Here is a 69,246-nt window from a genome sequence, read left to right as displayed (position 1 = left end):
TCTTTGTATCAAGGCTTGTCCGTCCCCGACGAAGAAGCCTGCTCTTTCCTTCGAAAAGGCTCTCGCCTTTACATTACTTAACGTGCATGAGAACTCCCGTCTCAGTGACATCGTCAAGTTCCAGTATCTCCGCTCTCTTCTGGACGGCCCGGCAGCCAAGGCTATCGCAGGGATCCTTACTATCGAGAACAGTTACACCGATCCCATTGAGATTCTCAAGGAACGTTTCGGGAACGCGAAGATCATCGAGGCAAAATATCTTGAGAACCTGCGTATCCTCACTCCGGTGATCTTCGACCCATGTCACGGGATTGCGGAACCTGTACGATTTAGTACAGGTGAATATAAGAGGACTGAGAGGTATCGGAGTTCCTGCGTCGTCGTATGCAGCAATGCTCGGCGAAGTGTTAACGAAAGCCATCCCTCAAGACGTCATGGTAAATTACCATAGACACAGAAGACTTAAGGCAAATGACGATCGGAACTTAAGGCCAACAGCGGAGGAAGACCTTAAAGATCTCCTGCAGTATTTTCGCGTCGAGGTTGACTGCAGGGAGTGAACAGCTCACGGTCCATTAGAGGGATCCAGCTGACAGTACCTGCTTCCCGGATCCGGTCGCCGACAGACACCAGCGTCATCGGCAGCAGTGCGTAAGAACAGTTCCACTCGAACGTGCGTCTTTTGCGAGAAGCATCATGCAACATCAGAGTGTGACCCCTCCTTGAAACACAACGAGAAAAGGCGTCTGCTCACGGCAAGCGGCAGCTGTTTCCGGTGCACTACCAAGGGGCATAGGGCCCAGGATTGCCGCCGCAAGGTTAGTTGCACCCAGAAATGCCTCATCCATGTGCTATAAGAACAGATCGAGGTAGTTACACCTGAAACAAAGCAGTCTCTCAGCAGCGCGTCGATGCATGCTACACAAGTAGGCAGCAAGAACCGTTCCAGATTTGACACTGCGCTATTCTACTTCAGACGTTTAGAGCATGGATGCGGGGCCGCAATCTTTGCTGCTATGTACGAGGTATTCTTGACAGCGGCAGCCAACGTACTTTTGTTAGCCAAGAACTATCGCGCAAACTGAAGCTCGAAGTCATAGATGAAGTTGACTTATGCATACGCGTCTTTGGCCATCAAAGTCCCAGCCGCACTGCACGACGAAAGATAGTTAAACTTGCACTGCAGAGTCAGTTTGACGGGGCCCTTGTGGAAATTGAGGCTATTGAAATCCCGTACATTTGCGAGGACATTGTGGAGATTCCGCATGACAACGACTCTGTCAAGAAAATAAAGAGTCGTAGTCTCCTGGCTGACGTGGTTGCTTACCCTGGAACGCTACAGGAACCAGGAATTAGTTTGCTAATCGGGGCAGATCAGATTTGGAAAATATTAAGAGACGAAGTGACATGGGATGAGGCCCACAAAGAACTGGTTGCTAGAAGCTCGGCACTTGGATGGGTATTGCAAGGCCCAATTAGCAACGACAGATGTCTCAATCGACGGACACAGACGGATGTGTGTGTTCTTCGTACTTCGTGTTGCATGTTCGACGATCTGTCAACATCACTGCAGACATTCTGGCAGCTTGAGAGTTTGGGTATAACTGATCAGCCAGATTCGTCTGAGCATGATAATACTGTTTGGAAAGAATTTAACAACAATGTTAAGCTGTGCGACCATCGCTACAAAGTAAGCCTTCCTTGGAAGACGCTTGATGTCGAACTTACACATAACCGGCTGGTAGCGATGAAAAGGTTACAGTGCCTCCTCCGCCGACTGTCCAAGAGCGAAGACCTTCTACTTTAGTACGATACGGCGGTCACGCAGTATCTCAAGGACGGTCATGCAGAACCCGTACCTTCACACGACACAGTCCAGAACAAGACGTATTACATGCCACATCACGAAGTCATCAAGGAGTCTTCCACGACGACTAAGCTACGGGTCGTTTTTGATGCGTCATCGGATGCAGCCGGAACGACATCCTTGAACGATTATCTGGAGAAAGGCCCAAACATCAACAATGACCTGTTGAAAATGTTATCTTTTCGCATGCATAAGATTGGGATCACCGCAGACGTTCAGAAGGCGTTTCTGCAGATTTCAATCAAGTGCGCCGACAGGGATTCTCTGAGATTCTTGTGGTTTAAGAACACGCCGAAGGGTGTAGAAGACCTAAGTCGAGTCAAAGAGTATCGAATGACTCGTGTTCCTTTCGGTACTACATCGAGTCTGTTTCTACTCAGCGCGACTCTACAGTACCATTTCCAACACGGCTGTGAACCTTACAAGACTACTGCGCTAAAGTTGTCTAAATGCCTTTATGTAGACATGCTGGCTGGAGTGGAGAACAAGGCATCTCGCCAGCTGTATGAGGATGCCACACATATATATTTGCTGGCGCAGGGATGACACTGCAAAAGTGGGCAACCAACAGCGCTGAAATGCGTGCCTACACTGAGAAGAACATTCCGGTACTCCTGACAAGACAAAAATATTGGACCTTATGTAGGACATTAAAGAGGACAGGCTAAACGTGAATGTACAACCAGTATTGGAATGGTTGAAGAACGAGGAGCCCGCAAAACGATTCATTTTGCAGACATCGGCTCGAATTTATGACCCACTCAGGCTTTGTAGCACCGTTTCTGATCCGAGTCAAAATACTTTTTCAACGCATTTGGCGAATAGGGACGTCGAGGGATCATGGAATTCCAGACGAACTAGTTCAAAACTGGAAGAACTGGCTACGTGAAGTGCCTGATATTGCATCGTTGGCTGTCCCAAGACTGTGCCATCCTGTGCCAACACAGAGTTGCACGTTTTCACCGACGCGAGTAATGCAGCTTACGGAACAGTCGCCTATTTGTGCTTCCCAAGACATGCTATGGGCTCCAACAGGCACTTCCGAATGGCAAAGGCCCGAGTGGCTCCACTTAAAGAACTTTCACTACCAAGACTCGAGCTCACAGCAGCTTTAGTCGGGGCAAGGCTTCCAAAGTTCATCAGGAGCACATTAAATATTCCCTCCCTGCAATATTTTTGTTGGACGGACTCTATGGTGGCTCTAAGTTGGATCAAAGGATCCGTCACGAAGTGGAAGCCGTTCGTCCGTAATTGAGTCGCTGAAATGCAAGACCTAACAGTTCCTCTACTGTGGAACCACTGCTCTGGAAGGGTCAACCCTGCAGACTTGGGGCAGAATCTTGTACGCGTTCCAAAATGGAACGGAGGCGGTCCGTTCCATCGAGCCGTACACGACTGGTCAATTTGAACCGTGAGCCGCACACGATTGGTCAATTTGAACCGTGACGATCAAATCGACCAATCGTGTGCGGCTCGATGGAACGGACTGCCTCCGTTCCATTTTGGAACGCGTACAAAATCGCACCCTTGATTTCCAGGGGAACGTCAGCGCGTTCACTCTGTACCTAGCTACGACCTCTGGTGGAGAGGGCCAACTTGGCTAGCGAGGCGGACCGCATTTCATCCGACTACGACTGTAGAGACTTGCCAACAACTTGTGATAGAACAAGGTGCGCCCGATACCGTCGTGCTACATGCGTCAACAGAGCCCCACCCTGCACTCTTCGACTTCAGCAGATATAGCCCCTGGACTCGCGCGAGTCCTTAGAGTGACCGCCTGGATCCTAAGGTTTGCCGATGGTTCCAGACGACTAACACGTCAGAAGGAAAATGTGCTGCTGACTGAAGAAATTGCCAGAGCGGAAGTTTACTGGTATTCCTACACCCAAACCCAAGCTTTCTCAACGGAAATAGCATCACTGAAAGCTGGGCGCGCCATCGAAACATCGCGGATAAAAGATCTCCACCCATTTCTTGGGGAGGACGACGAACTTGTACGCATAAGAACACCACTTCAGAACGCAGTTACTGAGCTTAGCGTCAAGAACCCTCTACTGCTTCCTGGCGATCACCGAGTGACGCAACTGATTGCCCACAGTGCTCACAAGCGTCTCTTCCACGCTGGAATAGCAGTTACAGTGGCAGATCTACGGGAGAGATTGTGGCTGCCAGGCAGTGCGTGAAGAAAGTGATCGCGAAGTGCTCATGCTGTGCTTGTTACCGCGCGAAACCTACCTGTGTCCCAATGGCACCAATGCCTGCAGAGCACGTGCAAATGGCTCAGCCTTTTGACAAAATAGGAGTGGATTTTGCGGGACCGATATATGTGACAGGCAAACCTGTTGTGAAAGCCCATGTTCTTTACGTGTGCCATAGTACGAGCCATTCATCTAGAGCTTGTAACACGTGCTAACACTGAATGCTTTCTGGAAGCTTTTCACCGATTCACCTCTCGCCGCGGCTAGCTACCCCCGTGTTGTTTATTCTGACAATGCGTTATGCCTTAAGCGTGCTTCGCGAGAGCTTCGTACGTTATATGAACTCTTACGAGGCAGTGCAGTTGGAGACTATTTTTGCTTACATGGCATCTCATGGAAGTTTTTGCCAGAAAGCGCTCCTTGGTGGGGTGGGTTCTGGGAGCGCATGGTTCGACCTGTTAAGGACAGTCTCCGAAAGGCTCTTGGCACATCGTTATCAATTACGAGCAATTAGCCACTGTCTTAACGGAAGTCGAAGCCACCACAAACAGTCGCCCGTTAACTTATCTGTATGCTACACCGGATGAACCAGAAGTGTTAATTCCCGCTCATTTTTTGCACGGTCGGAGGCTCACTGTCCTTCCCAATTTAAAAGCACTCGAGGCTGAACCCACGACACATACTGATCGAGCTGCTTGAAACGTGGATTCAACGGCAAGAAATTCAAGAACGCTTCTGCAAGCGGTGGTATAAAGAGTATCTGATTTTACTCAGAAACGCCCATAATACACCCGCGATGGCTCAAACACAAATCGGGACAAATGACGTGGCTATTATAAAAGATGAAAATGTGCCAAGAGTTCGCTGGAAGCTGGGAAAAGTAGTGGATACTTTTCCTGGTGCTGATGGGGTAGTTCGTGCCCGTCGCTTGAAATTGTCGAACGACCAGGTAGTCTCGCGACCAGTGCAGCGTTTGTACCCTTTAGAAATGCGCCCCTAGCACATCTCGCGCCGGGAGTGTTGAAACGCGTTTCAAGTATAGTGGTAGCGTCGTCTGCTACACTGTGCGGCGCATAGAAGCCGACGAGAACGAGGTTTGGAGGAGGGCGCGTGGCACGCGGAATTGGGTGCATGGACACGAAAACGGAAAAGAAACCCTAAAGATGAGCTGACGCATTGTCTCTTTGTATCAAGGCTTGTCCGTCCCCGACGACGAAGCCTGCTCTTTCCTTCAAAAAGGCGCCTTTACACATGTGTGCGGAGACGGACGGAAATCGGGCCGCATCACGGGCATTCGGAGAATCCGAAACTTGCGTTCGGGACTGGCGCAAACATAAGGAGAGGATCTTCGGCAGCAAAGCAATGCGGAACGGTTTCAGTGGACCAAAGCAGGACGTAATCAGGGACGATCCACTTCGGCAATACGATCGCCTTGGCCCCGTCTTGAAAGCAATCTGCGACGGCGAAAGTCCGCCGCGCGCCGTGTTTTCGCCGCTTATAGGTCGCGTTGAAGCGAGAGGCTTGATACCACGAAGGTCAATTCGTTCGCCGCGCATCGTCACTCGAGCGTTTTGACAATTCGTCTCCGCAGCCAACGAGGGAGATGTGTTCATGTTTGCTTGTGCGCGCGTGGCACCGTGCTTGTTAACTTATTTAGTAAGCGAATACGGAACCTAGAGCACGCTGGCAGCGACGGCAGAAATGCGCCCGGAGTGTCCATTATCGCAATAAAATACTTTTGGTTATCCAGGGAAAAGACGGGGAATGCAGGAGATGGAAATTCAAGACTATGAGTAACACAAGAACAAGGTGAGAGCAGGAACCAACGTTTCGACAAGTGGACGTGTCTTCTTCAAGGCGACATATGCTCTCCTCAGCACAGTATATACAGGGTGTTTCAGCGAACACTTTCACAATTTATTTAAGGTTGCCTGTGGCAAGATAGCCCACCCAATTCTAGGTAATGAGCTGGTCTACTCGAAGAGGCGGACATTACTTGCACAAAAAATTGAAATGCATAATCGAATAATTAACAAAAATTCCCTAATTTAGTTTTTAACTAATTACCTGATGGACCATATTGCAAATTACAAATTGTAGCCGCGGAGTTCGCAAGGCGGATCCACTTGGAATTAATTCTCAGGCTAACACCAGTTTCGAGATATTAATTCCCGAACTTTGCGCAGAAATGCATTGGCGTTCCAGTTAATTTTGTGCTTCAATGCATAAAGCGACGTTTCGGTAAGAAACTAACTGGAACGCCAATGCATTTCTCCGCCAAGTTCGGTTATTATCTCGAAGCTGGTGTCATCCCGAGAATTCGTTCCAAGTGGATTCGGATCGCCTTGCGAACTCAACGGCTACAATTTGTAAATTGCAATATAGCCCATCAGGTAATTAGTTAAAAACTTAATTGGTGAAATTTTGTTAATTATTCGATGATGCATTTCAAATTCTTGTGCAAGTAATGTCCGCCTCTTCGAGTAGAACAGCTCATGAACTAGAATTCTGCTATCTGCCACAGGCAACCTTTAAAAATTTTGGAAGTGTTCGCTGAAACACCCTATATAGGCAGGGTTCTACTAAAGTGGAGAGAAGGTAAGGCGGGTGGGTGAGGTAACGAGCGAGTGTGTTAGCGAAGGGTGTAGAATTTAAAAGAAAGATAATGCGCTATTGATAGTCCGTGAAGGAATTTTAGTCAGCGCCGTGTGTTAGCCGGTTGACGTGTCATTGAAGGCTCGTCTTTATGTAGAAGGGGCCTGGACGACGGGGAGGGGGTTATCTGCTCTACTGGAGGTCAGTGAACTATCGTGTCTGACAGAGAATAAAAGTAGCAGCAGAAAAATGGTGCTTGTGGGAAAAAAAATAAAGTAAAAAAAGGTGGGGGGGGGGGGGCAAAAATATGAAAGAACAAAAGGAATGCGTGAAAGCAAAGGTAGGTTGGATTATTATTGACAATCGAATAACAAAAATAAAAAAATAAGCAACTCAATGAGAGATAACCAAGTGCTGTTACCTCTGCTTTGAAGTTTAGCATAGCGAATAGATTCTAAGGCTCCCTTTGAAACGTTCATGCCTATTGGTTGCAATGTATTGAACTTATGGATGAGGTACGATTCTCTATATTTTCTGTCTCGCGCAGAACGGAAATTTGACTAGTATGTAAAGTTTAAGCTCATCAAAGTTATGACCTGGTTGGTTGAAATGCTCCGCGACGGCCTTTTAGCTGTGTCCGCGCAAATGCGGTACGGCTTATAGCGCGGATATTTGCGACTTACGTTATAAGCGGTCTACACTATAACAGTTCGCTTTTCAACTTTCTGTAACCTACTGGATAATGCGTAAACCGATCATATTGGCGAACCTTAACCACACTTAGTGCTGTCATTTCTGTAATCAACTCAATAAACTGATTACACCGTTTTGTGTACAGCGAATTTTAACGGAACTGCAAACGTGTGGCACCTTTCTGTTGTGCATTTCCCCTTTTGTTTTCTTGGCCACTGTTTAGGCTGCTCATCGCTGTTCTCCTGCTGGAATTGTATGAATGCCCACCTGCTGTGATCTCGTTCGAGACTGGCAGTATTGAAAATAAAATACTGATCACTCGATCATAACACGAACACTGTCAGCAAGTGCGGCAAGAATGCCAAAACCTTGATCTTCTAACTTGTTTACAATTTTAGCTGCAAGATTTTCAACAAGAGAATCAAGCTTACCACTTAGCTCGAGGTGTTCAATTTTCTTAAACAGTTCAGCGTTAGACAACATCACAGGGTATGAAGTACGACTCAACAAAAAGCTAGTGAGCAGCAGCTGCAGCAAGAAACGCTGCAAAGTATGAAAAACCAACCTGCCGTTCGTATTCCCCAGCTGTTCCTTTTAAATCCTCTTCTGTCTGAAGGCGTATGGCTTGGTACTAGAGAGACGGCCATCACAACTGCAAGCTTCTTTGAGCGATTTTTCAGTACTTGTGGCATAGAACGGGCGGTTTTAATGCAAAAGCATTAATACCCCGTTGTACGAAAATCCGGCGGCGGCGTGATGACACAGAGAGTAAAAACACATCAAAAATGCTCAGATTGACGTCAAATTTCTCAGGGAGGTTCCTGCAAACAATGTAAATTAATGGCTTTGAAGATATGGTACATTTTGGTCTGGGTAGGAATCGAACCCGGGCCTCTGGGGTGTGAGATGAGCACGTGCTTCTCCGACCCCACGGTGGCTTCACAGTTCTGGCTGAGTAAAGGTGTGCCTAGTGCATGCATCACTGCACACGTCACAGCCACCTGGCTGACTAAAGGTGTAGCCTAGTGCGTGCGTCACTGGGCACGCGACGGCGCAGCCAATGGGGAGGACCCGCCGTGCCATGTGTATAAAATGAGCGCGCCCGCGCGTCACTTGCTTTTCGGATTTCATCGGTGCTGTGTCTACGGCGATGGACCCCGAAGCGAAGCTGCGACCAAGAGACACACAGAATCGGCAGAAAGAACTTTAATGCATGTCGAAAACATCAATCGGAAACATTCCACCAAAGGGATCATAATGCTTTCGCATTCCCACACCTAAGCAGTCTTAAAGGGAAACTCTGGCGATATTTCGATGTCCACTGTCCTCAATAAAATTTTGAATATACGTTCTCTTTTGCACTCTTGATTATCTGTGCCTAACCATATGGCTGCGACTCATTTAGTTTTCCTGAAAACAAATTTTGAAGACTGGTTGCGTGTTCCCGACCCATGCCCACGAATGTATGGCTTTTTTACTGGCCACCCTGTGTGACTTGAGAGACTAGACCGCCACTTCGCCCAGAAACGACAAAGCTGGCTCCTTTTTCCACGAGACGATGGCAGACTATCATCGTTTCGACAGACGTCGGTCATTCTCTTTCGCAGCACAATGCGCGTTGAGCTTGGGCATACCTCGCGCGGCGGCGGCTGGTCAAAAGCAAACGACGATCCTTCAGCACTCACACTGTCGCTGAAACCGACGCTGTGTAGTTTGAAAGGGCTGTAAAAGCTCCCCGTGTCACATCATACGCTTCGCCTTCTGGGCGTTAGCGCCACGCGTACTGCACATGTACATTACAGTAGTGTAGGCTCTGACGTCATCGACTCATCGTGAGGTCACACGAAGCAGCTACCCGTTTCGACACCTCGTTTATTAGTTATTACTGATTACTTTCTAACCCAAATTGAACCACCCCGCCATTGGACAGTTAAAAAGAACGCCGGAGTTGCTGATGTCACCCCCCCCCCCACCCTGCAGCAACATCAGCCTTTATTGCGAGCAGCGTCAACGTTCTCCCTGGTGCGCTGCCAGAGCCGGTACACGAGCTCGGTGTCCAGGTCAGGGTGACCCAGCAGTGGTGGGCCGCCGTCACGCAGCCAGGAACGGGCGTCGCGGGCATCGCGCGCCAAGCGCGGCCCAAGGTCGACGTGCTCGATGCCAAGACGCTGCGCCAGGATGCCCGTGACGAGCACGTCGTCGACCCAGAAGTAGGGCACGTCGGCCGAAGCTCGGTACAGGTCGCGCACCACGTCGGGCGACATGAGGATGGCCCAGCCGGAGCAGTAGGGCGGGTAGCGGTGTGGCCGATACTCGCGGAAGCTGACGCGCCACTTGCTGCGCTGGCTGCGCTTGACGTACGGCCGCCGGATGAGGCCGCACATGAGCAGCCGCGCCGGGGCGTGGGGCTCCAGCTCCGCGCTCACCTGGAACAGGTCCATGAACACGTCGTCGTCCGTCTTGAGCACGTAGCGCGCCTGGCCACAGCGGCTCACGACCCACTTGAGCCCCATCACGTGCTTGTACGTCAGGTTGTGGTAGCTGTCCACGAAGTTGCCCATGACCAGGTCGCCGTGCGCGGCGCTCTCGGCGCGCAGGGCGCCCTCCAGGCCGGCCGCCTGCCCCACGAGGAAGACGAGCGCCATGGCGCGCGCCGTGGCCGCGGCCAGGGCGCTCGCGTTGCCCCACGTCTCGCGAATGGCGCGCCGCCGGCCGAAGTGCGCCGGCGCAGAGTGCACGAACACGGCCAGAAACAGGTCGCGGTGGCTGCGGCAGCGGCTGCTGTCCAGCACAAACGCAAAGTCGCGCCGGTCCACCAGCCGGCCGGGCTCGTCCGACACGTTGCCTGCTGCCACACCGCGCGGGCCGGGCTCCTGCGGCGGCGACGACCAGCGCGACCACACGGCCACCGACGCCAGCAGCAGCAGCACGAGGCCCGAGCGCCGCTCCCGCACCACGCGAAGCATCCTGGAACAAAGTTGGCATTTGGTACGCCATAGAGTGAACCGCCGATCCATGCATCCACAACGCATCGGGACTTCCGGCGAACACATATTTTGTAAATATCAAATAGCCAACGTCTTCTACTTTGGAATGAGATTGCTCACGAGTTTATGGACACACTGACGTCGTACGACACAGTGCGCGCTAGTGCTACGTCAAACAAACAGTCCCAGCGTGGCTGGAGCCAACCACACTTCCGTCTCGCGTTTTGCATGTCTCGAGGACCGCTTCTTGTTTGTCCTACATGACAATGTGGTACTCAAATTTTGGACAAGGCTCAGGTTAGACAGTGAAGGCTCGTCGAAACTTTCAGGTTCAGAAACGCCCGTTGCTACAATGCTGATCACATGACTTGTAATGTATGTTGTGACAACATGACAAATACACTTTTTTCAGACCTCACACATCAACAGTTGCTTTCCCACAGGTCTTTTTCCCGGTTTCCCTATGACAGAATCGTTTTATAATGTGTTCATATCATAGAAACTATCGTCTGCTTCTCATACATGTATTATGTATATCTACTCAGCCTATAACTGAACAAGTAACTTGGCGTAATAAAAAACACAGACAGAAGCAGGCAGACAAAGACAAGCACTTGTCTTTGTTTGCCTTTCTTGTGTCTGTTTTTTATTGCGCCAAGTTACTTGTTCAGTTATGGAAAACCAACTAGCCCAAGAATGAACTATTCTAGAATTTATTACTCAGCCTATTTTCTGTTAGAATTAATTTTGAATTCAATTAATTCAATATACAGGGTGTCCCAACTTTCATGCACCCAGATTTAAAAATATGCAAATGCCACGTAGCTGAACAGAACCAAAGTAATGTTGTTTGCCGTTGCTTGGAGATACTCATTGTCTTTTGCATTCCGTCTAATTACGTGATTAGTCTTAATCAACTTCTCAAATATTATAATTAGATTAAAAGTGTCAATGAGAAAATTGTAGAGCAACATGAAACACTCCTGATACAGCTGTCTGCTGCTCAATACGTACTACATAAAAGTCTTTTTCCGAGCGTGAAAGAAGTCCACGAATACACGCAAAGTGCCTCGAGCAGCCAGTCGAGCGGCAATCTTGCGCGTATTCGCTGGCTTCTTTCACGCTCGGAAAAACACTTTTATGTAGCATGTATTGAGCAACAGAAAGCTGTGTCTGGAGTTTTTCATGTTGCTCTACAATTTTCTCATTGACATTTTTCAATCTAAAAATAATATTTGAGAATTTGATTAATTAATAAAGATTAATTATGTAATTACGCAAAATGCAAAAAAAATAATTTGAGTATCTCCAAGCGACAGCATGCAACATTACCTTGTTTCTTCCCAGTTACGTGGCATTTGCATATTGTCACGAAGATAATTCACTCGAGCTCGCCGAAAGAGAACAGTATTCTTTAATAGACAGTTTTAGTTTAGCGTTAGCGTAATAGCGGGGTTACGAGAAATAGCGTTACCGTTCCGCAAACGAACTTTGCAGAAAGAGTGTTTTAGTATAGCGTGATAGCGTAGTTTACGCGCGGGACGCTATTCCATTACGCTTTGAATTTCGCATACATAGGGCACCTAAGATATGTGTGTGTGTGCGTCCGGAAAGTGCGATAAGCAGCGTAATGGAAGCCAGGAGCGCGTTGTATTTTTACTTCCCCTGTCCGTAGATCTGCAACGAAACAGACAAGCAGTACAAGCTGTCTACCATAGCCTCCGAAATCCTCCCATCTCAGAGGCCATATGCCGTCGTCGCGCCTATCTCCCAACTTTATCGACAGGTGGCGCTCACATCTCGGAGAAACTTTCTTTCGTTAGGCTTAGGCGCGCTCGAAATGAGAAGCGATCTCGAAAACTCTGCTAAATTATCCATAAAAACATATTGTCGATCCTGCCTGAAGGTAAGCGAAAGCCATTTACGCAGTCATTTCCTACCAACGAAGTGAATTATTCAACAGCAACTCCAAATTCAGTTCGAAGCGGGCGGCCGGGACCGCCACCATGTTTTACGTACACTACGTAAACACGCTAACAGGGTAACGTTAACTCTGAGAAATAGCGTGCGCACGGTAAACGGTATGGTTCGTTTAGCGTTCTGCACATGCGCATTTCGATCCCGCTATTCCGGTACGCCCGCTATTCCGGTAACCACGCTAAACTAAAACTGTCTAATGATGGCCAACACTTATAAGAACGCCCGCACACCTGCGCCCTTCGTCGTCTTCTCTCTGGCGATCTTGTGCCTGTAGTCGGCAGCCGACTTCTGACGATCGATGCCTGTAGTGGGCAGCTTACTTCGCATCATTCCTCCCCAACATGAAAAGCGACCGCCCCGGTCGCCAGTCGGAGAGGGTAAAGGGTGACAGAGGGCGTGGGTGACCAGAGGGGCACTTCTTCGCGGGCGCAGTACGGCTTCATCCGTACCACGTGCACAATCTCGGCTCGTGCCCGCCGTCGGCTTGAGCTCATATTAGTACTCTGGGGGACGACCTCGTAGTTCACGTAGCTGAGTCGCCCGACGATCTTGTACGGGTCAAAGTATCTGCGCAGTAATTTTTCCGCCAGCCCCTGATGACAGACAGGTGTCCACACCCAAACGTAGTCACCGGGTTCGTATGGTGGGCGTCGGCACTCTGCTGGTTGCGGATGCGGTTGCAAGCAAGTTGTTGAGTTTTTTCAGCTTTCTGGACAATGTCGTCAGCATTGTCGCTTCTTGTTCCGTTGTCGACCGGGAGCATGGCGTCTAAAGGTGTTGTTACACAGCACTCATAAACCAGTTCAAATGGTGTGAATCGGGTGGTTTCCTGCACAGCCGTATTATATGCAAATGTCACGTATGGTAGAATTTGGTCCCAGGACTTGTGCTCTGCGTCAACGTATATCGAGATCATATCGGTCATAGTTCTGTTGAGGCGCTCGGTTAGTCCATTAGTTTATGGGCGTGGTTTTCCGATGATTGGTGTGGGTCAGCGTGACGATCTCCTGCATTAAGACAGCAGTAAACGCAGTTTCTCGATCGGTGATTAAGATGGAAGGGGCCCCGTGACGTAGATTTCATGGACAAAAAAACATTGCGACTTCTGTGGCGGTTCCGCGGGGCACAGCTTTGGTTTCCGCGTACCGCGTTAGGTAGTCCGTTGCGACGACTATCCGTTTCTTTCCTGCAGACGACGGAGAGAATGGAATGAGGAGATTCATTCCCACCTACTGAAATGGTGCTGGAGGAGGGTCCAGGGGTTGCAGAAGACCAGCAGGTTTCAAAGGTGGAACCTTGCACCGCTGACAATCACGGCAGCTTCTCACGTAGCGGTGAACGGACGAGAACAGTTGAGGCCAGTAATACTTCTGGTGCGCTAACATCCTGGCGAAGCCCAAGTGTCCAGCACACGGGTCGTAATGACACGCCTGCAGCACTTCGCGCAGTGAAACTGGGACGACAAGGAACGTTTCTTGGCTGCTTTCGAAGTTCTTTTTGTAGAGCACGTCGTCCCGGAGGCAGTAAGAAGTCGGACCTCGTGACATCGGTCGTGGGAAAACAACGTCGGCTCCACGAAGGTATCTGATGAAGGAAAGCAATGTACTGTCTGCACGTTGGAAGTCAGCCATCTCGACAGTGTCTACTACACCAAGAAATGGGAAATCTTGCTCTAAGTCACTTGGCTTCCAAGGTATAGGTGGACGTGAGAGGCAGTCAGCGTCGCCGTGCATCTGCCCGGATTGATATACCACTGTGGCGTCGTACTCCTGAAGGTGGAGGCTCCGAGCGAGGCAGCCTGAAGAGTCCCCAAGACTCGCAAGCCAACACAGTGAATGGTGGTCACTTACTATGCGAAAAGGTCGGCCGTAAAGGTAGGGTCGGAACTTGCCGATGGCCCAAACGACCGCTAGACACTCCTTTTCAGTCGTGGAATAGTTGACCTCCGCCTTTGTCAGACTGCGGCTCGCGTAGGCTACTACTCGTCCAGAGCCGTCTTGCCACTGAACGAGTATAGCACCAAGCCCCACGTTGCTGGCGTCTAGGTGGATTTCAAGCCTTCGAAATGCGTGAGTACGGGGGCTGTTTGCAGTTGCTTCCGCAATTCTGTAAAGGCTTCCTGTTGCTCTTCCGTCCACTCGAAGGGTACATCTTGGCGTGTTAAGTCTCGTTAATGGTTCGGCGATCCTTGAAAATCCTTCGACAAAACGACGGTAGTAAGCGCAGAGACCTAAGAATCACTGAACTGCCTTCTTGTCTGTTGGGCGCGGGAATTCAACGACGGCAGCTAGCTTCTCGGGGTCCGTCCGAACACCGCGGGGGCTGACTACGTGTCCAAGAAACTTTAGCTCCTGAAAGCCAAAATGACATTTCTCAGGCTTGATAGTCAGATTTGCTTTGCTGACTGCGAGGAAAACATTCTTGAGTCGTTCAAGATGCCCATCAAACGTTCTTGAAAACACCACAACGTCGTCTAAGTGGACTAAGCACGTCTGCAATTTCACTCCTGAGGGAACAGTGTCCATCATCCGCTGAAATGTGGCAGGTGTGGAACACAGGCCAAATGGGAGGACTTTAAATTCATATAATCCATCAGGAGTAACAAATGCCGTTTTTTCGCAGTCACGCTCATCTACTTCAATCTGCCAGCACCCTGACTTAAGATCCAATGAGGTGAAAAATTAGGCGTGGCGTAGACGGTCCAAAGCGTCAACGATCCGTGGCAGGGGATAAACGTCGCGTTTGGTGACACTATTACAAATTACGAATACAACAAGCTGCTTTGAAAAAAAAGAACAAAGAAACATCTCTTTTTTTGCGATTTTCTGCTGCACCTTGCCTCCAAGCGGCCACCGGCAGAAGCTGAAATTTGACGTCATAACACCCACCCACAGCCAAGGTCGGCCACAGCTGTTGCAGTGTTTCCAGGGGTGTCGGTCTCTTGCAGCGTTTGTTTAACCCCTTTCGGCGATCTTCGCACGTGGACCGTCTGAAACACTATCCCTGTCAGCGCTCCACGCAGGTGGTGCGTCTTACATGAGGCTTCCCGCGGTCGTCACTCGGTATTGACGCGTTCGTCGTGGCGGAAGGAAATGCCCAGACATTGCTGTTATAACAGCATCGTCGGTAGTGACACGCTGTCGCACACGTTTACCAGAGACGAGAAGGTGCGTAAACTTTGGATACCTGCCTATTTAGCTTGTCCGGTAATCGGGTAAACGGGTTGGGGCGTTCGGGAGGAACTGTAAGCGTGAGCGGCCTGTATGGTGCTGCCACCTGGTGGCAGCAGAGCTCAAACAGACAAAAACAGCTAATATTGCAGTAACCAAGTGTATTCTACTTCGCTGCTGGTGTAAATCTTCGGCAGCAACACGATTATGCCACTGCCGAAAATTTTCGCCAGGAAATGACCAATAATTCTTGCATAAGTGTCTGGTGCAGAGCGAAATCTTCGCGCTACGGTTCGCGAAAACCTGGCCGGCACTTCCACGGCCGCCTGCTCTTCTTCGTCGCTTGACACGGAAGGCTTGTAACCGTAAGCGGTAATAATTCTTGCCAAGTTGGAATGGTCCTCGTCTTCAGACATGTACTCATCGCTGGTAGACGCACCAGAACTCGAATCCATGCTCGCGATGGTGACGTCGGCGCGCTTCGAATGACCGCGGCCGGCCGGCTGGCTATCCGACGAGGGTGTCGTGACGTCACGTCTTCCAACTCCCGCGGGTCGGGCGGCGAGGCGAGCGCTCACAAAAACGCGAAAAATAACGCCATCGGCTCAAAAATGAGCTAAGGGACTACTTTTTTTCGGTGTAATCACACACTAAGGATTCATTTTCAGCATTTTCGTAAAATTTTCAGATTTTGTGTCCGTATCCCTTAAAGCCGTCTATAGTCTACACAAAAGCGTAGTGTATTGTCCTTTTTAACTCAAACGACGGGTGACGCCCATGGACTTATGAACAACTGAATCACGTCATCATTTAACATTTCTTGAACCTGGCGTTTTATCACCTCCCTTTCCGTGGGCGCAATGCGGTATGGATGCCGACGAACGGGGCATGCTGACTCGTCCGTAGGAATGCGATGCTTTGTAACGGAGGTGCGCCGTACTTTAGACTTGGTAGAGAAGCAGCCAGAGAAATCCTTGACAAGGTCGAGTAGCTGCTGTTTCTGTCGTTGCGATAAGCCGGAGTTAATTAATCTGAATGCGATCGCTCAGGTTGACCTCTTTCGATGAATTAGGGGAAGCAGCTTCTAGTGAGGTGACATCAGTCAAGGCAGCAATTTCATGGAGGAAGGCGACAGCTGTGCCTTGTGTTAAGTGCTGATATTCGTTGCTGAAGTTCGTCAGCAGGACTAATGAGCGTCTGGGCTGAAGCTGAACGAGGCCGCTCAAGCATTAACGGAATGTTTGCCTCGACGATGCCCTCATAGCCGTCGAATGCGTCGCAGGTTGTCAGTAGGCTGCTTCTTGGTGGTACCGTTATGCTGTCGTCGACGATGCACAAGGCGTTTTCGGTGCGATTCTCGTCGCTTGCTATGGCTTTTACCGTAGAAAATGTCACGCTCGATTTTTCCAGGATAATTATGGTTCCATTCACCTGTAGAAAGTCCATGCCGAGTATCAAGTCCCTCGAGCAGCTGGGCATTCGAAGACCCCGAAGTACGTAAGTCCACGAATATTTACCCAAGCAGTGCATCTGCCCACGGGAATTAGTAGATGACCTCCAGCAGTACGGACCTACGACCCAGTCCATTGTGTAAAAACGTTCTGTAACTTTGACGCAAGCTCTGCGCATAACCGAGCTGTCCGCACCAGTGTCAATTCTGCTGCGACTTCTTCCTCATCTATGGTAATCTGTGGTAATCTTCCTCATCTATGGTAATCCACAACATTGCAAGAAAGCCATCCTGTATTCACAGGCCCACCGATACCGCCGCATCTGTTCTGACGAGAAAGACTTCCAATGTCATGCAAAGGAACTCAGAACGGCCCTGGTGGCGAAGCACTACCTGGAACGTATTGTTGATGACGCTATAAGCCTTAGACAGAAATGAAATTTTGACGGGCTCAAAGCCCCGCCATCCGAAAAACCAAACCAACCTTATCCTCACCTGCTCATCTATCTACATTACCGCACCGTGAACAACATCCTAGCCAAACACTTTAATATCATTCAGCAGAGCACACGTTTGTGTTCAATTTTCACAGAGCCACCTTGAGTTGTCTATCGCCGGGGAAGGAATCTAAGAGATATCCTCGTCAGAGCTAGAACAACCACGGTCTGTAAGCACATGACTTCAACCTGTCTTGCTAAGGCTGCTTCCTCTGATTTCACATTCAAAATTAAGGAACCTCTAAATTGTGACAGCAGCAATGTGATCTACATGCTCCATTGTGAAGTCTGCGACCAACAGTATATAGGCCAGACTGGAACCGTGTTCAGACTCCGTCTAAATAACCACAGAGCTCACACCCGCGCACTACCACATCTCCCATTTTCAAAACATATCAGTCTGCCTGAGCATTCATTTGATAAAATACGTGTCACTCTTCTCCAGTCAGGCTTCCGCTCTTCTCGTGAACGGGAACAAAGAGAGTCATATTTTATCCACAAATTTAGAACAATCACGCACGGCATAAATTAACACATGGGAAACCTCTCGTTTCTTTGTGCATAAGTTAAATTAGCTAAAATCAGAACTGAATCCCCGCATAGGCAAGCCGAACACGTGTGTGATGTCGAAAGAATGCCCACTACCCCAGTGGGGGAGCGGACCGAACCACCCACATTATTGTGCCCTGGCTTTTTAATTTCATGCTTATTTCGCCACACTGTTACTATTATATTTGCAGGTTATTTCTTCTTTCGTGTTTCTCGTGTTTTGCCCTTGCTTTTTAATTTCATGCTTATTTCGCCACGCTGTTACTATCATATTTGCAGGTTATTTCTTCTTTCGTGTTTCTCGTGTTTTGCCCTTGCTTTTTAATTTCATGCTTATTTCGCCACGCTGTTACTATCATATTTGAAAGGTTATTTCTTCTTTCGTGTTTCTCGTGTTTTGCCCTTGCTTTTTAATTTCATGCTTATTTCGCCACGCTGTTACTATTATATTTGCAGGTTATTTCTTCTTTCGTGTTTCTCGTGTTTTGCCCTTGCTTTTTAATTTCATGCTTATTTCGCCACGCTGTTACTATCATATTTGCAGGTTATTTCTTCTTTCGTGTTTCTCGTGTTTTTCCCTTGCTTTTTAATTTCATGCTTATTTCGCCACGCTGTTACTATCATATTTGCAGGTTATTTCTTCTTTCGTGTTTCTCGTGTTTTGCCCTGGCTTTTTAATTTCATGCTTATTTCGCCACGCTGTTACTATCATATTTGCAGGTTATTTCTTCTTTCGTGTTTCTCGTGTTTTGCCCTTGCTTTTTAATTTCATGCTTATTTCTTCTTTCGTGTTTCTCGTGTTTTGCCCTTGCTTTTTAATTTCATGCTTATTTCGCCACGCTGTTACTATCATATTTGCAGGTTATTTCTTCTTTCGTGTTTCTCGTGTTTTGCCCTGGCTTTTTAATTTCATGCTTATTTCGCCACGCTGTTACTATTATATTTGCAGGTTATTTCTTCTTTCGTGTTTCTCGTGTTTTGCCCTTGCTTTTTAATTTTCATGCTTATTTCGCCACGCTGTTACTATCATATTTGCAGGTTATTTCTTCTTTCGTGTTTTGCCCTTGCTTTTTAATTTCATGCTTATTTCGCCACGCTGTTACTATCATATTTGCAGGTTATTTCTTCTTTCGTGTTTCTCGTGTGTTGCCCTTGCTTTTTAATTTCATGCTTATTTCGCCACGCTGTTACTATCATATTTGCAGGTTATTTCTTCTTTCGTGTTTCTCAGTGTTTTGCCCTTGCTTTTTAATTTCATGCTTATTTCACCATGCTGTTACTATCATATTTGCAGGTTATTTCTTCTTTCGTGTTTCTCGTGTTTTGCCCTTGCTTTTTAATTTCATGCTTATTTCGCCACGCTGTTACTATCATATTTGCAGGTTATTTCTTCTTTCGTGTTTTGCCCTTGCTTTTTAATTTCATGCTTATTTCATCACGCTGTTACTATCATATTTGCAGGTTATTTCTTCTTCTTTCGTGTTTCTCGTGTTTTGCCCTTGCTTTTCAAGTTCATGCTGATTTCGCCACGCTGTTACTATCATATTTGCAGGTTATTTCTTCTTCTTTCGAGTTTCTCGTGTTTTGCCCTTGCTTTTTAATTTCATGCTTATTTCGCCACGCTGTTACTATCATATTTGCAGGTTATTTCTTCGTCTTTCGTGTTTCTCGTGTTTTGCCCTTGCTTTTTAATTTCACGCTTGTTTCGCCACGCTGTTACTATCATATTTGCAGGTTATTTCTTCTTTCGTGTTTCTCGTGTTTTGCCCTTGCTTTTCAAGTTCATGCTGATTTCGCCACGCTGTTACTATCATATTGGCAGGTTATTTCTTCTTCTTTCGTGTTTCTCGTGTTTTGCCCTTTTCTTTGTCTGGCACGACCAGGTCTTGGTGTCTTTCCTTTCTCTCTCTCTTTTTTGCATGTTCAACTTAACATGACAGGCGTGTCCGTCAATTGTGCATGTCAAACACGCTTAACAGCGACCTTGTTAATGAAATGTCCATTGCAGCTGATGACGGCAATGCGCCGTGCATCGTCGTCAATCGTAAAAGCGCGTGTAATGGGGACTGTGACAAAGGCGTGTCCGCTGAAAATGTTGATTCACGTGTAAAAGCACGAATAATGGGGACCGTATCAAGCACTTGTCCACTGCCGATAATGACAAGCACGCGTCGTGAAGAACCCCGTTACCAACAAGTAATCTCCCTGCCATTGGCTCTCTCCCTGGGATTTTTTAAAATTTATTGGTTTTTTTTGCTCTCTCTATCTCTCTTTTCTCACTTTTTTTTTAGCGCCTTCTTTCTCTACCTGAAGATATAAAAAGACTGTTGATAGAATTTCCTGTATCTCTTGAAAAAGGTCGGTCCAATGACCGAAACTGTTGGGTAAATAAACCTAAGATAACCGCGAAGTTGTGCTTCTAATTTTCCTATATATATATATATATATATATAACAAAAGAGGGCCGAGTATGCCTCCCTGCGGTGCACCGCACGTCATCGGTAAAAGTGATGAGTGTTGGTTAATGACGGCCATGTATTGGCATCTACAAGACAGGTATGATTTAATTCTAGGGATTTTCCACATTACTGCATGACACGAGCTTAGAAGCGAAGATCTGATGGTCAAGACTGTCGAAGGCTTTACTGAACAAGAATACCACATGTAAACCATTTTCAGTTCTTTCAAAGTTAACAAAGCCACGTTTGATCACCTATCCTCCATAAAACCAAACTGTGAATCGGTGATAATGTTTTGAATCCGTGACGAGGGGGGGTAGTTTTTTAAGCTTAAGTTTTTTGAGATACAAAACCTTTTTGAACAGGCTAACTTCTGGTTACAGCAATTAGATATGTAGCTCAATGCAAACAAGCTTCAGCTAAACATTGGTAAAACTAAGTATTTACTTTTCAAATCAAAAGGAATGATGGCTCACTCGCATTTTCAGCTGCAATTCCATAAAGTAAAGATCGAACAGGCAAAAACAGCCAAATTTCTGGAGGTCATATTCCATGAAGACATGTCGTGGTCGTCACATGTAGATTCTCTCAGAAATAGTATTGCTCATGCTGTAGGTGCGCTAAACCAGGTTGAGATATCTGTTACCGATAAGCGTGAAACTCAACATTTACAATGCCCTCATACATTCTCGATTAACATAGTGTCTCTTATCACTTCAAACACTGCAAAACCGTGCACTACGTGCAATAGGAAGCTTAGGACGTATGGAAAACACCAAACCATTCTATAGCAAATGCAAAATATTGCCAACATCAAAACCTTTGTACTTATAAACTATTCCTCGAAATTTTCCGGCAATTTCAGTAGACAAATCCTCTTTCCAAACAAAATACCACGTAAGAAGAACAGGATATAATTTCAGAAATAGTCTGGTAGTTACACCACGCAGTAGAACCAAATATGGTGAACAAAAACTCGCCGTGCAAATTCCTCATCTCTTAAACGACTATGCTCTGGCTACAGATCTCTTAAATTCTGGAACCTCCAAGCAAACTTTTAGAAAAGTGGCAAGAAAATTATTATTTGCAGAAGAAGAAAACCAAAGTTAGGCTATCATGTATATTCCTTCAAAACCATTTTTTTGTTGTTGTTCTGGGCTACAAGTGTTTGCAGATTACGTAATATTGTTTTGTTTACCTAACTTTTTGCTTGATCTTGGTTTACTGCGGTGTATCATTCTTCTCATTTTATTTTTTCGCTTCAAATGCTTATAAGATGTACAAAGTTGTACTTGCCTTTCATTTTTTTTCTTTTCCTTTTTTGAATTGTGCGATCAATCTGTTTATTATAAGTATAATATTTGATTTTCACATGTGTCTTTAAAATGTTCTGTGCTGTCATACTGCTGCTGCTGCTGTATGGGTGGCACGGCCCAGTCAGGCAATGTGCCTTTAGCTGTGCCCCCTAGGACAATTCTTATATTGTCCTAAATACATCAATAAAGAAAAGAAAGAAAGAAGCTATGACTCGGGACACTAAGTTAGAACAGAAGGTTAGCATATTTAAGCATGCTGAGCAGTTGCAAGAACTCCTGTGGCCACGCTGTGGCTCTCAGTTTGATGAACCAAAATGATAGACTTAAAGCCAGTGGTACCCAGATGCCTTGATAGCGTGCTTGGCTGAAAAACTGAAAAATCAACATAATACGGATACGGTTCCAAAGAAAAAACAAAAGAGTAGCATGGACTAAAGAAGATTGCACACAGACACAGCATTCCTATGGTTCTCCCGGCACGTGGCAAATTAATTGGCGCATGCCACACAGTTAGGAATGGCATCCAGAAATCTATCCACGAGTGCAATGTGAAGCACGTTACAAAATTTGTAGCATGTGATAAAGTAAGTCACTGTGTTCAACTTTCCTGTGGAAAATAGCATATAGGACAAACCGGGAGATGCGTTAACATAACCGTAACTGTAAGCAAATCAGCCATCCCAGAAACATAGCCACACAATGCAGCAGGTGCCAGTTCAACCAAATTTTGAGTGCACGAGCATCATATCCTAATCAAAAGGTAAGAGAAAGGGAAATTATCGAAGCCTTCACAATGCAGCAAATTGGTGACGACATATGCACCATCAATTCTACTGAATGAATCCTCTCCTGCTCTTTGGTGAATGTCTTGTCATCTGTTTACACACGCCATGTCTTGACTTGCTGATATCAGTGCACTATACCCGGTGATCCTTTCCGAGTTTTACAGAATTTTAAAATCACCTGTGGCAGATTCAATCCTAGAGTAGGATTATTCAGAGGCGGACATTATTTGCACGAAATCGAAACATGTACATTATCAATTGATGAAAATTCACTAATTAACTTCTTAATTACTTTATGGCACATATTGCAATTTACAAATTGTAGCCGGTGAGCTTCCAAGGCATATTCACTTATTTTCAGGATACACAACATTCAGCAGAAGAGTCACACACTACAAAACATATTTCAACTTATCATACTTAGTATTGCCAAAGTGTGCTATGAACTACATGGGCATTCTAGTTGCTTTTGTGCTCTAATGCATACAAGAGTGTTCACTTAAAAAATTAAGTAAAACAACTGCACATGTTTACCACTAGTTTGACGGCACTTATCTCAAAACCTATGCCACCTCAAAATTTGTTCCAAGTGGATATGCCTTGCGAACTCGGACTATAATTTGTACATTGGAATATGTGCCGTAAAGTAATTAGATGATTAGTGAATTGCCATCAATTAATTATGTCCGTGCAAGTAATGTCTGCCTCTTTGAATTCAGCTCAAGGACTGCCACGGGTAATTTTGTAAAACTTAAAAAGATTACCCCATATATAAAAATTGCGTGAAACTTGTCCAGTGTTGTCCTTGCTTTGACTCGCAGCTGCAATCACTCAACAAGCAACTAGCCTAAGTAGCGATAATGTTTTCCTTTGCAAAAAAAATCTGACATACAAGAAAAAATTCGCTTTTCAGTACCTTTAGAAAACACGGAGAGCACAGATAGTGGACAATTATTAGATGCATTATTTCGGTCACCAGCTTAGTATACGACAGGCACTTAAGCATTTTTCATTTCGGCAGAAAAAATTCCAGCCTCAAGGATAAGATTAAAGATGTGAGAAAGCACAGGAACAATAAATGGCAATACATTCTAATGCAAATTGTCAATGCAGTCTAATTTGCAAATTGTCAATGTCAAGAGCCTTAGTGTTACATAAGCGTATTAAACACCTTGCACTTGTTAGTAGGATAAAGAAATATGCTCTATGATAACTTTTCATGTCGGCAGCGTTATTCAGTACAGGGGTAGTCTGCGTGTTCACACAGCGACTGTTCAAGCAAGCAGCAAGCTCTTGGTCTCATCACTGCTGGAGGCGTGGTGTCCTTGCACCCACCCAGAATGTCATTAATGGCCTTCCAAGCAGCATCAGGCCACTGCTTATTAACACTTGCAAAGATATCCTCGTAGTATGCTTCCTTGGCTTGTCTAAGTTGCACGTATGACGCCAAGTTCAGAAAAAAAAAAATTTTTCACAAATGAGTACGAATACAGATTATGACTTTTTTTTATAGAGCAAATTTTTTCATGTAAATCCAAGTGTACTTATGTACCATGTAAAAAATGTTATATTTTTATTTTAAATATTGTTAACAAATATGTGTGCCATGCTAGCATGAATAATTTAAATTTAGCTTGCCATAACAATTTTAGGCAGTCACATAGGAGCGGCAATAAACCAAAGCTACACAATCTGAAGAATCCTCAGAGTGTAATGATGAAATAACTTAAAAAGACATGCTTTTCTGATAAGTATGCCTTGCTCAAGGAGTACAGGAGGCATACGTGAATATCTTGGCAAGTATCTACAAGGATTCCACAGCTACCTTGGTTCTCCACAAGAAAAGTAGAAAGTTCCCTATCAAGAAAGGGGCCAGGCAAGGAGACAATCTCTCCAATGCTATTCACTGCATGCCTAGAAGTATTCAAGCTCTTAGACTGGGAAGGCTTAGGACTGAGGATCAACGGCGAATATCTCGGCAAACTTCGGTTTGGAGATGACATTGTCCTATTCAGCAACAATGTAGATGAATTACAACTGATTGAGGACCTTAACCGAAAAAGTGTAAGAGTGGGTTGAAGATTAGAAAACAAACAATGTTCAATAGCCTTGCAAGGGAACAAGAATTCAGGATCGCCAGTCAGCCTCTAAAGGCTGTAAAGGAGTATGTTTATCTAGGTCAATTACTAACAGGGGACTCTGATCATGAGAAGGAAATTTACAGAAGTAGAAGAATAAAATTGGGTTGGAGTGCATACGACAGGCATTACCAAATCCTGACTGGGAGCTTACCACTGTCGTTGAAAAGAAAAGTGTACAATCATTGCATTCTACCGGTACTAACATATGGGGCAGAAACTTGGAGGTTAACAAAGAAGCTCAAGAACAAGTTAAGGACTGCACAAAGAGTCATGGAACGAAAAACGATAGGCCTAACGTTAAGCAGCTTCTGTTTGACCTTCCAACCAGAGCAAAAAGACCTGATGCTTATGTGGACCATGTTCACTCTAAAGAGTGTTTTAAATAGTGAAAATGTTTCGTATTGTTACGCGCGAAGGAGACCGTTTATCACCCTTACGGATGAAGGGGGCCGTTTATTGTAGGTCGCGAAGGTGAGCGCAAGAGCGGTCAGCTGGTTGATCAACTCAGCGTCGTCCTCTTCTCTTTCAACCCGGGACCGCAAGCGCGTTCACCGGTCATCGTTCTTCTCACTCACGCGTACGTGCAACACTCCTCTCGTCGCAGACGAAGCCCGCCGGGCGAGTCAATCCAGTTGCCTTGACGTGAACAATTTCAAGCGGGCGACTTGGACCACTTGGGTCTTGGCAGCTCTTCTACCACTCGCTGTGAGGCGAGCTATGGTATAAGTGACTTCTGTGAGTCTGTTAAGAATAACAAACGGTCCATCGTAGGTGGCCAAATGCTTTTGGCATAACCCGCGTTTCCGTACAGGAGTCCACAGCCACACTAAATCACCAGGGCGATAGGTCACTGGACGGTGGCGAATGTCGTAGCGTGCTTTTGATCTGTCCTGCGATGCCAAAGTGCGTAAACGAGCAATACGGCGCGCCTCTTCGGCAAGGCAGAGGGTCTCGGCGACAGTGGGATTTTCGTGAGTACAGAAAGGAAAAATAGTGTCGATCGTGTACCGGGATGGCCGTGCGTACAGCAGGAAGAAAGAGCTATAGCCGGTAGTCTCGTGCTTGGCGGTGTTGAACGCGTACGTGATAAAAGGCAGTACGTCATCCCAGTTCTTGTGGTCGGATGAAACATACATAGAGAGCATGTTTATAATTGTTCGGTTGGTGCGCTCCGTAAGGCCATTCGTTTGTGGATGGTATGGTGTCGAGTGACGCAAGTGGCATTCACACAAACGAAGCAGCTCCTCCACGACATCTGCTGTAAATTGTCGTCCACGGTCGCTGACGATTACGCGAGGCGGACCATGTCGCAGGATGACATACCGCAGCAGGAACGTTGCAACGTCAGTGGCAGTTGCCGAGGGCACGGCCGCCGTCTCGCAGTAGCGTGTGAGGTAGTCGACGCAAACAATTATCCACCGATTTCCCTTGGCTGATTTCGGAAAAGGTCCCACGAAGTCCATGCCCACTTGTTGGAAAGGTGTGCTTGGAGGTGGGATCGGCTGCAGGGGACCAGCTGGAGCATTAGATGGACGTTTGTGGCGCTGACACTGCGTGCAGCTGGCCACATACGTCTCAACAGACTGTCGCATCCCAGGCCAATAAAAGCGTTCCTGAATCTGGTAGAGCGTCCTCGCCGAACCTAAATGGCCAGACGTAGGGTCATCGTGCATAGCACTCAGAATCGCCATGCGAAGACTCTCCGGCACCACTAGAAGAAAACGTACGCCAGTGCTGGAAAAGTTCTTCTTATATAGGAGTCCACCACGTACACAGAAATTGTTTGCTGTAGTAGAGGCGGTCGTAGCGGTGAAGAGAGGTGTTAATTTAGTGCCTTTTCGTTGTTCGGCTTTGAAACAGTCGAGGTCTGGAAAACTCGGCGATACAGAAGCCACAAGGTGATTGAAGTCGTCGGCGTCACAGTCCGTAGTGCTAAGTGGCATACGCGAGAGGCAGTCCGCGTCAGCGTGTCGTCGACCACTCTTATAAGAGACGCTGAAGCTATATTCTTGTAGTCGGAGCGCCCAGCGTGCAAGGCGGCCACAAGGGTCACGAAGATTTACAAGCCAACACAATGAGTGGTGGTCGGTGACAACTGTGAGGGGGCGTCCATACAGGTAAGAACAAAACCACTGAACCGCAAATATCACCGCGAGGCATTCTTGTTCTGTAACAGTGTAATTCTGCTCGGGCCAACTTAATGAGCGACTTGCATATGCGATCACGTTTTTGCGGTCCCCGTGGCGTTGAACTAGGACGGCGCCAATACCTATGCCACTGGCATTCGTATGGAGTTCCGTCGGAGCTGAAGGACTGAAGTGTTGAAGAACAGGTCGTGACGTCAGCAGAAACTTCAACTGACGAAAAGAAGAATCGCACTACGGAGTCCACTCAAAGGGGATGTCCTTTTTCATAGTAGACAAGTCAGCGGATACGCGACGTCGGCAAACTTAGGGATAAAGCGGCGGAAGTAGGAACAAAGCCCCAGAAAACTGCGGAGCTCCTTGACAGAGCGTGGTGCACTAAACGCTTCAACGGCGGCTGTCTTCTGGGGATCAGGGCGGATGCCATCCTTATCGACGAGGTGCCCAAACACAAGGGTTTGGCGGTCTCCAAAGTGGCATTTCTTTGAGTTTAAAACTAGGCCAGCGTTTCTGATGCAGTTCAGGACGATATCCAGACGCGAGTTGTGTTTGCTGAAGGTGCGGCCAAAGCTGACGACGTCGTCGAGGTAGCACATGCAGATGTTCCACTTCAACCCGCGCAGAATAGTGTCCATAAATCTCTAAATGCCTAAATAACCTAAATAGTGTCCAATAAAGTTGCCGGAGCATTGCACAGTCCAAATGGCATCACATTAAATTCAAAGAGCCCGTCAGAGGTTACAAAGGCAGTCTTTTCCTTGTCTTCAGGGTGCATCGGAATTTGCCAATAGCCGGATCGTAAGTCTACTGAGGGAAAGTAAGAGGCAGAATGAAGGCAGTCGATTGCGTCATCAATACGTGGGAGTGGGTACACGTCCTTTTTTGTTACAGCATTCAATTGGCGATAGTCGACGCAAAATCACCAAGATCCATCTTTCTTTTTAACAAGAATCACTGGAGCTACCCACGGATTCGCTGACTCTTGTATGACTCCTCTTTTCATCATTTCATGCACTTAGTCGTTGATAATCTGGCGCTCTGATGGTGAAACGCGATATGGCTTTTGTCTAATCGGATTTGCTGAACCCGTGTTGATGGTATGGCGGGTTCGCGACGCGGGGATTGCAGGTATTTTGTCCTTCTGCGCAAAGTCGAATACCGAGACGTGCTTCGAAAGCACACCCACAAACGTTCGGCGTTTACTCGTGCTGAGAGATTTATTTATCATGGACAAAAGGGCCGTTTCCGAACTGTGGCCATCAGGATTTTGCGGTACTTCTGTAAGTTCAGCCACAGATAAATATGCGTGTTCCCGGACGAAGGCTAATTTCAAGCCATCTGGTAGTATCACGGGCTCCGCAGAACAGTTTACGATCCACAAGCCAGCGCGTCCACCTTCGATCAACACCAAACAATGTGGAACCAACACATTCTTCTTCAGACGGTTCATGTGCATCGGTTCTACGGTAGCATCGAAGCTGTCAGAATCGGCGCTGCAACAGACAACGGGAACACAAACGGTAGATGATGCAGGTACGACCGTATCGCCACAAACACACAGTGTTGTTTCGTGATCTACAGGGTTTTCCAGGAGGGCTGACGGCATTCTACCAATTATGAATACCTTCCCTGTGCGGCAGTCAACAGTGGCACCACACTCCCGCAAGAAGTCCATGCCAAGAATAACATCATGGGTCGACCGAGGAATAATCACAAACTCTGTCGTAATAACATGGCCTCCCAAAAACACGTCAGCACTACACACACCAATAGGTTGCAACGGCTCGCCACTCACTCCACAGAACCTTGAAGCTTCGTCCCATCTGAACATGACTTTTCGCCCTAACACGTCTTTAAAGGAGACACTCATAACAGAAATTGTTGCGCCTGTGTCCACCAGGGCCATCACAGGCACATTATCCACAAAAACGCGCACTTTGTTTTTCAGCATCAACACAGGAGGTATTTCTGTCAGTAGCACATCTCCAGCGACCTCACCTCCATCGGCCGCGCTAGCTAGTTTTCCGGTGACGAAGGGGACGTGGTGCGACGCAGTGGTGAGGGAGAACGGGAAGCACGAGGATGCGGTGGGGGCGTCAAACTCCTGTCAGATGCCGGGGAGCGATTCCGGGAGCTGCACGGCCAATACTCGTCGCCAGACGATGTGTGTGCTGGCCACAGGACACCATGGGGCCATTCGGAGGGCCGTGAAAACTCTGAGGGCTGGCCATACCACGTGGTCATATGCTGGTTGCAAAGCCGAGAGATATGACCCGGGATACCGCAAGAGTAACATACCGGGGGAGGTCGAAACCTTCGTTGTTCGTCGATGAACCGAACATTGTCATTTTCCCTTGTGTAGTGGGCTGGTTCATGGCGTGTGTCATGACGATACATCAGGCGTCGAGAAGGCGTGTGCTGAGCGCGTCGGTCATAGCGCGGAGTCGGAGAGCGTGTTGTCATCCGAGACTGTGGGGCCGAATGTGGCGCAGTCATAGCCTCACGTGACGTGTACATGCCATGGTGGTTAACTGTTGGACGCGACATCTCTTCGCGGCAGGAAAGTTCCTCGCAGACAATCTGTCGGATGGTCGAAGGAAGGTCGAGGCAAGGGCTCGTGTCCACACTGGCAACCGTCGTAACGTTTGCCAACCGACCAAAGTTTGGCGTAATCCGACGCATCTTCAGCGTTTCAAAGGTTCTGCAATGCCGAATGACGTCGGACACGGAACTTAGGCTTTCTTTACCGATGAGAAAATTGTACACGTTCTCAGCCACTCCCTTCAGCAAATGTCCTACTTTATCTTCTTCGGACATGCGAGCACTGACCACCTTGCACAGCTTTAAAACTTCTTCAATGTACGTGGTGCATGTCTCACCTGGTAGTTGTGCCCGTTGCGACAGTGTCTGCTCAGCACGCTTCTTTTTGGCGACTGAGTCCCCAAAACACGCCTTGAGCTCTTCAACAAAAAGTTCCCACGTCGTAAGCGTGTCCTCGTGGTTCTCGTACCACACGGGTGCGGTGTCGGTCAGGGAGAACACCACATTGGTGAGCTGAGCGGTTGAATCCCACCCGTTGGACTTGCTCACCCGTTTGTAATGGACGAGCTACTCGTCGGCATCTTCTCCCGCTTTTCCTCCGAATGTGGGTTGAGCTCGGTAGTATTGCAGTGGACTGCTAGGCGCTGCCCTCGGAGCGGCTCCTTCTTCAGGCATGTCGAAGACGGTCACGGCAGATGGCGGGAGGCCGGCAAGTCGACGGCTTCGACGAAGCTGCAGCAGTGACGGTTCCGTTGTTGTGAGCGCGTACCCAGCACTTCCACCACTCTGTTACACGCGAAGGAGACCGTTTATCACCCTTACGGATGAAGGGGGCCGTTTATTGTAGGTCGCGAAGGTGAGCGCAAGAGCGGTCAGCTGGTTGATCAACTCAGCGTCTTCCTCTTCTCTTTCAACCCGGGACCGCAAGCACGTTCACCGGTCATCGTTCTTCTCACTCACGCGTGCGTGCAACAATATTTATCTATTTGTGGACGACTGTCTTGTTTTGATAGAACAGTTAACGAAGAATGCTCTTTGGCTGAAATTTTAATTCCTTTTGGAACAACGGCAAAGGTTCAACCTTTGCACATGAGCTTCCAGAGCATGGCAAACTGTAGCTTTTAGATTTACAGCTATCATTACAAGAAGGTCACGCCTAATAGATGTATTCGTTATGTGCACCCTAAGGATTTACTGCCGTGTGTACCTGCACTCGAAAACACACCACTGCGTTGGGGTGTTTAGATCTGCTCTAATTAAATCCTGCATACATTCTGCAAATGACAGCTTTGTTGTGCAGTTAAGAAGGTTGCACGCGGCGGGCCACCAAAGCCTAGTGCTGATATCAATTTCTGCGGCCTTGCTTTAGAAAACCAAGCGGCACTAGTTTTTGGCACGAAACTGAAGATGCCTGAAGCAGAACCGTATTGCCATAGGGTTGCTCGTAATTTGAAGAACTTTAAAGCATTTGTTAGCTCCAAGAATTACTTTTCTCTAGTGCACGGGCATCAGTAGCATAGCAGGAGCTGCAACAAGACTGACTGCTTCACATACTGCCCTTCAAGAAATGCCTTCACCAGTGGTGCCACTGACAAACTGAGATTTGTAGCAATTTTTGGAGCAGAAAAATGTTAACTCTGGAGCAGTTTAGAGCAGCCAAATACTGATTTCGGAGTACTCTGGAGCAAATAAATGCCGACCGCTGGACACGTCCTAGGCTACTTCCAACACTTAAAATTGACAAGCATTATTCCATTAAGTATTTGCTTGCTGTAAAATAATGTTGTTCTGCCTCTAAATACAAAAAGAAAGGGGAACCTAAATTTGAGTATCCCTTTAATTTAAATGAAGACAACAAACTTGTTCAACTAGTTGATTGAGTGAAGCTGCTCAGACGTTGCCTTTTACATCTTATGAATTTTTTGTTGACAGCTGTCAGCTTAGCCATGTTTTCAGCAAATCTATAGCTAGCATCAGTCAGAAACACTTGGCCAGAAGAGCATTGATGTCATCAATGCTCTTCTGAGCCAGGCCAGCTTTGATGAGCCCCTCGTAATGCTCAAGCATTGCTTTAGACGACACCAGGCACTTTTCAATGGCCTGCTTTTCCTAGTAAAGCTGAAGCCTCTGTTCAGCAATTAGCTGATTGACAACTGGCGTTGACCGATTATTTGGGCACCACCAATTCAAACAAGCTCGATTATTCAGACTACATCAAGGCACATTCACTGGTCCCTAAATTTAATGTATAACTACGACCGAAATTTTGGACACCTTAAGGCAGTTCAATAATTCGGACTCTGCCTGCACGACTGCATGCTAATTTTGCAGCTGAGTTGGGCTGAAATAGCTGTATTTTGGCTTTGATACGCCTCTGTCATCGCCGCAGCATGGTCATCAGCCTTGTTGCCGACAACTCCTTGAAACCGAAACTAGCGAACCCTGGCAAGCCATTCACGAGTCCCTCGGTGTTGGTTCTGCACGTCCTGCGTTTGTTAAGTAGCGACACAGTCCCGGCGACTTCAAGCCGACTCCACTCTCTATATCTGCGCCGACGAGGACAATGACTGTTGCTGAAAAATGCGCAGTCATTTGGCAATGATAGCACTGTCTACTTCTGAGCCGCGATTTCGTAGCAATACATTCCGCTTGATTCTATAAGCCACCCTTATCACCCACAGTTCACAAGCAGTAGACATCATTGATAACGCAGGCGGAGCACTGCTCTTACCGAAGCTCAAGGAGTAGCATTGAAAAAGGAATCGCTGCAAAATATTGGTCCTGTTATGTTGCCAGGGGTTGAAGATTCAGTGGATGCATTGATTGTACTTTCGTCTATGTGTGGCGGCAGCATAATGATGATAGAGACACACATTGGCCAGGTCCTACGCAAGCGGACGTGTGCGCAGCAATACGTTGACAAACTTTGGCTTTATTTTTGGATGGTTCGTTTCGGGGTACTGTACTTTCACTTCCGCGACATTTCGCGTGACTAGCACTGGACACATCAACGGACAATAGCATTCCTGGCACAGTGCCAAGAATGCCATCGCGAATAGATGCCGACGCATCCGACGCTAGTGACGTGAAATCTGCGAAAGTAAACGTATGCCTGAAAATGGTTATCCGAGAATACGGCACACTTTTTTAGCTACTCGTGGAATAATGTCACATGTTTTCTGGCAAATTTCGATATTTCGGACTTTTAGGCAGTCACCATCGAGCCCGAATTATCGGTCGGTGACGTACAGATAAAGTTAAGTTTGATTTATTAGGCTACTTTAGTTATGTACGCTATGCTCGTCTGCAGAAAACTGCGGCCACACACGTATTGCAGTCACTAATTTTGGCCCACTTCGGTGCAAAATCGTTTTTTTATCAGGATGGCAAAGGAAATTTTGTTTTGCGCAGGAGTGGGAGCACTGCTTTACAGAACCAAACAGGCGACAAATTGTTTGCAACTTCATTGTTAGGCGTGGTAGTTTAATGCTGTTGCATGTCATGTTTTTGTTGTCTTGCAGGGTTTTGCAGGTTGTGTCGTGCATTCCTCATGGTTTTTATCCTCTTATCCTTCGGGAGAATTGACATGCAAGGCCTGCCTTCACTAAGGCTGGCAGTGTGCACTAAAGAAAAATGAAGCATTGAAGAGAATATCCATCCTCTCTGTTCCCGGCAGCCCCGTGGAGGTTGGCAAAAGTAAAATATACATTAGAGCTCACCCAGGCTTAGCGACTACCTTACTCACCAATAGGCCTCGAGTGGCCACTCCTGTGATTTCTATAGCCACGAGTTATTTGAGAAACGCACCCTCTCTCCAATGCCCATTCAAGTATGCTATCGCAATTTGACCACCAATGCCATCCACATTCCTGAGTCACTCAGACTCACAAACTTACTCATGGCTTGGAATCATGGGTCATCAAATGGTAGACTCACTCAGTCTCTCTCTCTGGTGTATTTTGCATCATTATTTTACAGGCAGACAGTGAATCATTTTGTGCAGCGTATTAAAGAACTGAGTCGATGCATGACCTGCACAAAAATAGAAAGTTTAGCAGTTGTTGATTGCTGTTGCATTGCCACAGCGCGAGGGCCAAGTGGTAAACTAATGATGAATATGCAGTGTTTCTATTCCCATTGAAGAAAAGTATCGAGCACAAATGTTGGAACTACTGTACGTTTCTCTGTGTGAAGCCAGCTTCCTTTGTGCAGCAAGCGTTCAAGAGGCTGTGCCATCACAGAGCATGGGGCAGCTAGTCACCTCTGAGCTCACTGGACTTCTGGCGGGAACGTAGGCAGACGTACTTGGTCAATGGGTCGCCAAACAATGCCAGATGGTGTTTCAAAATTCATTATCCACGCACCGAAAGTGGATGCAACATGTCGAGGCATCCACTTTGCCCATGCCATAGTTGCAGACGTACACTTTGGCGTCTTGTGATGCCAGCCAGTCCTGGCTCACTCTGGCAGCACCTGCAACAGTCGTCGGAAAATGGGTGTCGAAACGAGATCCGATTCACAATCGCAGCAGTAACTCTGCAGGAGATTTTCCACGTTTCTGAGGCGTTCTAACAGCAACCTCATCACCAGATTCTGCTCTCCTTTCCTTCACTGTGGCTATAGAGTCTGCAGATGTGCAATGTTGCCGTTTTCTACAATGCAGCAAACTGCACCCAGAAAACTGGGTGCAGTTATCACACACCGATGCGGGTACTTCACAAACAGCTTATTGTGTAAGTAGTGTTCACGGGTTTCAGTGGCATGGCGTCTATCCACTTGGAGAGTGCACGACCACTTGTATGTGAATGCAAGAGCACTTTTTATTTGTTTTAGGCGCATGAACTGATGGGTCCACTGCTGGCATGGGCAAATTTTGCACGCAGTTCTGGCACTGTGCTGACAGTTGCTCTATATCACGGTCTAGTCCCAGTCACCAGAATAAAGACTGCACCACGGCTTTCATTGCCGATGATCCTTGATGGGTTTTCTGCAGTAAGCGGAGTGAACATTTTTGGGTTTTGGCTGGTATGACCACTCTGTTGCCACAGTACACCAAACCATTAGCTACGGACAATGCCAGCCGTGCAATATCAACTTGATGATGTGACCAAACATGCTGTAAGTTCTTGCAGTTTGGGCATCATCTATCCAACACTAAGATGTATTCTGGTGGCTTGCCCTTCGTAGTCTGTTCTGCATCCCAGTTGAGAAACTGCCTTCCTGGAGCCTCCCAGGTAAAGCATCCATGCAGGTAGTGGCCATAGTTGGCATCTGCCGGTTGGCAGCCCAGAGTAAATCCTGAAGCTTTATGAGAGCAGCATTCCGGGCAAGTTGGTAATCCATTACTCAAGTATTATTACACAACAAACAGACATGGACGTGAGAGAAGCACACACACCAAGCGCAAACTAAATTTATTGTGCCACTGAATCGGTTTATATATGTGAAGCAGTATAGACTGCGCATGTGCTTACATGAAAAAAAAAATAGGGTTGTGCATTCGTGTAACATAGTTATGAGTCAAGTGATGCCGCCTCCAAGAAACTTAGTTCTTTTTCTGTGAGAGCCAGTGAAGGGAAATTAACACACTTATCACCCAATTTTGCAATCATCTGCGTTTCAGTTATTTCTCGGATGAGCTGCGTCCTGCCACAGGACACAAACGTGCAATCGTCCTCGATAGGTTTGCAGCCGTGACCGCAACAATGAATCGCCAAGAACCCACCGGTGCCATTTTTTAAGTTATTCCGGTGTTTGCGGAGCCGATCATTGAGGCAACACTCAGTTTGCCCGATATATTGCTTCCCACATGAAAGTGGGAGCTTGTACACCACATGGTGAACACACTCGACAAACTTTTTTCGGTGATGCTTAGTGCACTTATCGGGCGGGACGGAGTTTGGATCCGTCAACTTGCAAAGCTTGACGAGCTTGTTGGGAGCAGAAAAAAGAACTCTTCATTTGCCCCTTGGGCCATCTTTTTCATGTTATGGGATATCCCGTGCATATAGGGTACAGCACTTACTTTGGGGCATTTGCCGGGAGGGACATCGGCAACTGGTTTCTGCATGCTGGGTCGCGCTTCTCTTAAAATGCGTTCCGCGACAGACACCTGCACCAGCTTAGGATATCCAGCCAAGGACAAACGTCGAGTTTGCTTCTCAACACTTGCGTCCGCTACATGGCAGCAAGACTTGCTAAGGGCATTTTTGAAGCACAAACTGATAATGGCCCGCTTAACAAGCTTAGAATGTGCGGACGTATATGGCAAAAGTGGCTTGTTGACTCGCGGCTCACGACCAACATGTGTGGCTATTCTGAAAGCTCAGCCGAAGATCAAGAAAGCGAATAGACCTCTCCATCGGCAACTCATGAAGATCAAGAAAGCGAATAGACCTCTCCATCGGCAACTCATGAGTAGTTTGAAGGAGAACCAAGCACTTCTGAATCGTTTCTAACACTTTCTTTGTTTCCAGAATGAAGGCATCAGAAGAGCAGTCAATAAAAATTAGAAAGTCATCAATGTATCTAAATATCTTAAAAACTGCAGTGCCTTGCACTTGTAGTGCCAACGTCGCGGCCTAAATAGGATAAAAACAAATCACCAAGAATGGGAGCAATGCAGGAGCCGACACAAACTCCGCTCTTCTGCAAAAACCATTGGTTATCCCAAGTAATGAAAGTGGAATTAAGATAAAGCTCTACAAGTTCTAAAAACTGACTGCAAGAAATACTGGCCTCGTTCTGGAAGGAAACAGCACCATACTCATCAATACATTGCTCAACACAGGACAGTACGCTTCTATGCAAGAGAGATGTACTTCCGTTTCGTTTGCTTGTTCCCACGTCATGCAGTCGCGCACGTGAACAATGAAGCTGTCATTTTCTACTGTGTTCCAGAGCGTGATCATGCTTTGTGATCCACTTGCCTCAGTGTTCGTGCAGCACTGACTTATACTGCTAGTCGGGTGTTCTCGTGCACAGCGCGCAAAATCTAGCGCTACGCAATTCAAGACAAACGCAACAGCTCGCGCTTGAGGCCGTCACTGGAAGTGCGCCGCGGAGCAAAAAAAGTGAGAAAGAAAAAAAAAGAGGCGAGGTCCGTGACGTATGCGTCATGCGATTCTCCGGCTTCGACATGGGAGAACGCAGGGAAGGAATTTCGCTTGCGGAGGCTAGATGGGGCAAGTGGAGAGATTCTCTCTTGTGGCAGTGGCACTTGCCTCCTGAAATCATGGGTTCGCGGCACTTAAATATTTCTATCTCGGCTACTAATGAACCAATTTGAAAAATTCTTGCAGTAGAAAGCTCCGAAGAGGACATGTAACAACTTCCAGCATACCCAGACAACACAAAACATCCCGTGGATGTCCCGGAAAGATCGGAACGTCCTAGCCTTTTATGGGATGCACTGAGGACGTTCACAGCACCATGGCCACGAGGAACTTTAAACACATCTACTGTGGGACTTACCGTGAACCTAACTTGACATGTATGAATGTGTGTTGTTCGTCCCAAGTAGATACTAAGAACATACAATGTACATAATTGGAGGACCATTTTAGGATCATGTCAGGACATGCTCTAAGGCGCTACCGTTTGAAATATGAGAACCCTTATTGTAGGGCTCTGTTTTGATATGCATGATATGCAATGCATCCACCTATGGCCAGCTAGGTATGGCCGAAGAGCGCCATGCCAGTGTTTGTAAGCTTGCAGTGGAGCGATGAATTCTGAGAAGTAGATGAGGTGTGGCTGTAAAGGGGCCTAAAAATAGTCGCGGTAAAGTGTGTAAAATCTATAGGTAATAAGATTATGGCAATGACTAATGATTCATTTTCTTAAATTTTTGTGCGCAAACAAACAGGGACAAAGAAAAGGAGACACAAGGACGAGCTCTTTCTAACAACTGATTTTTATTATTGAAGAACCACCGGCTTAAATACCCACAGATCTGCGCGATCCTGTCAATAGAACATGTCAAGAGCGCATAAAATAACGCTTGTCATGAAATGCCGCTACGCGGTCAGCATAAAAAGCAGCAATGTTCATAAAACAAGCACAAAAGGTGAAAATGCATTAAAGATATGATGACAGGAGTGAATTCTCTTTATCTAACAATGAAACAGAAGGATGACTGATGCATTTTTCTTTTAGTTTTTCAATCCATTGAGCTTCCACAATTTCTCTCGCGGTTTGATTTCTATGCCTAAACAAAATGGCGGTGCTTTCAAGACAAGGTGAGCACGCATGTTCTTCACAATGCATCGCCAAATGCGTACTAGGGCGACCTTTGAGACTAGACATGTGTTCCCTTAGTCTCGTGTTAACGCATCTCGAAGTCTGCCCTACGTACACATGACCACACGTCAAAGGAATCTGATAAACAACGTTCATCGCGCAATCGACAAATTGGTTCTTACGTGGATGTTTTATACTACATCCTTTCTTAGCATCATCCTTACTTTCAAACTTACTTTTGACCTTAGATCACACACTACCTATTTTGTTTTTTGCTGAAAACACCACTTTTACTTCGTAACTCCCAGCAACCTTCTTAAGTCTGTGTGAAAGGCCATGAACATACGGAATCACTGACACCTTAGAAGCTAAATCTTTCTGTCTTTGATTACTTGTGCACGATTCTTTATCCTGTTTTAGTTTTTTCATTAATCTAGAGCATGACGCCAGCATCACGGCGAGCGGGTACCCAGCCTTTCTCAACCGATTGACTTGTTCAAGAAATGCAATGTTTACAGTGTGATAACATGATTTCAACAACGCTGACCTGAAACATGAAATGACTATACCATTCTTCACAAGCCTGGAATGGTTAGAGGCATAGTTCATTAGCGGTTTTCCATCTCAGGGCGAGAATGACCAACACACATGTTCAGATAGAAATTCTAACTTGACATCTAGAAACTGTAGCTTATTATCTACTGGTACTTCAGATGTGAATGTCAAGCCCTTGCCCAGAGAATTTGCATTTTCCTATGCATTTGAATTCCCTATGCATTTTTCTGGGAAGCATAGACAGAGAGCTGGCAAAAGATTTAGAAGGTGTAGTATATAAGGTATACAGATATGTAGATGACTACTTGATTTTGGGCTGTCATGTAGACAAAGATGTTTTCAGAAATAGAGTAGTAAAATCCTTTAATTCTCTGGGCAAGGGCTTGACATTCACTTCTGAAGTACCAGTAGATAATAAGCTACAGTTTCTAGATGTCAAGTAGAATTTCTACCTGAACATGTGTGTTGGTCATTCTCGCCCCGAGATGGAAAACCGCTAATGAACTATGCCTCTAACCATTCCAGGCTTGTGAAGAATGGTATAGTCAATTCATGTTTCAGATCAGCGTTGTTGAAATCATGTTATCACACTGTAAACATTGCATTTCTTGAACAAGTCAATCGGTTGAGAAAGGCTGGGTACCCGCTCGCCGTGATGCTGGCGTCATGCTCTAGATTAATGAAAAAACTAAAACAGGATAAAGAATCATGCACAAGTAATCAAAGACAGAAAGATTTAGCTTCTAAGGTGTCAGTGATTCCGTATGTTCATGGCCTTTCACACAGACTTAAGAAGGTGGCTGGGAGTTACGAAGTAAAAGTGGTGTTTTCAGCAAAAAACTAAATAGGTAGTGTGTGTTCTAAGGTCAAAAGTAAGTTTGAAAGTAAGGATGATGCTAAGAAAGGATGTACTATAAAACATCCACGTAAGAACCAATTTGTCGATTGCGCGATGAACGTTGTTTATCACATTCCTTTGACGTGTGGTCATGTGTACGTAGGGCAGACTTCGAGATGCGTTAACACGAGACTAAGGGAACACATGTCTAGTCTCAAAGGTCGCCCTAGTACGCATTTGGCGATGCATTGTGAAGAACATGCGTGCTCACCTTGTCTTGAAAGCACCGCCATTTTGTTTAGGCATAGAAATCAAACCGCGAGAGAAATTGTGGAAGCTCACTGGATTGAAAAACTAAAAGAAAAATGCATCAGTCATCCTTCTGTTTCATTGTTAGATAAAGAGAATTCACTCCTGTCATCATATCTTTAACGCATTTTCGCCTTTTGTGCTTGTTTTATGAACATTGCTGCTTTTTATGCTGACCGCGTAGCGGCATTTCATGACAAGCGTTATTTTATGCGCTCTTGACATGTTCTATTGACAGGATCGCGCAGATCTGTGGGTATTTAAGCCGGTGGTTCTTCAATAATAAAAATCAGTCGTTAGAAAGCGCTCGTCCTTGTGTGTCCTTTTCTTCGTCCCTGTTTGTTTGCGCACAAAAATTTAAGAAAATGAATCTGTTCCAACTAGGCCGACTCGCAGTTATGCTTCAATGACTAATGAGGTGCACTATGAAAATGAAGAATTGATTGAGAAAGAATGATACGATATTCAAAATATTTAAGATGCCGTAATTGGCAAGAAGCACCACTGCCTAAACAGAGCCCTTGAACCACAATGGCCTGGAGGCATGTGCTATACAAAACTACTATCACAGCAGTATCCTCTGGAGAGAGGACGCACTACGAACTTATTGGGCTAATAACATGCAGGACCACATCGTTATAGAACTCAACGACTGCTTTGGCATTAAAAAGCGGTTCACCAAGAAACATAATAAAGAGGGACATGATATCGGTATGCTAGAGGAAAATATTTCTCTCTGTTTTGGCTTCCAGACATTCCAGGAGGATGTGTAGGACGGTCAGCCTCTCACCACATCAACCACAGGTTGGTGGTTCATCGCCAGTCTGCAAAAAACTGTGGGTGCCATCATCATCATTATCATCAGCCTATATTTATGTCCACTGCAGGATGAAGGCCTCTCCCTGCGATCTCCAATTACCTCTGTCTTGCGCTAGCTGATTCCAACTTGCGCCTGCGAATTTCCTAACTTCATCACTCCACCTATTCTTAGATGTCCTATTCTCAGACAACAGAATAGGACATCTATTCGTCGTGTTTTCTTAGCTGAGGGCCAGAAACCTAACTGTGGCTTAATCAAGTGAAGCTTATTTGTTTTCGCATCCCACAAGCCTTGCCAGTGGCTTCGCAGTTTCTTACGCAAGAAAGGTTTCAAATTTGTTGCAGGGACAGCAGCTGTAGGATTAATAATGTGCGATGTAATTGACGTGGTCATTTGGTCTGCTAGCACATTGCCCTCGATGCCTCTATGGCCAGGCACCCAGCATATAATGACATGCTGGTTGGATATATACACTCTACACAGAACAGAATAGAGCTCAATGAGTACAGGATTTTTGTGTTTACAGAGCGATTTCAAGGCTCTTACGACGCTTTGGGGGTCTGTAAATATAATTGCTTTTTGAAGTTTTGATTTTATTATTTGCTTCACAGCCGACAATAGTGCATAGGCCTCAGCCGTGAAAGGGTTACGCTGAGCCGACTAGCATGCAGGGGTGAGCTGTGTCACGGTGGAAGTAATTCGTTTGAATGAAAAATTATGCGAAGGTCAGTACTGCAGCCCAAGACTGCGTAATTTTGTTTTGCTCACTAATTTTATCCACCCTTGTATCAGACGTTCCAGATCACATTTTGCTGCAATGCCGCTAGAGCAGCACATGCATTACGTACCACAGTGACCACTTAGTTTCTTGAGAGTGGCATCAAACTTCTTTCATGATATTCTTAACGCGCGTTGGGCAGCAACAAAATCGGTATGTCCGTGGCAAACGGAGTAAGCGATCGAACACGCAGCACACGCTGAACAGACAAACACGCTATTACAGCGCAGGCACCCTAGCTGAAGGCCAAATCTCGTCGTTCATTGTCAAGAAAGGGCTGACAAATCGTTGCGAGTGCACCATGAAAATGGAACAGAAATGGCGAGAAGCCAACGCCGTACACGCACGTATACACACTAATGACTAGCAGACGACTACAGGAGCAATCTACACTCAGCGTGGTGACTACTCGGCTAGATTTCGCAGGGCATAGTGTCCTGAAACATTCCATACATACTGGTCAAAAAGCCTGCAGACTCGCTTTTCAAAAACTCGAGAAGAGTAGGACGGCCGACAGCTTCAAGCTGCCTTCACGTAGCGAGTCCGTGCGCGGCAGCGGAGTCTCCCCATTGACGTCACACGCGAGCGCCCGCCACTCATAGATCTCGGGGCGAATAGTCAGTCTTATCCCCGACACTCCTAACAGTGACAACTCTAGCCTCTCTGGCTGCGTCGCTGCTTGAGTGGAATGTTGTCACGTTTTTGACATCAACTATGTAGGTTCCTCGCCGAAGTCGCATCACGTCTCTCCCGGGGTTGGTACTCCCAACGATCCTGAAGATGTCGTCGCCTTGATAGCTGCCTGTGTTGCGGTCGTTGTCGATGACGTGGCAGCGAGGCCTGGCGGGTTGTGCCCAAACATTTATTGTTGTGCCCATTTTTATTGGGGCCTATATAACTTTCCAATTGCTTTGCACACACTATCTCTCCATAGAAGAGCACCCAGCACTTGCACTGGACTTGGCACAGTAAACCTCATTTTGGTTATGTTAAATAGTTTTGCCGTAAATGCAGTACGACGGAGGCTAGTACAGCTGCAACACTGTTTTTTGCTCCTAATGTTTTGATTGCCATCAGGCAACGCTAGGCAGTACTATACAGTGTCATTCGAAAGTGCAGAAAGTAGTTTTCTAATGCAATATGGCTCACACTGCCTAATGCATGCAGAGAGCACTGTGCATCTGCAAACATTGTCTAAAATGTGAAGTGTGTGCCACCACCTTAAAGTTGGCTTTGCTCCCAATGTTTCCTATCCACACTGAGAGTCCTCACTTTAGGAATGCTGCTGACTACAGAACATGTTGAAAACTGATGCAGTCTCACATTGTGTTTCTTGCAGTGAAACATTAAGAGGAAGCCTTAGCTCGGGCCCCAACTCTGATGCCACCTATTCAAATACATATAAAGTGCACAAACTCTTTTCTAAGATAACCAGTGGGCCGATTTTGATGAAATTTATTGAATTTGAGAGAGTAAGTTAAATTCTAGTGACTGTTGGAAGCGGAATTTCGATTTAGAGCCAGAATTTTTTTAATACAATTTTCAGAAATTGGCAAGTTTGAAGTTTGTAGCTTAGCACCTAGAACAGATATTGCAGTTCTGCAAACTGCATCCATTAGAGCACCCAAAGCAGACAAATTTTACATGTAAATTTATATATTACGTGATCTTACAAGGGTCTTGCAAAAGTTTCACTGACAAATTAGTGGTCTATTTGTGAGCCATGCATAATATATCACTTTTGTCCGCTTTTGATGTACTATTAGGCGCAATTTAGAGAATTTTGATATAATTTTACATGGCTGAGTTACGGAGTAGTAAACTTGATAGTTGCGTTTCCTGAAATATTTCGATTTTTTTCAATTTTATTAAAAAATTGACAATCAAAATCAAAAATTCACAACCAACAGTCACTAGATTTGAACTTTTTTTTTTTAGTGCAACAAACCTCATCAAATTTGGTGCAGTGGTTCACCGAGAAACACGATTTCTCCTTTGCCATGTATTTAGATAGGAGGCCCCAAGCCACGGATAAAGAATAATTTAGGAGGCACAACTCGGCTCCTTTCCGCGTTATCATAATGTCACACAGGAGCCCAGCAGCGGATGTCGTGACAGTGCCCCCTACCGAACATCAGACGCCTGACGTATGGTCACATGACGGTTTGTCGAGCGATGCAGCAGATCCGTGACGCGGCAGGCGCACTCTTGTCTGCTCGCGCGCAGCTGCTTAATGCCAGTGCGCCGCCCTGGCTACGATCGCAGATCGTCTGATCATTCAAGTGCGCTAGTTTCTTGGTCTTATTGCCACATAAAAAGCATGTGATCCTAAATATTAATCTGGTAAAAAATATGTATACCAAAACAGTCTACACTTCTTTTATCCCTTGAGTGCAAACTGTGCAGGCGCAAAACTTTTTGGGCTGGATCTGACAACCCAGCGCAAGCAGTCAGTAGCAGACGATGCCAGGCGCCGTCGGAGACCGCGGCCATAGAGGAACTTTTTTGTTTCCCCCCATGACCGCGGCCACACGCGTGCCGCTCCGACCGCGAGGGACAATAATAGCTCCTTACGGCCCCGCAAGGGGCGCTGCACCAACGTTCCCCACCCGCGATAGCACGTGTAAAGCTACGCGTCTCCTCCTCACCCAACGTGACATTATCACAAGTGCTCACGCTGACGCTGGCCCATAGTTTTAACTCCTGTTATTCTTTCTCTGTGCCCCGAGCTAAAGCTTCCTCTTGACATGATCTTTTTTTTCTGGATGAAGAGGCTTTCACATGGTAGCAGAAACCTGCTGTTAGTAACAGCAAACATCTTGCATACTCTGTTCTTGGTCAACATACGAAACGGTTTGGCTACTCCCTGTACAGAATAACTGAACGCGAGTGTAACACTGCAGCATTCAATGATAAAGTAGATACAGTCGAACCTCGTTAATTTGCAGTCACATAATTTGAACCACTGGAAAATTCGAACGGGCCCATTGGTCCCGGCAAAGTGACGTATATTTGAATGGGGAAAAACTCTCCTGAATTCAAACCTGAAACACGTGCCACGGTTATTTCGAACAAGAGTGTCCGTCTGCACAGACTACTTTTCATGCAATCTCAAGCCGAATGCCAAAGTTTAACGCGTCAGCCGTCGTAGCGTCGCAAACCCATAACCATGTGCTCGCTCCGCAAACACCGGAAGGCGCCATGTTTAAAGCAGCGGGCGGAAATCATGCGGCCTCGCACACTAGCAAGGGTGCCGTCCTTTTCTGTAAAACGACAGCGCGGTACTTTTCCGGTGAGGATAATTCAGAGGCTGCGCTGGAGCTCATGAGTAGACTCCAGTCGATGCTGTTGGAGTCGCGCCCAAAAAAGGTGACTCAGGCACAAATTGCAGATTATTTCAAGGCAGGATCTGTGTAAATAAACGCACTTGGAGAGGTGTCGTGGCCTCGCGTTCCTGCATGCGCGCCACGATGCATAGAACGATTGGCGCTGCGTGCAGTGGTCTATTTGGGCCCGATAGTGCGCGCCTGCTTCTCTGGATTCCTGTTTGTCCATTGCGTATGCCATACATGCGCAGCACGTAATTGTCGACATTGCGCTCCTAAAAACATGCAGTAGGGCCGACTTCATAGTGCATACGTTTATAATATTGGTATTGTGCGCCAGTGCCGCTAATAAAAGGGACCCCGCTAGTTTGAACTCCGGTTAATTCGAACAGATTGTCTATCCCCTCGGAGTTCGAATTAACGAGGTTCTACTGTACTTATTGAAATCAGGAGAAAAACAGGTTGCTAGGTCGTCACATTCACATGCACATTCAACAACAAGCACAAAGCAATCCAGCTGTTACCACCCTTTGCAGCTATATGAAAACCTGATTGCATGAGAGTTGCACCAACCATTGTCAATTCAATGCCAAATGATGTATTGTGATGAAATGCATAACACCTAGATTATCGTTCTTATGTTCTATTATCTATTGCATTATAGGACTGTATTTTATATAATATACTAAATGTATTTTTTCTATTAAAACTAACAAAATTAGTCTTCAGAACATATACTAGCTGCAGAGTGACTAACGGCTTAATTCAGAAGCCATTTGAAAGGTCACTCATCATTCCAATGCAACAGAATATGCCATTCAACCAAGAATTGCAGTGTGTCTTAACAGTGCGTCATGCAGGTAAACTTAACTTGCCTTAATAATTTCCATTATATGGATCTTACGCTGCTGCTTTCTGTGTAGTAGTGACAGTTATAGTCGGATACAACTTTAGAAGGCAGCGACATTTGCCCCTCAAAGGCGGATGCACACCAGCCTCCACCAATAGGCGCGCACTTCAGGTGACGTCATGTGGCGGACGGCCGGTGTCCCTGCCCAACGTTGCCCCGCCGACGGAGAACATGCCTAACATGGCCGCCCTCGCTTCGAACTGGGCCAATCGCGTCAGCTCTGTGCGTGTCCCTTCGTCAGAGTGAATTCGAATTGTTTGTTGTGGTCTGTCATGACGGAAATATTATTGTGAGCTTACGATGCACAATTTGTGCTGCGTGCATTTGTTCTGAGCCATGAGCCGGCGAAGAAAGATTGCAGCAAACATCGGTGACGCTGCGCTGTGCTTCGTGTGGAAACAGGATCCCGCGGCAACATACCGCTGCAAACAAACATCGTGCGTGTTTGTTCCGTGGTGTTTTGTTTTGCTCCTAAGTGAAGTTACGACGAGGAGAGTTTGCCAAAGTCTGGTACCTACTATGAGCGGCGGGTGTGTTTGTGTACTGTGCCCCTGCGTTTCTCGTCGGACGTGGTGAAGTGATGGAGCAAAACCATTATCAGGATAAATGAGAAAAGCGTTCGCGGATGAAACCAACCTCCAACACAAAGATTCGTTGCTGCCAGCTCAGCGTGCAAACGACCGATCATTGGCAGCAGTGTGATAAGATAGTCGAGCGTCTAGCAGCGTCGTTCGAGTGTTGTGTAGCACCGTCGATTGATTGCTTTCCACCAATGCTAACAATCAGTGACTAACACGCGCTGCTTGAGCGAATGTCATTGGATTGTTAGCGGTCAGGCGTTTGGAAGCAGTGTTTCTTTCCTTAATGTTAGCCTCAATGCTAATATAAAATTATGACTGATACACTGGTGCCGTTACAAGGGAGCTTGGCATGAATTCGCGTCGCTGTGTGGCTTAGAACTCTTCGCTCACTGCACGCGCCAGCTGTAGAAAGCCTGCTGTGACACAATCGCGCATAAGCTGTGCTGCCAGCGCTCGACTTGCTTTCCCACAACACAGCTTTTCGCTTTGTCGTGATACGTCGCTACTAAAAAATTCCTATGACAGTGAAGGCAACAGAGCCAATATGTACATTAAAAAAAAGTACGACAAAGTAGGCACAGCTGCTTGTGAACTGACTCCTAATAGTTCTACTCGCGTCTGCGTTAAATGTGTGTGCGTGCTTTCTTGTGTGTTTGTTTATATTTGTTATTTTGCCCTTTTTTGTATTTTAGATCTTAGTTTTTGCGCTCGCGTTTGTGTTCATGTGTGTGAATATGCGAGTTCTTCTGTGCGTGTATGTATTTATTCCTATTTCTATCCTTTTATTTTTGCATTTGTTCTTGTAAGCATGCTGCAGCCACGTCTTTCTTTACAATTCCATTAACTCGTCTTATTCAAAGCACCAAGTCCTGTGAATAGCAGGGCTGGCCTCTTCGATGTCATTAAAGCCATTCTCTCTGGTCTACCTTGCCTCCTCAGTCTGTCACCTTGCTTTGTTTTCTCCTACTATTCTGACCTTGCTTCTTGTGCTGTTGCCACAACATGATTAACCAACTTGCACCAAAGAAAGTTTTATCAGCTGTGACAACAGAAACATTGACAGATACGAAATGTTAAAAGCATCACGTGGCTTGCACAGTTACTTTGTCTCTTACCCCTGTTAATGTGCTTATGCATCAGTGCATACGTTAGCTTGCCAGAAGTGCACATGAAAAGGTGCCATATTGTGAAACAGCACCTTGCTATGTTGTTGCATTCAGTCCTAATAAACAGATGGTTTTGCTGCCCGTCACATGTGGTGGTACACATATATAACATTGTGCAGTGGGGTATCATTTCCTGTCTTGATGCTTTCATCATTGCAAATGCAGTTTTCTAGTGAATGGAGTCCAGCAAAGGAGTGCTGTGAGAGCTTTTGCAACTTTCACCATTTATTATTTCACCAATATCACTGTCCGAATATGTCCGTCACTTTGCCTACGGCTTGTAATGAACTAAGTGACTCACTAAAACACGTTCAACTTTGCTGAGCATTTTTCCGGTACGTAAATATGACAAAAAATGCTAGCAAAGTTAATCACGTTAATAATTGTGCTTGCATTCACATTACTTGCTCGAGTCACATTAATAAATTGAAAATTGGCTATGACAACACTTCAATTTCCAGTGCAGACTGCTAACACAACCATAAAGTGTGCTCTGACTTCTGCTATTTCACTATGGGGCGCGTCAAACTCAACGGTGGCTGCCTGAATGAGCATTTTGGGCCTCAATAAGCTAATGATGTCTTATAGTTATTCTCTTATTCGCACTGTGTGAGCCAGATAACAAAATAAACAATGCAACCACATGAATGTGCCTTGGCATTCAAGCTGCTGACAGTGGCTGTCAGTTTCGTGTTGTCTGCTGCTATTTCACCAGCACTCGCTATGACATGACTGATTTCCAGTGCAGACTGCTAACAGAACCATAAAGCGTGCTCTGACTACTGCTATTTCACTATGGGGCGCGTAAAACTCGACGGTGGCTGCCCGAATGAGCATTTTGAGCCTGCCAACGATAATCAGGGTTAACAATAGTGTTTCAATTCAGATATGCCAGCATTTAAATGTTTCTATGCCACTTCTTAAATCGATCACAATGTGTGCAGGACGTTGCTTATCAGAATTGAGCTTCTATTATAAGGAATATGCCATAAATGGAACTGCTTATTTATTTGAGAGGTCACATAATGGATGGTTGTCTGTTGCGAACCCACCGACAAAATTTTGGTAGCCTTAATAAAGGCTGTTCTTTCGTTAATAAGAAGATTTTATGCTTCGTCGAGTGGCTAAATGCCAGACAGCTCGCAGTCGGAGTCGCTTTCTTCAGTGTCATCTTCACCCAGCTGGATGATGATGGGTTGAATGTGCTCACTCCCAGACGTGTCAAGTCTGAACTTTGCCTCCAAGTCCATCACATGCTGAATGCTCTTCCTCCAGTGTTCCGCCGTTACCTGCTTGATTTTCTCCCTCAAGGTGATGTCGACCGTGGACAGCTTGAAGTCTCTGTTGTCCGCAGCGATGCCATTTTTGACCTTGGCCCACACAAGCTCAATAGGATTAAAGTCGCAGTGATACGGCGGGAGCCTGAGTACAATGCAACCGGCCCTTACAGCTGTGCTGTCTACGAGGTAGCTCAGAAAGCGTGACTTTACAGATGCCACCAGCTCAAGCAGCTGCTTCTTTATCATCCTTTCACCGTAGGTGATGTTCTTGCTTGTGAGCCACTCCTGTATCTTTTCCTTCTTCCAGGCCGTCGTCGGCAATTTCTCTTCTCGCCGGCTATGGTAAGGTGCATTGTCTAAAACAATGACGCTACCAGCTGGCAACTTCTGCAGAATGTCATTGAACCAGCCCTCAAAGCGATTGCCGTCCATTTCCTCGTGGTAGTCGCCTGTCTTTTGGCCTCGGAATACATCCAAGCAGCCGTCGACGAAACCATCCTCGCTGCCGATGTGCATCACAATCAGGCGCTGACCTTTCCCAGAAGGTTGTTTTAGACCCGTCGTCAGGCCATTTGCTCGAGTGAACAGGCGTCCGCGCTTCTGCACCACGGTGTCTGTCCACACGATCGACCGAGTGTGTCCCGCCGTCACCCATGTCTCGTCCAGGTAGAACTTTCTGCCTTCCGCCCGGTAGCGCTCCACGTCACGGAGGTAGCGATTCCGCCAATCGGTGATTTCATCCTGGTCGATAAGCAGCGAGTTGCGGCTTCTCTTTTCGTGCTTGAAGCCGATCTCGGCAAGCAGGCGACGCACAGTACACCACCTTAGTGATGGGAGTTCCATACGCTCCGAGATCTCGGTAGTTTTCTTCTTGACCACCGGTATCTCGTTGCGGCAAAAGAAATCGTGCACACATGACCTCAGCGCGCACAACGTGAAGCTGTCAAACTTCGCGCTGCGTCTTCTCTTCACTGCATTGCGTGGGCGCTTTCGTGAGGGCGTCGTCAGTTTGCCACCCGAAAAATCCGAAGCTTTAACTTCCTCCCTCACCCTGAACACAGTCATTTCGCTGACACCGAGCATGTCGGCGACAAACTTGCTCGCGTCCTCCACGCTGCGTTCAGGCTGCCTGTTACGCCAAAACGTGTAGCAGTGGAAGATCATGTTGCATGAATCGCTGTTTAGGATGTGGCCGCTCTTGTTCTTGCCGAGGCTCCTTGGTAGTGTGGTCATCGAGGCGACACAAGGCTCGTTCGGCAACAAAGGATCACGTTCCGATGTCCCCTCGCTGGGCTCCATGGCAGAAAACTGGCACAGAATGCCGCGCGCGATCGTGCGCAAACTCACAAGATCGCAGGTTCGCAACCGCAAAAAAAAAAAAGAAAATATACTAATTAAAAAATAAGCCTAACACATTAAAAAATAAGCTTGTGCAAACACACAAAAAGTATATATGAATCTTATGCTATTAAGCCAGCGACTGCTTTATAATTACACGCCCGCTGCCGTCGATCTTGCTCCGTAGCAGACGACGCACAGCGTTGTAGAAGGCACGGAGTTATTTTCTCTCGCGATCCGGCATGTGCTCTAGCATTTCCATCATGATAGTTTTACCAAACCACCCGTCAAGATACACAAATCTTATTTATACCGACAAATACGCGTTTTAGAAGCAGTCCCAATTTTTTTAGCGGGACTATTTCTTTATTCGCGGAGAAATTGGCTGCTGCGCTTTGGTCAACTGGGCGGGGCCTCTCCTGTCTTCTAAAGTTGTACCCAACTATAGTCATGTTCATGTATTTATCTATTTGTACTAGCAAACATATTGTACCAAGGTTGTACTTGTACTTGGTTTTCTGGTACGGCATTGCTTATCTGTACTCGTATGCTTTGCACCAAAAGTATTTCATGACTTTGCACTCAAAACATTTTTAAAAATGTTTTAGGCTCCTGTCTGGCAGTACTTATGCTTATCTCCACTTCTGCATATTCCTTATCGGTAGGGATGGGCATCTACTGTATTGATCACCATTGTATGGAAAAACAAAAGATTGCACTGAAAAGGACTTGAATTTGTCACTTTTTCTGATTACAGGAAAGCTGATGGGGCAGCTTGTGGTGAGCAGCACCTGCTATCGACATCAAATGAAGCAAGTTGCTTTACATTTTTTTTTTGTTATTTGGGAACCCATTATTTTTTTATTCTCCTTGACACCTGCTGATCACATTCAATAGAAATCACTGCATGCACACATGTGGACTTGCATGCCAGGACTGCTTTCTTACACAGATAGAATTTGGCTGTTCTTGGTGATGATGCAATGATGTTCACAATAGCTAAAGCCTACCTAACCCTCGATAGGATTTTGCACACAGAGTACCTTGTCGTGCTCAGCACATTGGTGGCATGATGTGGCAAACGGGCAACTGTTTCTTTAAGCAGTTTTTCGTGCAGATAATGAAATACTGACTTCTTATTGAAATCAGCTATGGTGAGGGGGGGTATCCGCAGACACTTGGTGATGACCATGCAGACTCTGCGAAAGCACTTCTTGAAGGGTGCGATTGGACATAGTCATCTCGCTTGGTGGTGTTTGACAGCCCGCATTCTGTATTTCAATCAAATCAAAGTTTACTTTCATTCTGGTAAGGTACAGATATTTATGTCTGTCATTACAATTTAAATACTTGCAATTCTATAAAAATGAAACTACAGGAAGACTGGCCTTGAATTGACTTGAAAAAGTTACGATGTGGCAGCTGAAAAAACTGCCATCAAAACACATGCCTATATCAAATCCTCGCTTATGCTAGCATGTAACCGGACAGATAACAGCATTTTTTTACTTGACAATGCAATTTACTGGCTACTGACGTAGCAATCACTTTTTATAATATGCTTTACGTAATAATATACATTTTATATTTTTATACTTCCCCAGAACATATAAGCCTTCAGATTTCTGTATTGGCAAATTTATCATGTTTTCCAACATATACTGAACCCGCTAATGCCTACATCCATGAAGAGCAGTGATAGGCATGTGCTCTGATCACCACCGGGTCATCATTCTTCCACTCCTGCCCCTTCTCAATGAATTACATCACATTTCGAAATAGTCCAACATTGGCATTTAGTTGTGTTTGTGAAGAGATGTAATTATAAATCTAGCTAACATCCTGTTAAAAACTTGATGTACTAGTGGAGCATTTTATAGATGTGAACTAGACGTCATTAAATGTATTGAATATTTGGTCTTTTGTGGTATGTCCAATGGATATTTGTGGTTTGCTGGAAAGATGTCGTGCTACAAACCTGGGAGTATATTTTAAATAATTTTATATGAAGGGAAATAGTTGCAGGATACCAGCTGTTTTCATACATCTTTACTTTCTACTTTGTACGCACATTGTATGTCTGCTTAAACACATTCTTGACATAGCAGCTTCTAAAAACCTGTTTTTTTTTATGCTTTCAAGTAGGATACATTTGCATGTAAAGACTGCTGTTGATCCTGTTCAACTTTCTGTTTGCTTTTTCAAATGTCTCAGTCTGTTTAGTCACATTCAAAACAGCTGACGTGTCTGTGTCCCAATGTTTTTCTAAAATTTGTTATGTAAGCAAACTTTAGTGGGCAGGCAACATTGTCCTGATATGTCAGGTAGTGAAAAGCCCTTGGGCTGTATTCACCACCATCGGTGTAATAAATTTTGTTGCATTTTATGTCTATTTCCTCTGGCAAACAGTATTACCTATTGCACTTCAGAGGGGGGGGGGGGGGGGACCCGAGACAAAAATATCACTAAAAAATCTATTTTATGTTTTATTTTTCTAATCTACATATTATGAAGCACCTACTGAAGAATAAAACGATTAATATAATGTGACATCAAGAGGAAAAAGAACACTGTTTTTATCCTACGAAATGCTCAGTCTTGCCCATGAAAGTGCTGAAAATGACCCATTTTGCCGTTAAACATTCCAAAATCGCTCATCAGAGCCACGCCACATTAGTCTCGTTTGAAAGAGCAGCTTTTCTGGCTTGCTTTCCTGCGAAATTTTTCACACCCAGGAGAATAAAACGCTTTTCTTACATCGTAATTAGTTCATCGCACTTTATCTAAAATTAACTCTTTTTGGTCATCAGTAATCTTCCGAGAGGCATAGTTACTCTCCTAATCAACCAATTTTAATAATTATTTCTTCATCTGATAGCTAGGCTTCTAAGGAGTGCAGTAATACCATGTTACTGTAACCTGAAACATTTTGAGGTATTGAAAAAGATTTCATATATCAAGTTACAACTTCAAACTTCCTAAGGTTGGATAGAATAGAACAAGAAACTATGCTTATTGCACTCCTTTAGTATTCAGGAATATAGTAACATAACTTTTAGCTTGCTTGTGGTAAAACGTTTTTTGCCAGTCATCCCAAAATTTTGGAACAGAAAGAATTGTATAAAATATTTTCTTCAATACGTAGAGAACTAGCTGCTAACTTACAACTAGCACATTAAATTACCTATTAGCTGTAAATTTCATTTTTCTAGCAGCAATAGCAATAAACATTTTGCTCGAGGTCCAGGAATGGCAACCATTAGAGTACACATTCTTCTGTTGCAGACTGTCAAGCCCGCAGAGCTGAACTTTCATAACTGGTCATAAACGAAATTTATGTTGCTATAGGTAGGTCACCTGACCAATGTGGGTTGCAAAATAGGCTGTGTTCCACGCATGGCAAACTTAAGTTGAACAAGTGCTGCTTGCAAGTTAATGGCTCACAGCAGCACGTATGTTGGGTTTGGATATGCCATTCCCACAGCTGAACAGCATAGATTATCAGCAAGGCTCCTTAACAGTATAAAAGGCCAAATTCAACTGAAGGATGCTTGTGAATGTACATAAAATAATGAGGAATGTCTACGGTACAGCATGTCATTGGCTTCTCAAGACGTCACCAAGACAAAATTGGAAGGAGCGTTAGCCGATTGCTTGACGTCTATAGTTTTTCCAGACAGCACATGTCTTTGTAAAGCTGGAAAAAAGACAAGATGGGTGTACATTACCTGAGAAAGCACTGAACAACCATAGCTCACCCATTTTCTTGACAGATTAGACATGCAAGTAATTTGTGTTCAGAAATGATCACCAGTGGCCACCTGACCTCAGTCTTTGAAAATTGCCAAGCCCCCACTGTCCCAAACTTGGCTGAAATTTTCACACCCACAGAACGTGTTTGCTTACAAAACTCAAAGGGTGGTTCAGGACCCCCTGAATCAATATTATGAGAAAAACATTTCTTTCATTCACAAACAAACTGTGGAGTGTTTTGAAGGCAAAATTTTTCCCGCACCCTCTCTTCCTTGACATTGTGTGCCACATGGTCAACTGCCCCTCTTTGGTTTAAAGCGGGTCTCGAGGCTGCCTTGGATAGGCAAATTATGATGTCTAATGCCCTCCCCTAAGCTGCTTAATGTCACTGGTTGCAGGTAATGGCAAGCGAGAGCATTGTAAACAAAGCTCTCCTTGTAAAATAATATGCTGCTGTGATGACTCAATAAGCACTGTTTTCAAAGACCCGTCTACTGGGAGCAAATGAAGGAAGCGACAAAGAGCATAAATCAATGTGGCTCACTTGAAGCCTTCATTGGAGTTAGAGATGTTGCACAGTTCGATGCGCAATTTTTCTATCTGGCTTTCTCAACAACATAGACGAAAGCAGTTTTCACGACTTAAGAATGTTTCTTTGATTACAGCAAGGCCCTACAAAAGTCTTTGGATTTTTCTCATTCATAATAAGCACAATATCTCAGACTTTCCCCTCACAAAGTGAGCTGATGGTAGCTGCGAAATATATTCTTTGTGGCATCTCTTCCAGCAGGCATCAAGACAAACTCGTCTCCACTGTCCTTATACTTCCAAGACTTGTACCCAGTGTCAACATCATTGTCTTCTGGGATAGCCGGTGGTTCTGCCAGGTGACTCGATAACGGTGTCAATGGGCATGAGTTGACCAATGATTTAGTTTCCTTACATAGCACAGTCTTGGCTGTGTATATGAGCAATTTGCAGAAACCACCCCACCAGGGTGCATGCTCGCAATAAGCTTCCATTTAATTTGGCGTTCTGTGAAATACTGCAACACATGTTCATCTTGAATTGACTCCCAAATCCGCCTTTCTCATTTTCCTGTGGTGCCCTCTGCTGCACACCACTGGAAACGTTTTAGAAGGGTGCCGGGGCTTTCGTCGGTTGATTAGTGTACCTGCGCATATGTAGAGTGTGCATCAGTTGTGTGTTTCGTGGATCGTGATTAATTATTAATGGCTTCTCAGGGGCAGCATGTCGTTCCTGGTGTGGAGATGGGTTTACAAGGCTTACCCTACGAGCAACGGTCAGGAAAGGGTACGACGCTCCTCCACTCTGCAACGCACAAAGGCGCTACGCCTACAGGGTTCATCGACTCTCTGACGCGGCGCAGAGAAGGCTCCGGAGTCAGATCGCCAACAAACACGGGTTTATTCACCCAAGATACAGCACAGTGCGACAGTCACGGCGCTTACGGGCCAAGGCTCACCGCAAGACCGATCGAGAATGCGCGCCCGCTGCGCTAGGGCTAACCAGGTAGCGGTCCGCCGAGCGCGAGAACGAGTCGTGAGAACAAAGGTCTCATGTAACCACCTCGTTGCGGGCCTGTGAGCATCTGCCGCGGCGAGGAAGCGCTCAGCGGACGAGAGCTCGGGTGGAGAGGGTGCCCGGGGGCCACCGCTCGGGAGGCCAATCAGGGCGCGTCCCGGTGACGTGTTCTCGCGGGGCAAGTCCAATCCTGGGGGGGGGGGTTTGCACGGAAAAGTAGGTCCAGCACGCTAGCCATGTCTGCCATATTGCCATTACGGCGGCAGTTCCCGGAGATCGAGCTAAGCGCCACGTGCGAGCTGGGGGACGAGGCGCGGGAAGGCACCTCGATCCCCACACTGGAAGCCACTCACCGACTACTGGGTGAGTGTCATGAGCCAATAAAGGAAGAAAGAAAGAAGAAGAAAAAGCAGAAGATAAGAACAAGAAGACACGTAGAGTCGGTGGCAGAAATAAAGAAAGAAGAAGTTAGAAAATAAGAGCGTCTAAATAAAAGGAATAAAACATGAAAGCAGAAGAAGCGCAAAAGTGCACGCGCAGCTACGTGGCCAATGGGAGAAGAGACATGTAGCAGAAGAGAAGGGCCCAGCTACGCTCTGGGACGACGAGGGACAGAAGGAGCTGGAGGCCGGACAGGACGGGTGGATCGTGAAAACGGCGGCAACCCAATGGAAGCTGTTCTTCAGCTGCCGCGGCCACGACCCGCGAGCTGAGCGAACGGCCCACCGGAAGCCGCAGCTACAGGCTGACGGCGCCGCTTCCCGGGTTCCCTGCGGCTACGATCCGCAGGCTAGCGGAGTTGACCGGGCGATCCAGGCGCCTCTCGGTCACCCCACCGTCCTGACCCCCGAACCAGGCCAACAGTGGACCGAACGCCGGACACAGCAACTTCGAGTCTACGACGCAACGGCGGGCCCAACGACGTGTCATTGGAAGCCGCAACGACGAGGTGAGGTGGCCACGTCGAGGGACTTCATGTAAATATTTAGGACTCATCAAATCAAGATAGCTCAGGACAAATCAAGATAGCTCAGGACTTTGGGGAACTTCTAGACTTAACTCGTGCTGTAAATTGTTTACTTTGTGCTGTTTTCTTTGTCGCTTGTTTTTTCAATTATAATTGTTTGTCTTAAACGAGCGACTTGTCCCTGTCTGTCTTTAGTCCACCGAAATCCGTGACAGTGAGAAGGAGCGAGTGTGCTGTTGTGCTAAACGTGGGGCTGATAAAGGCATGCTGAGTTCCATCTGCCAACATGCCACTGCCTGGTAATTTGTTTTCGCTGATTTACCTTTTAGGCATTTTACATGTAAAAGAAGTCTTCAAGTGCAGCCTTTGGCATCGGATTTACCAAAACGGTGCATTTGTTTACATCAAGATCTACAGCTACAGATCATTGTTAATTTCAAATATTGTGGAAACAGCGCATCGCTGGTACAAAAATGTCAAAACGTAGCAAAACATATCTACACATACGAGCGGCCGAGCTACTTAAACACTGACAACTGAACTAGACACATGTATTACTTATTACTGATTCTCGCTTTTTTTTTTAACTTCATCATAGTTAGTTCGTGCATGGCATAAAGTATTATTAGAGAAAACTATGCTTGCATATGCGCTCATTTATAGGCCGTGTAGTTCTCTCGTGAAAACGCGGATGCCATCGTTGACACCATTGGTAACTGCGCGAGGTAGTTGTTTACGCTGCTGCACCGAATGCACCATCTCTTGTTTCCCGTTTCACGTAGAGGTAAACAGTGCATCTCTGGAATTTAATTAAGAAATGTGTCAGCATAACAACACGTACAGATTCACCCATCTACGTCATAAATGCGACCAGCAGCCTTTGGGAATAGTGACGTACATGCAGATGTTAGCACAGCCCCATGTCACCGCTTCCCACTTATTATGTACATGCCGTGCGAAGTCAAGAGTAGTTGATTTCAAATCGCTAAGACCAAAACTGAACCATAAAAGCAGTTTCCTTCATCCTAACTGCTTATTTTTAAGTTCAGGTCTACCAGTAGCAGGTGCACGAACTCGACGGCGTCACTAGGCTTAACCTTCGTTGAACAAGATCAACATCGACTCAAACTTGGTGTGCATGGCTTGAGAGTGTTTGTGCATTTCAACTTCGAAGGCATCACACCGACGCAGAGCTACCGGTGGAGTTGCAATGCAGTATACGACACGAGTGTTTGCAGCAGTGTGCGTCCGTGCATTTGTCTTTTTTTTTTTTCCGGAGGGACTTGCCCCCGAGAGTGGGCCGTGTGAGCGACCCTTACAAAACGTTTTGTGACTAATCCTCTAGGGCAGGGCACATGCACATTAACACCGTAATAAATGGAGATTGTTTTTAGCTCTTTTGATGCCCTTCTAAATGTGAAATACACTGTCTTGAAGACACATCTTGCAGTCTGAATGCATCCGAAAAGTCTGCCATATTGAGGCTGCACTGTGCACAAGTGACAATAATTAGACCACACAATTTTTTTAATCACCTATGACAGATAACACTATTCTAGTCCTTGAGTTAGAATACTCAGAGGCAGACATTACTTGCACGAGAAACCTACATGCATAATCAACTAATTATAAAAAATTTGCTAATTAACTGTTTTATTATTTACTTTATGACACATATTGCAATTTAGTAATTGTAGCCGGTGAGTTTAAAAGGCATACACTTCGTCATAAACTGCGTCATCCTGACGATTTAGTCAGGATGATGCCAGTTTCAAGATATTCTTAAAGCGGGTGAAGAAATACGGTCCAATTGCTTTTGCACTTCAATGCATAAAACAATGTTTCATTAAAAAAGTAAGTCGAACAACAGTGCATTTTTACTGCAGGTTTGATGAGGCAGTTGGATGCTGCAGCACAGCATAAACTGCCGGCCAGTCACACTTCACGCATCGTGACGACGCACGGAAGGCTCCCGCAGGGGCCTCTACCGCAACAGTGAGCCAGTCAACAAATCTGCTGTTTTGCTGGAGTTGGAAGAAATGTTCAACTTGCACTTTGGCATGAATATATCTGAATAACGGCACTTTAAAAATAAGCTGATTCTAGAAATGAACCTGTTTACTTTTCTGCAATAAAGATCCAAATTTTTCTTTAGTTCGTAGACATCCAGCTTTTATATCTAGGGTTTATGCAAATCCCACAACTATTTCAACTATTCCCTTTGAAATCATTCAACTCTAATTACTAAATGCGAATATCGCACAAGCCTACTATACACACATTTGCCAAAGCAATAAACCCTGGTAAAAAATTAGATGCAATTTTCATGGACTGTGCTAAAGATTTTTGACAAGGTTTCCCACAAGAAGCTACTTCACAAAATTAATGTTATATTTTAAGAAGCCAAAATTAAAGGTGGCTTTCAGCTTATCTTATAAATCGACAACACTATGTTTCATTTGATAACCATTCTTCCCAAAAGCTTCCTGCATTATTTTGTTTGTGACACGCTGGTGCAAATTAAATCTTATGCAGACGATCGCATTATTTATTCGCAGATAGTGTCACTGACCAGTTACATCTCACAGGCCTTTGAAGAGGTCGTGAACTCGTGTGATCAATGGACGATGTTCATTAACATTGGGAAAAAAAACTGCTTTTATGAAGATTACGCACAAGCATATTCCCCTGCATTTTCGGTATTCAGCCCACAATTGCACACACAAAATATCTTGGATCTCAGATGGATAATCATGCACATTAATTCAGTGCCCAGTTCTGCTAAGCAAAAGCTTTGCTCTTCAAGGCAGAATATACTCTCGGTGTTCCACTCTTGAAAGTCGAAGCTTAAGCGTCTTCCAAATTTTTTGTATTTCACCCCCGTCGAAAAACGGCTGCCGCAGTTGAGATCGAACCAGCAAACTCAAGTAACGCAATAGCCACAAGGCTACCACGCGGGGCAGAGAAGTGTTGATTTGACGTGCGGCCGCTTCCGTAATGCCGCCTCAATGCTGTGGTGCTTTTATGCGACTTTGCGGCTGTATGCCCTGCGTTAGTTGTCCACTTGACAAATTTGCATGGCGTTTATTTTTCAGAAAGAACATAAACGTATCCTACCTCATCTTGAACCTAAATTTATCCAGTTGTTTCCCCAACCGCTGTCGTTTCCAGTGGTAGCATTTCCTTGCCTTCTGCATCGCCTTTTCCCTGTCCCGCTCTCCCCCCATGCAGATATGAGCAAAGAGTGAGTGCGTCAGTTCTACCCATTCTCTGCCTGCTCTCCCTACTTCCCCTCTGGACTATTGCACATTAGTACAAGAGCTGCAGTTTCTGCAATGCTTTAGGAGGACAGATAATTAAAGCTGTCTACAGGGTATTGTGGCGACGCCCAGGGAGCTCCAGAGGGCACAGTTTCTCGCGTCTCCTTTTCACAATGCTGTCATTTCAGCGACAGCAGTGGATAAGAGGCAAAGAAAGTTTCGACTCCCGAGATAACTTGGGCCACTCCCAATCACTTGGTGTGCTTAGCACACTGCCTGCCTCTCCAGAAGCAATTCGTGCAAAATATTGCATACTTATTGTTCCATCTATGTAGGGGAACACACAAGAAACCTTGCTCTGACTGCAGGTGGAGCCTCACTGCTCTGTCTCGGCATGTCCGTCAGCACTTTGACAGACAGAGATTTGGCAACTGTTGATGAATTCTGAATCACTGTGATGGAAGCGACATTTTACTCTTTGGAGCAGATTTTGGAGCAGAAAAAATGCTAGTTTGGTGCAGCTATTGGTGTTCTCAGAGCAGATGGCAAAATATGCCATAGGACTCTACGAGTTAAAAGTATCACTAAAGCGTCTCATAAATATTATTTATTATGAAACATATTCCACGTACAATAATCAATGCAAATTGCAAGATACAAAAAATAAAAAGATGGATGGTTATCGAACGCACAGTAAAGTGAGATAAATATTTAAAATACTAGTCCTTGTGGCAGAAATGAGATGAAACCTGTAAAGCTGAGCACCACATTATAAAAGTAACCGCAATCACATATAACCGTTAATAATCGGTACGAGATCGAAGTAATCTAAGTCACTTTCACATTTCAGTAAAGTAGTCTGCATGTCAAGTTCAAAAATAATGCTAAATGAGCTATATATTTAAAATGCCAGTTCTTGAGGCAAAAATGAGATCAAAGCCGATAAAGCTGAGTATCACAATCTAAAAGTAATCAGTCACATCACAGTTTCCACAGCAGCAGTTGGTAATCCAGTACGAGATCGAATTTCCCGGCTCTGTTTCGGAGCAGGTTTGGAGTAGTTACTAACAAAAACGACAGTTTGGAGCAGCCTATAGCAGCATTTTTCTTTTGGAGCAGTTTGGAGCAATTGGAGCAACACTTCCATCACTGGAATCAGTAGAGATAGACGACAAGTAACTACCTTTTATGTAGCCCGCAGGACCAACAGGCAGGGAAAAAAAAAAAATGGCAGGGACTGAGGAGTAGGCAGAAAGAAAAAGCTTTGCAGTGAAAGGGTTAAAGAATTGCTATGAAGCTCTTGGTAGAAGAATATTAGGCTTGCAATTTACAACCTCCTATAAAGCCGTCTGCAGCCCAGCTGTCCTGGAGCGCACATAGACAGCTACAGCAGAGTAAAGTTTGCGATTCAACAACTTCGATCACTGTGCTCGCATGCTGTGCTCTGCTATCATATACATTTGGTCTGCACGAGGATGAAATGACAACTGACTCGCATACAGATCGAAAAAAAAAAAAGTGGAGCTATGATCAATGCAGAAGCACAAGTAAGGGCAAAACTATGGGCCAATGCAGCTGCGCTCCTTAGTCAACATGTCGATTAGCAGTAGCACAGCTCCACGCCAGTCTCGCTTAGTATTCACATTCTGAGACTATGACGGCAATTACGCACCTAAAGCTGACTACATAAAAGGCGTCCCAGCTATATTTACTGATATTTAAGAGTGTCCCAGTGATTTAAAGAGATGGTGCAACCTATTATTACTAAGCAGTGCTTGGCTATCGGCCCTCTTCTGCCCCCAGAATCATTTTTGCATCTTTAAGGTAAGGATGTGATTTCCAATGGGAAAGCTGCTATTGCGTCCTAAGGCATGGAGTCATTTCCAGCATGCTATGTCCTGTGTGCTTATTTTTATATAGACTTTACTCATAGTGCACGAAATACAAAAGCTGCTACGTGGTTACCTGCCTGTGCACTGCAACACCAGCAGTCCCAACAGTGACCTGAAGGCACTCCAGTCACTGGCTGGTCACACACGCAGCTTGCAATCAGGAGAAGCCACCAACAGCTTGCTACTTCCAGGCAGTAGCCGCATCAGGCAGAGTTATTTGCTTCAAATCACTTCTGCTGGTATAACGGTACATAATCATGCGGAATGTTTCTTCTTCAATTAACCAGGTAATTAGTACACAACATTATCCTTGTTGTGTATAAGGACCGAAGGCCTCACAAATTAGCCCAGTAGGGCCCCACTACAAATGTTGGTTATACACTGAAAGTTATTGTACGTACCGTCCAAGGAGCGTTTTTTAATGTGAAACATTCTTTGCAAACTTGAAGCATTTTGAGTGGCTACATCTATCTAGCCTTCTATGCCGCAGTGCTGGTAATGCCTACCACTTGAGCCGCTGGGTATAGGCTCATGTTCACAATGCCCTGCCGTCATTCAAGCTTCGTCATCTGACTCTCGCCTACTAGCTGCGCTCAAGCCAGGTGGCGCGCGTAAGATTCGAGCATCTCGGCTGCAGAACACCGGGTGGTGGTTGCCTCTGTATGAACAGCGATTCAAAAGCAAGTTTCCCTCGAGCGTTGATCTCCGATCACTGGGGAGCAATGCGCCGCCTTGATGTTCCTCCTCACGCTCGGCACCTGAATTTCACAGCCCTTCATGTATTTACCAGGCCGTTTAATCAAGCATCGAGGCCTGCTCTTTTGTGCTGCACATGGAGTCCAAGTATGACAACACAGCGCCAAACTACAGCATGGCAGCGTCATTACAGTGACTTGGATTGACGACATGAGCTTTTGGCGCTAACAAAGCTCTTAGAGCGCCACAGCTTCCTCAAAAGCGTCAAATCAGGCTTTGCTTCCCTCGAGTGTTTATTTGAGCAGCTCGAGGATGGCGTACTGCTTTGTTGGGCGCAAAGGGAGAGGTTTGCAATGATGGAGCAGCTAAGCACCCTCAGCCCAATGAACTCATGGAGCGACAGTTGGTTGAGGCCTGCAAAATGCTTCGCACAGTGCATGAACTGACCTGAATAATTTCTTCCGCATCATTTGGACTCTGTCAGTCAGCCATGTTTTCATCATGAGCTCTGCCTCTTACCATTGCACATTTTGAATGAGACAGCTTAACAAGTACCATAAACATTGCCTTACGTGACTGTCTGAAAAAAAAAAAAAAAAAAAAGAGGACGTGCAGGCTTGTGCATGAAATTTCAACTGCTTTTGCACTATGCCACTGCATGATACTTCGCAGACACGATTGCCACCACATCATCTATGCACCACGCTTGTCTGTTTGCAATGTCCAAACCTGGTGAGAGTCACTTTAAAAGCCCATTAAGGTGATATTGAAAGAATAGGTGCACGCGAACATGAAACCTTTAGCATGCTATATTTAGAACCTTGATTCTTTTCTGGCACACATGCAACATTTTCTTTTGCAATTTTACCTATTATAATCATTTTCAGCTCTTAATTTCCAAGCTGTGTCAACGCCATGCGACCTCTCCATTATGAGTGCAAAAGTTGCGAGTAGCAGTGGGATGAGTGGTGAAGGAAGTACACACCACCTGTTGGTGGCATGACGCATGATCATGCCCCCTCTAGGTCTTTACAGAAACTAAACGATGCTTTGCTAAATTTTTGTGTACCCTCCATTATAGATTGCAAGACCCTTCGTAATTTACACCTTTGGGGGAAAACACCTGCTGAAAGTACGAGATTATACATGTGTGAGCAGCAACTTACCAAGCCATAAGGGTATAAAGTATAATGCCAAAAGTGCCCAGACCCAGATGACACATTAAGTCCCATGGACGTCCTAGAAAGATCCACACGTCCCACATCCCAATGGAGATGTTCGGTGCACTTCCAGTCCTACTTGGTAATGTCCAAAAAATGCGCTGTCACGGACATGATTGGGATGCGAGATCAGGATGTGAAATATTTTCTGCCGAGTGTGCATCAGGAGACTGGATGGCAGTGCATCTGCTTCCCAGATGGGTTCTCTCTTTAAATTACTTGATATTTTAGGTTATCCTACATCTCGGCCCGCACTTTAATAGTCGGCCTCCTAGATGTTGGTCTTTCGGTCTCCAAGAAACAGGTTTTTCTTTTAGATTAAAATTATAACCCAAAGCTGTAACATCTCAAGCTCATGCGTGCACCATAGTTTGTGTATTTTCTGGTAGCATTTACACTGAAAGCTTTAGTTGGTTGAATATCCCAGCTGTGCCTGGCGAAAGGTCCTCAAGAAGGTAACTTCCCACTGCACTTCCATGTGTGCACACAGGTGGTGTATCTGTTCTTTGGCAGGCATTGCATGCTACACATTAGTACATGCATGTGATGTAGATGCGATGAATTCAGTTGCTGCAGTGTCTACCATGTGCGCTGTGCATGTCCACTGCAAACAATCGAAGTGGGCCTTGGGCAGCTGTTTATATACCAAGTTCTACTTGTGTTCTATTGGTAAAGAAAATAGAGATATCTTCGCTATTTATTGCTTGTATTACAAATCAACAGTTGCAATAAAGCATTAAAACTTCCATGATGACTTTAAGAGGCACATTACAAGCTGAGAAAGCCACTGGGTACCATTAACAAACAATGATTAATAACATACTAAGTCCTATGCCAGGATTCGACACCCGAATAATGTCCCAAATGGCATCTAAAGAAAGTCCCAAAGGGGACATCCATAGGACCTCTTTTAGTGTTTCATTTGGGAGCTTTCTAGAATCATTTTGGTACATCCTTTGGATGTCCAAAATCCATCCAAACATACAAACATCCAAACATACATCCCTATAAAATAGCTCTGTGTGGTCTCGGTAAAGTTTCGAAATATACAAGTCTTCTTGCAATTCAACAGCTCAATTGTTTTTTTTTTTTTTCCAAGGAACGTGCAATGCAAACTTTACTAAAAAATTCTGCAGATCCCAGGCACCGTGGGAACTGACGTTATTTTGGCTGTGCAGCATTGTTTAGGGTTCCACAAACCGTTACCAGGTTGACCAATGTGTTTGTGTAAATCCAGTATTTGTGTGTGTGACGCGAGTACAGCGAACTAGAATTAACGCGAGTGCATGACGACAGCAGCAAGACGACAACAGTAACGGCAATTGCATGATTTCTACGAACGACTGAATTGATCTGAACGAGCAGCATGGAGGTGCGTGATGGGTAGGAAACGCAGAAACGAACTTATCACTGAAGGCCGCACGTGGTATCACTTAGAGGACACAAGCGGTTGACTTGACGGCAATAGTTGCACAACCTGAATCCCGTGTCTTTTATAGCCATTCGGGCGATTGGTGTGCATTGCTTGCGTTGGCCGAGCCGTGATGACGCTGCCATAGTGGAATTCGATGCAGCGTTGTCGTACTCGGACACTATGTGCACCAGGAAGGAACATGTCTCGATGTTTCATTAAGCGGGCTGGTAACGATGAGGAGGGCCGTGAAAGTCCAGTATGAGCCCTTTGGGAGAAACGAGGAGGTGGTGCATTGCTGTCCGGTGCTTGGAAATCAATGCTCGTGCAAAACTTGCTTTTCAATCGCTGTTTGACCGGGTGTGGTGTTTTGCGGCCGTGATGCCAGGATCTTCTAATGCGTGCCACCTGGCTCGAGCGCAGTGAATCAGAGGCACGAGCCCGATTGCAATGACGATGCAAAGGCATAACGAACGCAAGCATATAGCCATCAGCCTAAGTTAGTAGACAACATGGTCCACTGGGTCGGCATAAGTTCTTGTGATGGTAATCATGCCCTGCATGCATGTCATGAATTGATCCGATTCTTGTCACACATGCCATGGCATTTATTCCAATTATTTTATGATATACATGGCATGACGTCATTAAAGGGACACTAAATGGAAAAATGATTTCTTCTGTATCAGTAGATTACCCTTCCACAATACTGAAAACGCAGAAGGCGAGTGGCGACGCCACCTTAGAGTTCCCGCACCAGGTCACTGTGATGTCATGGATTTTGACAGCGTCTTCTAGGTCCGAGTTAATCCTTTAGCGGTAAAGATTGACCTGTACTGTAAGACTGAATATGGCAAGTTTCGCAAACTTTTACAGAACCAACGTGGCCCAAATACGAAAAATTACTTTAGAAGTCGTGACGTCACACTGAAGTGCTGACGATGGGGTTTGTGCACAAATTTTAAAAAAATTTACTTTGAGCTTAATTTTCTCTTCTGATAGTTGACCCATTGCAATGTAATTAACGACAGCAGAGTTTTTGAAGAATACCTTATCAGTCTAAGTTGATTTATTGTTTTGCTTTAGTGCCCCTTTAATTTCACGCATGCATGTCACATGCATATCCAGAATATTATCAGTTAAATAAATGCATGCCATGTCATTCAATTCCATTTTACAACAAGCTATATATCAGAATATCCATGACATGAACGAATTGACATTACATGTCATGACGCGATTGTCATGAATGATGTAAATGACATGAGGTGATGGCGTCGTGGTGCTTTCTATAACTGGATATGTATCACGATATGTGTGGCGAGACATGCATGCATGATATGAGAAGAATGACATAGAATTACATGCTCATGCATGTCTTGTAATCAATGTCATGTCATTCATATCCAGATATATGTAGAATTAAAGAACGACCATGACAGCAAGATGTCATTTATACCATTTATGTCATGACATACATGCCATGACAAGCATGTGATGCCATCGATGTCGTGACGTTACACATGCTTGTATGTCTCGCCATTCATGTCATGATGCAGATGACATGCCATGAAATGGCATGACACCTATGTCAGGTTTTGCATCATTCATATCCTGATATATACTGAGTTAAAGATACGACCACGACGGCATCATGTCACATCATTTATGTCATGACATACATGCCATGATAAATGTCATGTCATTGATTTCATGACACATTTGCCTATTCATGCCTATTCTGATAGATATCCAGTTGAAGAAACGACCACGACGGCATCACAACGGAGGAGGGTAGATAGACACTCAAAACGCCTGAAGGTCGCAAAGAATGCTTCGCATTAAAATTGGCCTGCTACGTTGTCCGTCCTCGAAGAAAGTAGCCAAATTGGACACACTGAGCCATCGAAGAAGACGGTCGGAAACACCTGCGAAGCTCAAATTTATCAACAAGCTGCATGAACGACACCGCAAAGCGCAAACTGCACGACCCAAGCATGACCCTAGCGGGTGCAGGTGAAGCGCCGCATCGTCTGCTGCTCATCCGGGCCTCTCGCAATGCGCGCTGGGATCGCACTGCGCCCCACAGCCTCAGCAAAGCTTTTTCCAACATGTGGAATCACAGTTAGGGCCGAATGAAAGCACCGGTCAATGCACAGTTCTGAAGTGCGACGTGCAACAGTACACATTTAGTACACACGGATCAGGGATCAAAATGCAAGCGCGTACACGCAGTTTCGATACGTGGTTGTAACCGTTTCATCCAGAACCATACAAGTGTAGCTACATAACAATAAATCGTTCGCGTATACTTACGTACCAGAGAGGCACTGAGGTTTCTCGTGGTAATGTGAGAAAAATCATCCGAGTTCACGTACATATAACTGCTCGCTGCGCAGTCACGCCACAAAGAGCATGACGCCGTGTATCTAGAGAACAACCTAGCTGTCAGCATAGCTCACCGTGTCAGTGCCGCAATTCCTCGTGTCCGCTGCGCATTGCTGTAGCCTCGCCCAGGCACGTGATCTGTTGCAAAGGAGCGAAGGTGTCGACCTGACGAAGCAACGATGCTTCACAGCACGGGCACCTGACGCACATTCCCGACCCGCCAGCGCGTCGCGTCGTCCAAGCCTCGGCCGGTATGAGCAGTCCTCCCTGGGTCCTCCCTCAAAGAAGCGCGCGAATGCAGTACGCATGCGCCGGCACCATGGCCGCCGGTTCACTGAACGGTGCCCAAGCTGCGGTGGCTAGATACCCAGGCGCTGCCTTGTAGTACATATACAGTCATGGTTAGGGTGTACTAGTCGTGGTACAGTATATTCTAAGCACCATAAATTTAGTATACCGACTCCTCACAAGTACCTTGCAGCACTGCCAAAGGTACGAGGCGTACACAGGCAACATCCTTGCGCAGCGGTATATAGTTCCGGGCGTAACTTGCTGACTATTCGCTGCACTAGACATATTTCCTTTAGCTCGCTACATGATATGGTACAGCAATACGTAACATGTTATCGCCTTTGCGTATAAACGCCGTAGATCGGAAATTACTGTGGCAGCTACCGCCGGTAACCGTAACCAATGCCTCCTCCTAACCGTGATCACCTATGGGGCTGCTGCTTTGCCCAGGGGGCGCTGCGAAAATGGTGCTAAAGAGCGTCCTCTGTCCTGAACTGGGTAGTACCAAGCTCAGTCGTCTGCTTCGGAAAGCACGTAGACAATATGGACCCGCCACTTTCGGTTGTGTTGTAATACGGCCTGCAGCGAATATCGGGCGCAGAAGATAATTTTAAGGGTGGTACGCTGCGTAAAGGCAAGAAATTATGCTACGCCGAATACGTGTACGCCGTTCAAGAAATAAGCGGCGAAGTTTAAGCGAAGTGAAGCGCGTCGCGCACGAAGTTGAACTTCAAGTAAGGTTTGCACGCTGCTAGATTCAGGCGCACAAACGCGAGGAAATGCTTGCTATAAATGAATTCACAGCAGCGATAAGCAGACATCATGTGTACGGAACTGCTCGAGCGCACGACGGTACGCGCGCCGCGACGGAAGCGGTCTTTCAGCATGCCGCGAAACGGTGGGCCTCCTGCAATCTTTGTTGACGTCATGCCGCTAACAAGTAGTCATGTCTGCGCTGTAGTAGCGACCATCGGTCCCTTTAACTGATAAATAACGGATGCAATGCATGCGAGCTCGCAGTAACGTACTACGTACGTGCGAATCGCGCTGCAGCGCGAGCTCGTGCGCGCGGATCGCTTGATGTAGCTTTTAATGACAGCGCTCGAACACCGATGTGCTGTAATCAATACTGCCTTGCTGCGCTGCCTCAACGTGCTGGCTTGAGGTTAAGGATGAGCACATTTAACTCTCAAACCTGCGCTGCTCGTAGTGGGATAGTGAAGTTATCCAGCGCGCCTGACGCTCCGCTTCGTGAGGCCTTGAAGGAAAACGCCCAAGTAACCACGGATATCCGTGGGACGTCCGCCACAAGTCCGAATGTCCATCCATCAGGATATCCAGCACGGACGTCCATAGGACGTACAAGGAATGTCCATATGCCGTTCGGATGTCCAGAGGACATCCGATTTTGATCGTCCAGTGGCTGTACATAAATGTGCATGCCTAGGACATACATAAGTTAGGACATGGATGGATCGATGTCCTAATATGAAAAATTATGGTTGGAAATTGTATAGGTTTGTAATTAATAGTTGCATGTTTCTGCACTCTATCGGATGCTTGGAGTTCTTTTTGCAAGGCAAAACGAGTAACTGACCTATCCTTGCAACTTAAGATGACAATTATGAAAATTTAATATTTGGACAAACCCACTCTAGCATAAAATTGCGCAATTTTTCTCCGTATACAGCAATTGGCATTATTCTATTACATGCCTAGATCATGAGTACAGTAACATTTAAAATTATGTTTATGGAAAACTTGCAGAACATTGAATCACCCACTAGAAATCACTAATTATGGAACATGGAGCGAGTGTACTAAAGCTATCCATCATTGCAGAAAGGCCGATTATGAGCCCCGCCCTCCAACTTGTAACTGGGAAAAATTCTCGAATTTATTTTGCCAGGACCATGATCTAATAATTTTGATCACCTGGGGGTTCCTTAGCATGCACCAGTATCGAAGTACACGAGCGTTTTTGCATTTTTCCCTTATCGAAATGCAGCCGCCACGACCTGAATCGAACTCGTGACCTTCTCAGGCGCCTAACAGATGTCAAAGGCTATGTTTTCGCTGGCTGCATGAATGATTACAGAAGCAAAAATAAAACAGGCGCCATGTAGTAGTTTCCAATCTCTAAGGCTATACTTTTACTACGCTTTCGCTAATTGTATTCATTGGAAGCTGGAAACACGTCCAAAATGTTTAGTTTTACGACACCACTTATTCCTAAAACAAGTAATTGTTTCACTGTCTAATTTTATATATTAATAATGTTTCAACTAGAGTGTACTAGAATATGACCA

The 69,246-nt window shown here is 45.9% G+C and overlaps 1 protein-coding gene across 1 annotated transcript; it reads right to left on the bottom strand.

Moving 5' to 3' along the window:
• Positions 1–8,544: 8,544 nt before the first annotated feature.
• On the bottom strand, positions 8,545–67,107 carry LOC119456247 (beta-1,3-galactosyltransferase 5). Its single transcript, XM_037717899.2, has 2 exons — positions 66,721–67,107; positions 8,545–10,320 (listed from the first exon to the last, which is right to left on the bottom strand). The coding sequence occupies exon 2, from the start codon at positions 10,317–10,319 to the stop codon at positions 9,339–9,341; it is 981 nt and encodes a 326-aa protein (XP_037573827.1). The 5' UTR covers position 10,320; positions 66,721–67,107; the 3' UTR covers positions 8,545–9,338.
• Between the last annotated feature and the right edge of the window lie 2,139 nt (positions 67,108–69,246).

This window comes from Dermacentor silvarum, chromosome 1 (genome assembly GCF_013339745.2).
Source record: "Dermacentor silvarum isolate Dsil-2018 chromosome 1, BIME_Dsil_1.4, whole genome shotgun sequence".
NCBI classification, from domain to species: Eukaryota; Metazoa; Arthropoda; class Arachnida; order Ixodida; family Ixodidae; genus Dermacentor; species Dermacentor silvarum.
This window is presented reverse-complemented; position numbering and strand designations above follow the sequence as displayed.

What these genes read in the sequence shown, in the direction of transcription:
- LOC119456247 (XM_037717899.2), bottom strand. Translation starts at nt 10,319, where the DNA reads ATGCTTCGCGTGGTGCGGGAGCGGCGCTCGGGCCTCGTGCTGCTGCTG.